The 68,011-nt window shown below is 43.3% G+C and overlaps 3 protein-coding genes, 1 long non-coding RNA gene and 1 other non-coding gene across 5 annotated transcripts in view; 2 read left to right on the forward strand and 3 right to left on the reverse strand.

Annotated features, from left to right (window-relative positions):
- Positions 1–884, reverse strand: part of LOC129373580 (cytochrome c oxidase subunit 7B, mitochondrial-like) — a 2,595-nt gene extending 1,711 nt beyond the window's left edge. Inside the window, exon 1 of the mRNA XM_055051587.1 lies at positions 750–884. Coding sequence (XP_054907562.1) covers positions 750–786 — 37 coding nt within the window. The 5' untranslated portion in view covers positions 787–884. The remainder of the gene's footprint in view (positions 1–749) is intronic.
- Positions 885–1,268: 384 nt separating this feature from the next.
- On the forward strand, positions 1,269–1,378 carry trnal-caa (transfer RNA leucine (anticodon CAA)). The gene is made up of 2 exons: positions 1,269–1,306; positions 1,333–1,378. It is a non-coding gene; the product is annotated as a tRNA-Leu (tRNA).
- Positions 1,379–3,487: 2,109 nt separating this feature from the next.
- On the reverse strand, positions 3,488–7,729 carry LOC129373579 (membrane-associated progesterone receptor component 1-like). The gene is made up of 3 exons (XM_055051586.1): positions 7,413–7,729; positions 4,990–5,145; positions 3,488–4,344 (listed from the first exon to the last, which is right to left on the reverse strand). The coding sequence occupies exons 1-3, from the start codon at positions 7,705–7,707 to the stop codon at positions 4,250–4,252; spliced, it is 546 nt and encodes a 181-aa protein (XP_054907561.1). The 5' UTR covers positions 7,708–7,729; the 3' UTR covers positions 3,488–4,249.
- Positions 7,730–32,025: 24,296 nt separating this feature from the next.
- LOC129373463 (uncharacterized) lies at positions 32,026–32,629 on the forward strand. Its single transcript, XR_008607369.1, has 3 exons — positions 32,026–32,069; positions 32,195–32,410; positions 32,503–32,629. It is a non-coding gene; the product is annotated as an uncharacterized LOC129373463 (long non-coding RNA).
- Positions 32,630–33,638: 1,009 nt separating this feature from the next.
- Positions 33,639–60,527, reverse strand: LOC129373462 (histone-lysine N-methyltransferase, H3 lysine-36 specific-like). Its single transcript, XM_055051405.1, is given in 31 exon segments — positions 33,639–35,297; positions 35,300–35,559; positions 36,929–37,130; positions 37,199–37,305; positions 37,371–37,512; positions 37,855–37,971; positions 38,041–38,163; positions 38,272–38,418; positions 38,935–39,047; positions 39,130–39,201; positions 39,204–39,251; positions 39,254–39,333; positions 40,740–40,896; positions 41,988–42,137; positions 42,140–42,166; positions 42,239–42,439; positions 43,683–43,772; positions 43,775–43,805; positions 43,915–44,049; positions 44,120–44,301; positions 44,787–44,829; positions 45,352–45,452; positions 46,264–46,519; positions 50,687–50,799; positions 51,626–52,948; positions 52,951–53,179; positions 53,974–56,271; positions 56,453–56,625; positions 57,141–57,285; positions 57,896–58,716; positions 60,143–60,527. Coding segments are annotated over 30 exon segments (8,253 nt in total). The 5' UTR covers positions 58,700–58,716; positions 60,143–60,527; the 3' UTR covers positions 33,639–34,913.
- Positions 60,528–68,011: the final 7,484 nt, after the last annotated feature.

A 68,011-nucleotide genomic window follows, 5' to 3' on the forward strand; every position in this document is an offset into this window, starting at 1 on the left:
ATCTGATAAAGAACATTATAAATGTACAAGATTTTTAGTGTTGGAATGAGCATAATAACCTTTTCTAGAGATTTAAATGAGCAATGCAGGACATTATATACATCTGAATTAAAAAAAACACATTCAGTACAAATGAGACATGAAGATAACCTGAACTCTGCAAATAAAACAAGAATAAACCACGGATTTAAAATAAGTTTGTATAACTGGCTGTTTTGGTGTGAAAGACTGTCATTGAAAGTTTTTCTTGAAAATGATAACATTTATATTTCTTGGAAACAATTTTTAATTTGTAAAAGTTGAAGTCCAGTCCTGTAAGAAACTACAGACCCACTTCTGAAATCAACTGTTTATTTTACAGTAGATTGTAACGAGTTGAAGGAAAATCAGTGAGGTTTTCTGTCCTGATTTGACTTCGCAGGATCAACAGTGTTTGTGTTTTATGACAAACACTTTCAAATTAACTGTGATCTTAATTTCACCGAGCTGGAAAAAACTTAGCACACCGTGCTATGTTCACCAATGTAAGTTGTGTGTTTGAATTTTATGGAGTAAAACACATAAAAACACATAATGTGTGAATGCATCAGGATTCTATGCTAACAGTGGCTAGCTAAGGGCAGGCATGTAAGGGGACGATCAAACGACCAAAAACCTTATTACTGCCTCCTCTTGATTGATAACGGACCTATCTTTGGTCTAATAACATCAAATAGGATATAAATTACAAAGGAAAGCAGCCTCCTTACCTCCGAGGTTAGCTACAGTCTTTGCAAACCGGTACATGTCGTCTGGCTGAGCGTCTTCAGATACCCTTGAAAAGGTCCAATATGGCCGACAGAGGCAGCTATATCGGAAGCTGAGGCGTTCACGTACCGTAGTTATAACACATGAAGGAGTTCTAAAACTGTACAGTCTGCAACTTAAATAAGTATATGTTAAATACCATCCCTGCAGCAAGTCAATGAGCCAAAAATGAATAAAACAATCACAATTAAACTTCACGTACAAAAACTTTTTTTCTGTTCTTCAAAATATTTCCGTTCGACCTGGTTACTTTAATGCCGCATGACTGGGAAATTTCCAATACGCATGCGTAGAGAAAAACTAACCGTTAAAAGTATTATACCCTCTACACTTAACTGAAACACGTGTACGTCATTTTCCACAAACGCATCATGATGGAATAATCATCTACAGGTAAAACTATAGCGCTTCGGTCTGTGGGATGGATTAAATATATAGTGAAATTTCCACAACACGACTGTGTCAGGATGGCCGAGTGGTCTAAGGCGCCAGACTCAAGGATCAAACCTTCCGTGTGAACGGGACTTCTGGTCTCCGAATGGAGGCGTGGGTTCGAATCCCACTTCTGACACGTACCTTTTTTTCTATAATTCTGACACGTACCTTTTTTTCTATAATACACCAGGAATAGTTTTTGCTTCGACCTTAAATTGCCCCGGAGATGAGAATATTTAAACTACTAGCGGGTTGTGAAGATATGCTACTACTGTAACGCACAATCCTTCACCTTCTTGAATATATTATATATATTTACTTCACCAGACAAAGTTTCATCATCAGGGTCTTTCATCACCACCAAAAACGCTGATGATGAAAAAGAAGATTGGATTTCATGTTCCCTCGCCCGCGCGGGTCACCGGGGCCCCACCCTGGAGCGTGGCCTGGAGGTGGGACACGTTGGCGAGCGCCTGGTGGCCAGGCTTTTACCCATGGAGCCCAGCCGGGCCCAGCCCGAAGAGGAAACATGGGTCCCCCCCTCCAATGAGCCCACCACCTATGAGAGGGCCCAAAGGGGTAGGGTGCAGTGTGTAATGGGTGATGGCCGAGGGAGGGGGTCCGATTCTTGGGACGTGGAATGTCACCCCTCTTGTGGGGAAGGAGCCGGAGCTGGTGTGTGAGGCTGAGAGGTTCCGGCCAGAAATAGTCAGTCTCACCTCGACGCATGGCTCTGGTTCTGGAACCAGCCTCCTTGAGAGAGGCTGGATGTACTTCCATTCTGGAGTTGTCCACGGTGAGAGGCGTCAGGCAGGGTGGGCATACTTGTTGCTCCCCATCTTGGCATCTGTACATTGGGGTTTACCCCGGTGAACGAGAGGGTAGCCTCCTTCCACCTTCGGGTGGTGGGACAGGCTGTGACTGTCGTTTGTGCTTACGGCCCGAACAACAGTTCAGCCTACCCACCCTTTTTGGAGTCCTTAGAGGGGGTACTGGAGAGTTCCCCTCCTGGAGACTCCCTTGTTCTGCTGGGGGACTTCAACGCTCACGTGGGCAATGACAGTGAGACCTGGAGGGGCATGGTTGAGAGGAACTCCCCCCGATCGAGTGGTGTTCTGTTGTTGGACTTCTGTGCTCGTCACGGATTGTCCATAACGAAAACCATGTTCAGGTATAAGGATGTCCATATGTGCACTTCCACATGGCTTTGAGGCGGTTCTGGTCCACCATCCGGCGTCTCAGGAGGGGGAAGCAGTGTTTATAGCACAAACACTGTTTATAGTGGGGATGGTGTGCTGCTGACCTCGACTCGGGACGTTGTGGGCCGGTGGGCAGAATACTTCGAAGACCTCCTCAATCCCATCGACATGTCTTCCATTGAGGAAGGTGAGCCTGGGGACTCTGGGTTGGGCTCCCCAATCTCTTGGGGATGAGGTCACCAAGGTGGTTAAAAAGCTCCTGGAGTTCCTTAAGGCTCTGGATGTTGTAGGGTTGTGTTGGTTGACGTGACTCTGCAATATCGCATTGGACATCGGGGGCAGTTCCCCTGAACTGGCAGACTGGTGTGGTGGTACCCGTTTAAAAAGGGGGTTGGAGGGTGTGCTCCAATTATATAGGGATCACACTCTTAAGCCTCCTTAGCAAGGCTATTCAGGGGTCCTGGAGAGGAGGGTCCGTCGGATAGTCGAACCTCGGATTCTGGAAGAGCAGTGTGATTTTGGTCCTGGTTGTGAGGTGACTGGGTTCTCCCTTAGAGACAGGGTGAGACTCAGAGTAGAGCCGCTGCTCCTCCACATTGAGACGAGCCAGCTGAGGCTGGTGAGGTGTTTCGGTCACGTCCCACCGGGAGGAGAGGAAGATCCAGGACACGCTGGAGGGAGTATGTGTCCCGGCTGGCCTGGGAACGCCTGGGGATTCCCCAGAGGAGCTGGAAGAAGTGGCTGGGGAGACGGAAGTCTGGGCCTCAGTTCCATCCATCGTCTACCCGGATAAGCGGTAGACGATGGATGGATATATTCTGTCTCCTGTGACTGCACGTCACTGCATCAGTCCTATAGATGTTTTTCAGGTGATAGAAGGCTGACTTTGTGACTGTCTTTATGTGGCTCTGAAGGGTCAGAGGTCATCTCTACATCCAGGTTTCAGGGTGATCGGTGGTGTTTTTAATATCTGCTCAACAAAAATAAACAATTTAATTTGTAAATGTTTAACTTTAAAGAAAGTGAAACAAAAGTCACCCAGCTGGTCATTTTAAACTTTTCTTTATTAAATCAAAATATGATTCAGATATTATATCTGTGACCCAATGCATACATACAGGAAAATATTCCTTCATTTTATAGCAAATTAAATGCATAAAACAAGAGCAAACCAAAAAGAAAATCTTAAATGAGTTTGAGCTTAAAAACATCAGAAGATCATTTTAGTAACCAGAATAAATCTAAAGGTCAGATCCTAATTTAGTGCTAAAATAATCAAATAAAAGAAGCAGTTTATTGCAACAGTAGTTTCACGGCATAGTGTCATTAAAAGTCTTGAAATGATTATAATTCATCTTAAACATAAAAAAGAAGCAAAAAGTTCAAAATGTTTCCCAATGTAAAAGCAGAGAAAACAGCAGAAATCTGAGATAACCGTTTCCATTCAGATTAGGACTCAATTATCGATTATGTACAAAACAATCCAGATCAGTTGTTTGTAACTCCGTCCATCTGCGGCTTCCTGAACATTAAAGATGCAATAATTATGCAAATGTATCGTCTTTAAAAGCTTTTCATCAAAAAGAGTCCAAGCACAAGACACATTTTCACCAATTCAGCCGAGTTTGAGTTCAGATGAAACTGATCACAACGAGACGATCCGAGCAGAAACACGACGCTTCACTGTTAACGGCCCGAGCAAACGGAGAGAAACGCAGATCAGCGAAGGAAATGGAAATGTCCTGAAAAAAGTCCTGAAGCTCAGAGCGAAGCCGTTGCCAATGTAAGGCCAGCCTCCTCTTCGTCCTCTAGTCGCTCTTCTTGTCCTTTCCCTCCTCTTCGTCCGTGTATTCGCTCGGTTCCTCTCCTGGTTTCAGCAGTTTCCCGATGTAATCGTATTTCACTGCAACAGAACCCATCAGGTTTCAGGATTTAAAGGTTTTTCCAGGTGAAACTGAAATAATCTGCAGCTGACTCACAGATTATTCCAGTGATCTCGATTAACATGATAAAAATTGGCTAACTTTTCCTTTAGCTTTTTAATATATTCAAACATTAAAAGATGCAAATAAGCAACTTGATTCCTCTCTTAAAGAAAACAAACATTTTATTGCCTAAAACGGAGTAAGAGTAAATACGTAAATATATGTCTGAAAAAGATTTAAGCAGCTAAATACAGAAATGCCCATTTATTTGATCTGATTAATCAATAACAAAAACAATAATTATCTTCAGTCCCAGGTTGGATCAATCAGCAGATTCTCTTTATGGAGTTCGCAACAACTAAAAAGGTTCAGTCTGAAGCTTAAAGATTGAAACACATTTTGATTTTATGAAAACGCCCTGAGCAGATCAATAAGGTCTTTGATTTGAGAGCATTGGACTCACTAATTGCTAATGTGAGCAGAACATCTGGATCAGGTGAACCCGAAAGCTCTGATCTCTAAAACCTCAGAACTAATCAGAATGTTTGCCTTCTAATACTTTAAAGGTGTTTTTCCAAGATGATCAGAAACAGGAAATGGATGAGTAGAAAGATGAAACCGACGGGTGAACTGCGTCTCCCACTCGGCCAGGCTCTCCTGCTGCATGGCGTTCAGGTCCGACAGGTCGTCGTACTCCAGCTTCAGGGCGTCTCTGTCCAGGCAGAAGGTGGCCAGGCCTCTGGAGGCGTCTCTGCCGGCGAACACGCCGTACGGCCCGTCTGCAGACACAACCATCCATAAATCAACTCACCACATCAGAAATGACAGTGATATCAATAACTGTTTCTCTTCCCACCAAAAACTGTGATAAAGTTTTCAGTTTGGTGTTTTTTTGGGACATTTTTTCTAATTCGGTTTATTTGTTGTTTCTGTTTTATCTATTTGAGATATTTAAAATGTATTCGAGTTGCAGAGATGAACGTGAATTAGAAATTAAAGTGTGCTGATCTGAGAGAGTCTGTTTTTGCTTTGTCATTATGCCGTTATTACCATAATATTACTGGAAAATGATCTCAAAACAACAATATTACTGTTAATTATAAAAACATCTGGCGAAATTAATCATCCAGAATAATGTGTGATTATTACAGGCTTGGTGTTTAGTTTGATTTTGATAAATGAAATTATTTATTTAAATTGTGAATATTTATGAAATGTCTGCATGCTGATCATAACACGAAATGTTTGTCCAGCAGGGGGAGCTAGAAATAAGAACACAAGCATTTAAAGCAAAGGGAAACTTCCAGATGAAGAGTCAGTTATTCTAAATCAATAAAAGGATTTTATCATTCAGACCTGATCAGACTTCACCCGACTGCGCTCCGTCTGCCTAGTCAAAGTCCGGTTGGTGAGGTGTGAACTCTAATCAACCTCTGACCTCTGGTCCTCCAAACCTCGGTCTGGTTCAGTTTGAATGTGAATGCCAAGCGGACCAAAGACCGCTCCAAAAGCAGGAACTGGACTGCAGCGCAGGGCATTCTGGGTAAATACAACCAAAGCTAACCTGCTAGCCTAGTGCTAGCAGCAGAAATGATTCCTGGTCAAAAACTTTAATTTTAATATTAACACATAACCAATTTTATAATATTTTAATTTGAGTTACTTTTCTGCATTAAATAAAAATATGCTATATTCATTCTGTTTTAAAATATTTCAATAATGCAGTGAAAGCATTATACTATCAGATCCTCACTGTATGCAACAGATAATCTGAAGCATAATAATAAAATATTCAACTGCAACTTGAATATTGAAAGTTTATTAACTTGAAAGTTAATAAACTTCATTTCTATTGACGTGTTGAGTTTTAACAGCGGCTCTTTGACTCTTAAACACATTCAGGGCTGCAGATGCTGCTGTGAAAAATGACTTTTTGCAAAAACGCTAAAAACACTCAAAGCGGGGCGTGCTGCGGTGGTGCAGGGGTCAGCACGCCCCACGTTTGGAGGCCTCAGTCCTCAAGGCGGACGTCGCGGGTTTGACTTTTCCCGGCGACCTTTGCCGCATGTCTTCTCCCCTCTCCTTCTCCTCGCCCTCTCTCCTCTCTGCGCCGAGCCACTGGCACCGCAAAAACTCCTCAGAGAAAAAAAATGTAAAAAAACTCCATTAAAATGAGTAAAACCATGATCTCCTGCTGGGATTTAAAGTCCAGACTTTGGATGATGGCTGCCGGTTATCCAGTCGGTCACAGGTCACACACAGCAGAGGTTACAGAGTGAGATAAGAAAAAACCCAACAGGTACAACTGAGTGAAAACGCTCCTGTGACACCTGGAAAAAATGACTTCATGAAGTGAATCTGACATTCAGATTAGTTATTCAGTGATAAAAAGGCACACGAGAGATTTTGAAGAGCAACAAATGAGGGATGTAGTGTTGGAATTTTAACCTACAATAATGTTCAAAAATAATCCAGATGCTATGGATTATGGTAATAACAGAAAACTAAAACTATCCCGTTCTGCTGCACCTGATATGATCAGGTATGACATTAAGTTGATAGGATATTGGACTCAATAAGTGACTGCTTCCACTAGTGTGTGTGTTTTTTCTTACACACACACATTAAACAACGTGATTTCTGTTTAGAAAAACCTCAAAATACAATAAATTCAAAGTTTTACTCAATTCAACCACTCATTTTATAAAAACATTAAATAAAATACATTAAATAAATATAAGTTAAAACATTAACAAAAAAAATTGTGTAAATGAGCTTTAATCATTTGATTGCAATAATACTAATTATATGTCTCTTTAATAGCACATATTTTTGTGGAGAAGGAGTCAACTGGTTCATAGACGATCTCTGATGTGAAGGCTGCCCCAGCCTCTCCGCCTGAGCTCAAACACTGAAAGGGTGTGACGCCACATTCCGCAGAAAACTAAACCCAAACCTGCTGGTGAACCGAAGCAGCTGTTCAAACCTTGGACACGACAAACGCCGGCTCAGGCGGGTGGAAACCGGAGCGTTTGGGAACATTTACCTGGTCCGTAGAACTTCTTTCCTCTGGTCACGTCGAATACTTTCCCGTTAACGGCCATCAGAATCCGCGGATCCTGCACTCCGTCGTAAGGCTTCAACTCTGCCAGAGTGAAATCCTTCTTTTTCATTTTAGGCAGAGGCTTCTCCACCTCGCCCAGATCCGGCGGCCGGTCGCCGCGGAAAATTTTGTATAACAAGAACAAGCAGAGGCTGAGCAGGGTGAGGTTCAACGGGGAGGTGAAGATTTCTTGGAAAATTCCTCCTGAAGTAACTTCGCTCCCCTCTGCTTCAGCCATGTTGGCGTCCTTCTCCAGCCTCTCGGTGAGCGCGTCTCAGTGCGCAAGAGTTGCTGAGGAATGGACCAATTACCGTTCAGTATTAGCATCACCTGTTCGCGATGTTGTCCAATAACATGGGAAGTGTGGCAAAACGGGCGTTAGCCATTGGACAGTGCGCTCAACAGACTAAAGATACGTCAGTGTGTCCGCCATGTTGTAAGTGGCAAGTTAACTTTTTAAAAAATGGGGGGATGGAGGGAAGGAGTTGGATAATAATAAAATGTCTCATTTATGTTTAGCTAATTTGTGTCAATAATTTTATGTAGAACATAATATATTTCATTGTTTTATATGTTGATATCATGGAGATCATTAAACAAAATGAACATTATTTTCTGATCAAATGTAGAAACACTACCTAGCAACCTGTAGCTGAAACACATTAAACTGGCCTTAGAATACAACCCTTATTAAAGTCAACAATTTAAACAAATTGCGCTCATGTATAGGTTTGTTTTTGATTAATATATTGCATGTGGTTTCTTGTTATTTATTTGTTTATGTCTAGTCATTTTTAACTTATCACATTTAGGTATATATAGTTTATAAACTTTGTATTTATTACCTAAGATGGAGTAGCTTCCAACAAATAAGCAATTTCCTCTTGGGAATCAATAAAGTCTATTCTATTCTATTCTATTCTATTCTATTCTATTCTATTCTATTCTATTCTATTCTATTCTATTCTATTCTAAATAATTAGACAGTTACAATGATATAATTAGCTTTTTATTTATAATTAAAGTATATTTAGCTTAGGTAATATTTTTATTTACAAAACATTATATTCTAGAGATAGGTATGATATTGGTTCTCTAATGTGTATTATTATTGTTGTTGTGTGCTGATCTTTGCTTGGGAAAGTTTACCACAAGTATTTAAAGTAATCACCCTTCAAGCCCTCTTCTTCTGGTAGTTTTATTGTTTCCATTCCTTCCACAAACATACAACCTTTGGTACTTTTTTTCTTTCTCATTCTTCTCCTCACAAGTGAAAAACTTTTTCACAATACTTGACAAAGAATTTGGCTCTTACAGATTTCTTCTGTTTTTGCTTTTTTGTTAAATATTTCAAATCAAGGAAGTTTCAAACAAAGAAACAGTGATTAAATACAATAGATAGTTTTGATTTAATTTACTGATAAAACAAAAGTGACTTAGGCTGAAACATTCTACTGTGTTAAATTATTTTGATGAAGGTGGTGCACATTAATGTGTTAATTAAAAACACATGAATGTGTTCATGAACACATTAAAAATTCTGAAGGCCCCTGTCTAGGACCCATGCTTGGCTCACTGTCAGTTCTTGCATGTTCTGGCCCACCATCACACACTGCAATCCTTAATGCACCCCTAAAGTGCCGCAGATATTCTGATGGCACCCTATCAGAATATCTGATAGGGTATTATTATATTTTCTTTAGGTCAAAACAGAGTTCTGCTCTGCATTTATTCAAACACCAGGCCTTCAATGCTTTGTTCACTAATACCTCTGCTCCAACTACACAGGTCATGAGGTGACTAGCAGAACTTGGGGGTGATGTCATTACTAGATCAAACTTCAGGGAGAAATGAATGTATTATTAATAAATCCCTGGATTTACGTCACTTTCCATTTTTGATAAGGATTAGCGCTTTCCAGAACAGCATGCTTTACTTTTACAAGTATTTCCACGCTTTTTTACAATTGTTTTTGTGGTAGAAAAAAGTGGGAAATTATTATTACTCTTTACATTACTGACTGTACTGTTTGCTAGGCTTACTCCTTATAAATTAATTATAATTAATTCTACAAAAAATCAAAACAAACAAAAAAGTTTCTTCTTCTTCTTTTCTATTATAGCGGATCGCAAGCAACTTTAAGGTGCATACCGCCACCTACTGTACACGAGAATGTAGCAACAGTATTTTACATCAGTTAGATTCTATATAAAAAAAAAAAAACGTTTAAATAAACAGTAACACTTTTATTTTAATGATTCGGAGGAAAACATCCGGAGAATGTCTCGAAGAACTCGACCACTTCCGGTTTCTGCAGCGCTCGCTCATTAGTTCCGACCAACCAAACAAAGCTCAGCGGGAGCTGTCTGCAGCCCAGGCAGAAACATCTCGACCTCTGAACCAGAATCCGCTCGACCCACTGAACCGCCTCCAATCGTTTCTGTATCGCCCGCTTTCTGGAGACCGGATTGTGATTTCAGCCGCTGCGCAACGAGCGGAGCTAACGTTGCCTCTGCCGCCATCCAGCCTGCTGCGGGATGACGAGCCAGCTGCTGGGCAGCGTGTCAGCCGCGAAACGGGCTGGTAGGCGGGTGTGAGAAGAGGTTTGGCTCCCTGGTGGAAGTGGGACGTGATCGGAAGTTTAGAGAGATTGGCGGAGTGACACTAGCAACCATGTGAGTTTGTAACGGGGTTCAGTTTGCTTTGCTAGCCTGGCTATGTTAGCGTTCTGCTGCTGTGTCATGTTTACGTTTCCTAAAGCGCAGCAGCTTTTATCCGCAGGCAGGACGAAAGTTTCGCTTTTACTCTGGGGGAGCAGACTTTTCTCAGAATTTTTCTGTTTTTCGTTAAATTGAGGTTTTTGACTTTTTGTGAAAGTTAAATGCATTTTTTAGTGGCTCCAACTTTCTTCAGTAGGAAATATTGTAGGTTTATAGGCTCAATAAAACACGTCAAGTTGTATTGCTTATAAATATACATAGTCCAGTGACGTGGGTGAGGTTCATGGCTAGGGAGGCTCTGACGTAATCAGAATTATAAATATACTTAATCAGATTTGCAAATATAGAACCCCTGCAGGTGATTGTTTATATAAGGAAATTTTGTGCATGCGGACAACGCTGGAGGGCAAAAAGACAATTATTCTACATGCCATCCATAGCCGCGCCGCCGCCGAACAATAACTCCGTTAACTCAGTCAAACTTGGACATGTAGATATTATTAATATTATGCTCCACAGAAAAGAGAAATCCTTAAAGTCCAAGACGAAACCATTTCATTCTCTGTCTCTATCAGCGCAGCTTCCTAGATGCCATAGCAACTGAACAAAAAAAACGCTGAAATATTTTCCATACTAAGAGCAGAACATTCAGTCTGTTGCACTAGCTTGTTTTTAGGCTTAATGGCTATTTTGTGATAATTAATAAGTGATTGATGTGGTACGAGGTAGCTTCAAGGCAACCTCCATGGCTAGCTCCACTTCAAGCTCCATGGCTAATTCCATGGCTAGCTATAATTCAAGCCCTATGGCTAGCTATAATTCAAGCCCTATGGCTAGCTATAATTCAAACTCTATGGCTAGCTCCATGGCTAGCTACAATTCAAGCTCCATGGCTAGCTCCAGGGCTAATTCCATGGCTAATTCCACTTCTAGCTCCAAGACTATTTCCATGGCTAGCTCCAAGGGAAGCCCCATGGCTAGTTTCATTGCTAGCTGCTTGGCTAGTTTCCATGGCTAGCTATAATTCAAGCTCCATGGCTAGCTATAATTCAAGCTCCATGGCTAGCTATAATTCAAGCTCCATAGCTAGCTCCATGGCTAGCTCACTGTTGCTGTCTCTTCCTCTGCAGTGTGGAGTGTCAGTGTCTGGGATCATGAGCGCCCCCTGCCATGAGGCTAGAGAACTGCCTGCCTCACCTCCAGTTCTCTGGTTTCTTTTGCTGCTCAGCAGCACGAAACACGTTGCACACACAGTTGGAGGCAAGAAACACTGTACTTTATATACATGAGCCAAATGATGTAAAATCAGTTCATACATGAAATGTTTTTGAATCATTTTATTGGCGCCGTTCAGACAGGAGGAGCTGCTGCTATAGACTGGCAGCCAGCAGGTAGTGAGACGTTGATCAATCCAAGTGAGGCTCGGCTTCCTGCTGCCTCACCTGCTGCACTTTCAGTATTTGAATGGGACAATGTGAAAATGCAGTGATTTTTAAAAAAAATTTCAAAGAAAAAATAATCAGAATTAGTTAAGCTAAATAAAAAATAGGTACTTATAGTATAAACTATAATATAATATAAAATAATTTAATTTTTCCATGATGAGACGCTGACTGCACGTCACTGATATAGTCTGACTGCTTTTTCACAAAAACTAAATTTATGACTTTGATCTCATAAATGTGACTTTTGAAAAAGTCAATTTTTTACATTGCCTTTAATCATCTTCTATAAATAGTGAAGGTACCTGATATAAATAGTTTTTAAAATTTGGTTTGACTTTTCATCTGAGATTTTGTTAAATTAAGTTTGGTTGATTAACCTTAAGCTGTTTTGTAATTTTTATGGATCTTCTTAAAGAAAAGTTTAATTCTGTCCCTGTGATATTTTGATCAGGCTTTATAATCGTCATGGAAAATCATGGCAGCAAGGTACCAGGATATGTAGATAAACATGGTAAACATGTTAGTATTTCATCTCATTTATTTCTTTTATACTTTCTCATCCTTTCTGACTTTATTCCTGATATAAACTGTATTTGTTTTGTGTTTTGTTCATGCAGCTTCCTCAGCGCTCGTGACTCCCTGACTGATCGCCCCGCCGCCATGAGCGCCATGCGTGTGGACGCCAAGGTGGTGATGCTGGGAAAGGAGAGCGTGGGGAAGACGAGCCTGGTGGCGATGTCCACCACCGCTTCCTGGTGGGGCCGTACCAGAACGTGAGTCCAGCTGCTCTACGGCCTCAGAGGAAAGTCAGAGCTGTCGGGTCACGGCGCGTTTCACCGTCAGAGAAGTGATTGTGAACTCAACTCGGGGCTCGTTGTTCATGTTTGACCTTTGGGGAAGATTTAGGACAGAGAGCGTTTGACTGTTGGTGCAGTTTGTTCTGTGGAAATGAAACTGAAAAACCTCAGCATGAATAAGTGGGGAAAGCTTCTCTGACACTAGCTGGTCTAAAATGTGATTTCAGCTGCAGTCAATTATTCTTAATTTTTATTGTCACTCAGCTTTTCTTTCAAAATTTTATATTTCATAGTTTTCACTTGCTTTGCTTTTATAATAGTGACAAGAATATTATTATGATCTGTTTTTACTCTTTGATTGTATCAGTAGAGGAAGGACTTCCTCTTTTCCCGCATTCAGCGCCTTGGAAAAGTTTCCCGACCAGTTGAACATGTTTCTAGTTTGTCACATCACAAACTTCAGGGTATTTTCTATAATTTGCTGGTTTTCAAACTATTTGGCCGTCAAAAATTCTAAGTGTAAATATTTACTATTTTTCTTAGTTTAGTTTTTTCTTTAGTTATATTTGCAAAACAGTTTTATCAATTTACTTTTCTTGCTAAATAAACAATAAACGCATCTCAATATTTTAATGAATTGAGAAACTAATCAACCAAAAGGCTTTTGCAGGTTTGCCAGACATAAAAGAAAAGCCATATTTCATAGTTTCCATTTTTCAGGTTGATCGTCTTTGTCTAAATTGGTTTCTGAATCTTTTCAACAAGAGGAACATGATGTGGCTCAATTTTGCTTTATTTTATTAAGGTTTGTTCAAAGGAAACAATGTTCATGTCAGTGAAGCCTGCGGATGATTTTGGTCCATTTTTATAATAAATGAAATTTATTTAGAAACAGAAACCTGGATGGAGGCTTTGTGTTGCACCAAACGTTTCACATTTTAATTTAATCTCTTCTGGGTGCAGCGAAACTTCAGACTGCTGGTTCCAACAGGGACCAGTTGACTGACCAGACTGGAAGCTTTTTTGGAGATGAAGGTCAGATAAAAAATAAATCAATAAAAACTGACATTTTTGTCGGCCAAATAGTTTGATAACCACCAAATTATAGAAAATACCCTGAAGTTTGTGATGTGACAAACTTTGAACATGCTCAACTACCGTAATTTTCGGACTATAAGCCGCGACTTTTTCCCATTTTTTCGACCCTGCGGCTTATATAACAGTGCGGCTTATCTATGGATTTTTACAGCTAACGGCCACTAGGGGGATACCTAAATCCATCCACCATGTTGACGTCACATTTGCTTCAACACACAAGTAGCTGCGCGCATGGAACGCGGAGGTCCTCCGGAAGCAGACTTCTACTGCAAGTGGTACGAGACAGAACGACAGCGAGAGAAGACGGACATTGCAAGCGCAAGACAGTTTGTGACACCCTCATTATGGAAAACAAACGTAGAAATGCATATGATGCAGCTTTTAAGTTAAAGGCAGTCAATTTGGCAGTAAACGAAGGAAATAGAACCGCTGCATGTAACTTTGGAATCAAAGTCAATGGTGAGACGTTGGAGACGCCAGCAGGAAAAATAAATAAATCGTTCACCAAAACGGGTCGCATGAGAAAAGCTACCGTTGCACAAGTTTGCGAGTGGATCCTGATGGCGTGGAGGAGTGTAAAAAAAATCCACAATCACCAACAAGTTTAGAAAGGCTGGACTGCTGCGTGATTGAGAGGAGGACGCCGCCACACCTGAGGCCTTTCAGAGGCTGTTCGATTCCGACAGTGACGAAGAGGAGTTCGTTGGTTTTGAGAGCGACATTGAAAGAAGAGAGGAGAGTGGCTGACGAAGCCCTGAACCTGTTTGTTTCCGCAACTGAAGATGAGACTTTTGTGGTTTTAGTACGGAGGAAGAGATGAAGATGAGGATTAGTGACTTGACTTTCTGGTTACAGCCGTTTACTTCAGCAAGATGAAGAGGAGGGTTACGGTAATAACTTTTCTGGTAGACTGATAACCGTATATTTTAAGCAGCCGTGTTACTGCAATTTAGACTTACTGTAGTGTCACAGGCACTTTATTTGTTGTTGTAGCTTTATAATTCTGTACCTTCTGTAGCTACTATGCACTAAATGGTTGAAAATGTTATGCAAATATGCAACTTGTTTGTTCAAATGTTTATAAATAGGAGCTACTATTGCACTAAATTGTAACAGTTAACGTATGCAAATATGCAACTTGTGTGAAATGATAATAAATAGGAGCTTCCCCAAACAGTTGCCTCTTTCCCAACAATCCCTCTGTGTGCATGAACCATATGGTAATTACATAAACATAAAAACCTGCGGCTTATAGTCCGGTGCGGCTTGTATATGTACAAATCATGCAATTTAGCTTCTGCGGCGTATATTCAGGTGCGGCTAATAGTCCGGAAAGTACGGTAGTTGGAAAACTTGTTCAAGCGCTGAATCCGAGACAACAGGAAGTCCGCCTCTCCTGTTTTTACTAATAAAATAAAGGTCAGGTTTCACTTTTTGCCAACAAACTCTCCAGGTGTCTCATCTGAATGATTCTAACCTAAACAGTTTTTTCTGATTACCTTCAGTTGGTTTGTGTCTTTTAGGACTGAAAGCATTAATCTGATTAATGGTGGTTAAATAATCCACTAATTTATGAATCATTAACTAGATTAATAGAAAGACATTCAGATCAGAAATGAAACCAAAACTGTACAAAAAATATAAACATTTTGAATATGAGTTAAAATCTGTTCCAGGCTAAACTTCTCATTTAGCTTCACCTGCTTCACACTCTGTACTAAAACCTTCTGCTGTTGAATTATTAATCTGATAATCCAAGAAATAACCTCAGATAATCTCTACTCTGTGTTGATCTGCATCTTTTCTGGTCTTTGAGAATGATCAAGAAGTAAAAAGTTCCCGACTTTAAGAGAATAAAAGGTTTATTTTCTAATTTTAAAAAGGATTGAATTATTAGTTTATTTTTATGCATTTTTAATATTATATAAAAGAGTTAAAAAAATGTCCAGCTTGTTCCAGTTTTGTAATTGACTGTCAGAATAATCGATAGATTAATTAATCACTGAAATGAACTTGGTGCATGTAAACTTCTGATTCCTGTCATGTTTTTAGTTGTGATAATTTTTCAGATGAAATATTCGGATCAGAACGTTAAGCTGCGTTTGTGTCGCCCTCAGACCACGGTGCTGCATTTGTGGCCAAACCATCCAGGTCGCAGACAGAGTCATCACTTTGGGGATTTGGGTGAGTCATAAAGGTCAAAGGTGAATGATGACAAGTCCTTCAAAGTGATAGAAATAGTTCTGCAGCTTCATATCAGGAATATCTTATTGATGTTGATTTAAAATGAGGAATGTTTCTTTAAATTTCCCATGTTGTTCCTGACAGGACACGCCGGATCGGAGCGCTACGAGGCCTGAGCGATCTACTACAGAGGAGCCCGGGCCGCCGTGGTCTGCTATGGTAATCCACTGATAATCCACTGATAATCCACTGATAATCCACTGATAATCCACTGATAATCCACTAAAAGCTGCTGGATAAATTTCTTTATTTTCAAAGATGGATGATTTTTTTTTTATTTGTTTTTTTATTTTATAATTAGAAATGAACCACAGAGAGGATGAAATTATTTTTTACGGTTTTACTCCATTAAAATGATAGCAGGGTTTCCCTCAGAGTAATATAAGCCTGGCAGCCCGCCATGCTTTACCAGGCCCCCTGCCAGGCTGGCCGTTGCTTGTTTTACTTTTAGAGAAATTAATACTTGGGGGGGAATTCTTAATTTTTTTTTAAATCTTAAAGCTGAATTGCAAGCGTCTCTGTTCTGAGAATTTCTCTCACAATTTCTCTACCAAGTGGTGCAGGCAGATGAATCCTGTGCAACCAAGATCTGAGGATCACAGAGGAAGCGAGTTGAAACAACGTTACTCTGGCAAGAGCTCGTTTATTCTGAGCTGCACATGCTACTTCCTGTTAGACCCACAACGGCTCGAGAGCGCCCCTACTGGCAAGAAGACACATGCACACAACAAACACCTCTATATGCATAAGAAAAAAAGAAGACAAGAGACGAGACCAATTTGATTCAAAAATGGGGGGTGTTTTATTTATATATTTATCTTTTTACTGTTTCTCAGACCACTACATTTGCGTTGCTCTGCTCTTTGAACTGAGTGAAACCTGCAGGATATTGAGGTTTCTGTGTTTGTGCCTCAGATCTGACGGACAGCAGCAGCTTCCAGAGAGCCCGGTTCTGGGTGAAGGAGCTGCAGAACTGTGAGGAGGTGAGAGCGTTTCCCTCCTGCTGCATACGCTTTATTAAAATATTTATTTCAACCACCTCCATGTTTATGAGGCAGATCAGGAATATCATGCTGTCTGAAGAAATGAACACAAAACAACCAATCAGAGCCAGGGCGGAGCTTAGCACTGTCAGTCAGACTCATGTACCTGCTGCTAAATGTGCTGATGGAGGAGAAACTAATTACAGAAACACTAGCCTAGCATTCAGGAAACGCTTAGGAAAGGCTAGCTGCAGCAGAGCAGCGCCACACGAGGCATGATTGACAACACTACGACCCGCCTCCTGTCTCTCATTGGTTGTTTCAGATTATTTCTCATAACAAACACTGTTTGAATAAAAATTAAATAAATATTTTTATAAACTGCAGATTTAACAAAGATTTTACTGTCACAATGTTTATCTCTTAAACCTATGGGTATAAAAATTTATATTTCTCATATTTTTGTAAATGTTATTATTATATTTTCTTCAGCTCATTAAAACCCACACAGGTTTTTTGGTGTCTGGAAAATGAGCCGTTTCAGAACATCCAAAACGTTTCATCACCTAGCAACAGCAGCAGAACTCCATTTTGTTTGGTTTTAAAGTGACAGGGGCCGATTCATCACTATTTTATGTGAAAATAGTGATGAACAGGTTTTGATTAGGCCGTTAACCGATCCTCACTAGCTACTGGAAGCGAGTCACATTCAGTGTGACGATTTATTTCCTGCCTGGTTTTATCTGACATTTATAGACTGCTTTACGTTTTGCAGCACTGTAAAATCTACGTGTGCGGCACAAAGAGTGACCTGATCGAAGGAGAGCGCGCTCTGCGGCAGATCGACTTCCACGACGCGCAGGACTTCGCAGAAGGTGACGAACCGGGACCAACGTCCCTAATCTGGGAATCTGGTGGAGCCGTTTCCACGTCTGGAGAAAGAAAAACAAGGAGGGAAAATATAAACATAGAAAATGTATTTCCTGTCACACTGTCATCCATCCATCATCCATCAATCATCCATCCATCCATCCATCATCCATTCATCATCCATCCATTCATCATCCATCCATCCATCCATCCATCCATCCATCCATCCTCCATCCATCCATCCATCATTCATCCATCCATCCATCCATCCATCCATCCATCCATCCATCCATCCATCCATCCATCCATCCATCCATCCTCCATCCATCCATCCATCATTCATCCATCCATCCATCCATCCATCCATCCATCCATCCTCCATCCATCCATCCTCCATTCATCCATCCATCATTCATCCATCCATCCATTATCCATCCATTCATCAGTTTCTCATGTTTGTTGAACATCTGCTGAAGGTTTTGTTTCGTCCTCAGATGTCGGTGCTCAGTATTTTGAAACTTCCAGTAAAACAGGAAAAAACGTCGGTAAGTTTCACTTTTCTGTCAGTGAAGAATAAATTTACTCTGAATATGATTTTAATGACGACTTTGTGGATTTGACCAAAACTGGTTGTGAGTTTCTTGACTTTTTTATTTAAAAAAGCTGAAAACTGTCTTTGAGAGAATCATTTAAATGGACATTTAAAAGGTGAAAAACCTAGTTGGTTGTATCTGTATTTTCCAAAACATAATAATAATAAATAGTAAATTCCTCAGATTTGACAGAATTGTTAGTCAATTGTTGGTCAACGTTGTTCTGTCATGTTTATGACTTGGACAAAACCAGAGCAGGAGAAGAGTACAAAGCCAAAAATATTTGCTCCTGGCGTAACAGTGCCCCCTACAGGAAGGACATGGAATACAAGCAAAACTCAGGAGTAACATCCCACTTTGCTGAAAAGAAAATGAGAAATATTTTGAGACTCATGACAAAACACAGCTGTTACGGTTTTCGTTAGAACAATTTCAACGTGACAGAATGTGAAACATCAATTGACTGAACAGTTCAAAGTCCTTCATAAAGAGCGTGCAGCAGCGCGGTCGTCGATGATTAACAGTCTGACTTGGTTTTGGTTTGAGACCACAACACTTGATGAACTTTGTAAGTTTGAATCAGCTCTATAATGATTTTCTTTGCAACAACCTAAGTTGACCTAAGAGCATCAACAAGAGAGAAATGATCAGTCACAGATCACAGGACAATCAGCATTGTGTTCAGAAGAGTGTGGAAATAAAAATGGCATCATCATCATCATCAACCCCTCAAACATGGCGAGTGTTTCAGCTGCCAGCTTCTGACAATTCTCTTCATTCTCTTTGTGTTGAAAATTCAATTCAACCGACTCAGCCTCGAGCTCTTACACACAACTCTGTTCGCTTCAATAATGTAGCCTGTTTGAGACCAAATGCTAAATTACTAGCATCTGCTGTCCTGCCGCACGCATCAGCTGCGTCTCTGACCTGAGCCGCTGCGTCTGGTTTTCGGTGAAGCTCCTGATGCTCGGTGTTTGGGCTGCAGGAGCTGAATTGGATGTTTGACTCTTGGTGGATTCGAACCTTCAGTAACGAAATCTACCCATATAGAAAATCTATTGTGTGCTTCACAACCGACATTAAACTTTGACCTCAGGTGACTGACTCTGAAAATATGTGGATCCACTCATATGACATCATCAACCTGACATCAAGTACAGCAGTTTCCCTCATCCAACCAATAGAAAACTTCAGGGTCAACCTGAGACGTGACGCCTCCTGTTCAGCCATGAGGCTTTTCAGCCTGTTATACCAACACAGTGAAGCATCAGACACGTTTTCCCAGGGTCCAAAGCTCACCTGAGGTGTTGGCCGCTGGAGGAAGTTTGATGAAAATGTCTCTAGACAATTGCATTCCTTGTACAAAGGCAGAGTTAATGTCCATTGAGTGAAGTTTCCATTGTTTTTGACACAACTGCCAGCAGGAGTCTCAGTGACTGAGGCTCAGAAACTGTAGGTCAGAAACTTGGAGCTCCTGAAATCCTTGTGCAGCAAGTCTTCCTTTTGGGATTATTCCATTTCCAGTCTCTTTCTGAGTGGAGATGCACATTTGTCCTCAATTTCTTCAAACACTTGCTTCTGTTTCCAACTTTATCAATCTCCTCAGACATGTTGGATGCAGCAACATGTTGTTGCTGCATCCAACCACATGTTGGATGATCCTGGTGCGTATCCGTACCTGAACGTCTGTCTGGACGTGAAGATCCTCCCACTGATTCACTGTTGCCAGCCACTTCAGCAGGCTGAAGCAGCTCTAATTAAACCAGTTCTTGTGTTTCCCAGTTACCTTGCCAGCATGCCCCAACACTTTGGCTGCTTTTTGTGAGACACCCTCTGCATTTCTGAATGTGAAAATCTGACCTGTCTTGATGATGATGTTCCCAGTGTGCTGCCTCTTGGCCTCAGACGGGATGATTTTCAGCATTTAGAGTCTGATCCTACGCTCTCTGCAGAGATGTCCGCCTTGTTCTCATTGATTGTTCTCATTGCAGATAATCTGAGGCTCTTCATTCTGACACCAGAGCCTCCTTGTCTAACAAACTCGACTGCACCATCTTGACCAATGAGCAGTCCTGGCCCTTTCCATTCCTTTGTAAAGACTTTGTCTCCAGTGTCACATGGGTTAGGGTCATGGTTAAGGGTTGGGGTCCTTTGTCCTTTCCAATTCTTTGGTGTTCAGAGTTAAATTGGACTCTTCCACGACTTTTGTATCATCAGTCATTTTAATACTGTCAGCTTTGTCCGGTCAGTTTTTAACCCAGTGAAAAGTACTTTGGCCCACTGGGCATTTGGAGCCCGGTACCGACCCACTGCGGGTTTCCTTTGGGACCTTGCTGCCAGTTCTTGGCCTTTTGCCTACCTGAGTGAAGTTGCCCCCCCACCTTCTTCAAATCAGACAAAAATGGTGTCAAACGTTTGTGCTGCGTTTGTGCTGGTTTGTGCAGCAAAAATTTTCGTTTGTGCTGCTATCATTTGAAAGATATAACAAAATGTTTTTAGAGGTCATCAAAGGTCAACCAGCCCCCCCACCTTCTTCAAATCAGACAAAATAGGTGTCAATCAACTCGGCTGCGTTTGTGCAGGTTTGTGCAGCAAAATTTTTTGTTTGTGCTACTTTGGCTTTGAAGATATTGATGAAAAGGTAAAGGTCAAAAGGTCAACCAGCCCCCCCACCTACTTCAAATCAGACAAAATTGGTGTCAAACGTTTGTGCTGCGTTTGTGCTGGTTTGTGCAGCAAAAATTTTTGTTTGTGCAGCTATCATTTTAAAGATATAAAGAAATGTTTTTAGAGGTCATCAAAGGTCAACCAGCCCCCCCACCTTCTTCGAATCAGACAAAATAGGTGTCAATCAACTTGGCTGCGTTTGTGCAGGTTTGTGCAGCAAAAATTTTCGTTTGTGCTGCTTTGGCTTTGAAGATATTAATAAAAGGTTAAAGGTCAAAAGGTCATCCAGCCCCCCCACCTACTTCGAATCAGACGACATAGGTGTCAATCAACTCGGCTACGTTTGTGCTGGTTTGCAGCAAACATTTTTGTTTGTGCTGGTATCATTCTGAAGATATTAAGAAAAATGTTCTCCAGGGGTCATCAGAGGTCAACCACTCCCCTGGCCCTACTCACATTTGGAAACATAAATAAATTTGGTGTCAACCAACTGTGCTATGTTTGTGCAGGTTTGTGCAGGAATTTTTTTTTCATTTATACTGCTATTACAAATTATAGAACTATAAAATATTATGAGTTATATAAATAATAAGGTCATCAAAGGTCAACCAGCTCCCCTAACTTCTTCAAATCAGGTAAAATGGGCGTTAATAGACTTGACTACATTTGTTCAGCAAAAATGTTTGTTTGTGCAGCTAAAATTTTAAAGATATTAAAAGAAAAGTGTCTAGAGGTCATCAAAAGTCAACCAGCCCCCCCACCTTCTTCGTATCAGACAAAATAGGTGTCAATCAACTCGGCTGCATTTGTGCTGGTTTGTGCAACAAAAATTTTCGTTTGTGCTGCTTTTGCTTTGAAGATATCCATTATAGTTTAAATTTTTTGCTAGTTTTGCTTTAAAAGGTCAATGAACATCTGTTCATGCTGAAACTGTCAATTTCATTTAAATTGCCGTGTAAGTTGCTAACACATGAACATAAAGAATTTACTTTTAACATGGACGAAATTCAATTCAAATTAGGTCTCATCTAAAATGAATAGTTTGGTACATCACCTCCCAAAACAATCTCGGTGACCTGTATCTTAGCTTCTCATCACTAGAGGGTGCTATTAGACAAACTGTACTTTTGAAATACAAAAAATAAGAACAGAACATGTGCTTAGCATGTACTCAGCCTTTTTGAGGTCAATGTTAATGTTATTATCGACAGCAATCATCAGCACTTCTTTTCAATACTTCATAGCAGTGCATCAAGGTAAGTTTGTCCACTTGGGCCTGCAGTATGTAAGATTCATAGCAAAAGCAGCACAAACAAAAATTTTTGTTGCACAAACCAGCACAAATGCAGCCGAGTTGATTGACACCAATTTTGTCTGATTTGAAGTAGGTGGGGGGCTGGTTGACCTTTGATGACCTCTAAAAACATTTCTTTATATCTTTAAAATGATAGCTGCACAAACAAAAATTTTTGCTGCACAAACCAGCACAAACGCAGCACAAACGTTTGACACCAATTTTGTCTGATTTGAAGTAGGTGGGGGGGCTGGTTGACCTTTTGACCTTTACCTTTTCATCAATATCTTCAAAGCCAAAGTAGCACAAACAAAAAATTTTGCTGCACAAACCTGCACAAACGCAGCCGAGTTGATTGACACCTATTTTGTCTGATTTGAAGAAGGTGGGGGGGCTGGTTGACCTTTGATGACCTCTAAAACATTTTATATCTTTCAAATGATAGCAGCACAAACGAAAATTTTTGCTGCACAAACCAGCACAAACGCAGCACAAACGTTTGACACCATTTTTGTCTGATTTGAAGAAGGTGGGGGGCAACTTCACTCAGGTCTTTTACCTCCGTTGCTGCTGGTTGATGCCTTCAGCTGCCGCCAAAGATTCTCTTCAAAGCGAAGCAAATGTCACATTGACATCCTGTTACAGCCAACTGTCTGTTAGTTAGTTAGTTAGTTAGTTATATACAAACTCGCAGCGTCCAAAAGTTTAAGAGCCAAAACTCCTCAAGTTCCTCCATGTTGGATTTTTCATCCCCGACGCCTCTTGAAATCAGTAATATATCCACCATTGACACGTTAACGTCTCCTATGATTCAGTCAAAATCCGAGCCTCATGATTCTTTTCCTCTTGTAGGAAAGTCATCAAGTTTAGTCATCCAGTGTCTTTACTTAACGGAGCTCTCATGGCCGCATCCCGCCATTTTCCCACCGATCCAGGCCGACAGGAGGCGCTGCTTTTCCTTCTCCAAATCTGTATCTCTCATCCAAATGTTGACTTTGTTCTTCCGGCTTTCGGAAGGATTTCCTTCTTCAAACGTTGGCAGAACGCTGTAGTTACTAACCGTCCTCTGCTACCAACGATAGTCAGTAAAATAACTTGATTCTTTGCTCAACTTTGTTCCGCCATGTTCATGACCCGGACAGAACCAGCGCAGAAGAGTACAAACCCAAGAACATTTGCTCCTGACGTTACAGTGCCCCCTACAGGACAGACATGGAAAACAAACAAAACTCAGGAGTAACAGAATTTCTGCTTTTCTGCTCTGATCTGACCTTTGAACTTTTATCTGTTTTCCAGATGAATTGTTCCAGAAAGTTGCCGAGGATTTCAGCAGCTCAGCTTTCCAACTCCTGCCTGGTGAGTTTCCTTAGGAAAACCAGCTGATCCGTTTCACATCCAGTTTGGAACATAATCGGTTCAGTTGCACTTTAAAACTTTCACCCGTGTGGTTCAGTTTCAGTCTGCAGCGATTCCTCCGGTTCATAAATCAGCTGGTGGACAGATTGAAACCAGAACATGGATTATTACCAGAATGGATCATAACTACACAGGAGCAGCTCCACTTTTATATCCTACAGTTTTAAATGTCGACTTGAGAAATAAACTTAAAGTGATTTCAGTCGCATCGTTTCCCTCTGGGACTAAACTGGTGGAATGCGCACACACCTCCAAATTGTGCATGTTGGGCTTCTGAAGCTAAATGTATTTATGATGTTTCTGAACACTTTGTGTAGAGTTGTGACAAAAAAACATTTTTATAAAAGCAACTTTAGGGTTTTAATAGTGTATATCAGTTAAAACACATAAATTACAGTTTTTATTCACATTTCTTCAAAAAACGTTTCATAACTGAAATAATCCTAGACAATTTTTAAAATTAATTAAGTAATTATTGACTTGAACTCTGTTGTCTTGATGAAAATCTGCTTTATTTCAACAACTAAATTAAGACATTCAAACAGGAAACTAAACTATTTTTTCAGTGTGATCAGAGATGATTTATAAAACCCAGGAAATGAATTTCTTCTTTTCTGCTCCAGAGGAAACCGGCGTCGACTTGGGTCAGAAGAAAGACTCGTATTTGTACTCCTGTTGCCATGGAAAGTGATGCGGGAAGAGCAGCTGGAGGATTACTGTGCTCCGTCAGTCTGGGTCTGCTGGCAGCCAATCACAGAGCAGAACCCAGACTCCATCTTTGTTTTTCTTTGTGATCGCAGCAGAAGAGACGGAAACGGAGATCCGGACGCTCATCTAGAGTCACCAACAAACACCGAGGAGAAGAAGAAGGTTCGTTCAACAGCCTCACTTCGTCCATGTTCACCACTTTTTCTGCCACGACAGCCTTGGATGTACGAAGAAAAGCAACAGTCAGCCTTCGTTGGTCTCACATTGCTGCGAAATCCACATTTTCTGACAGAAAAACTGCAACTTCAGTCAAAGGAAACCAGTTATGGTTGTTTTTCAGCTCAGTTTGTTAGAAACATTCAGAGAAGAATGTGACCGTTAAAGCAACGTCTAAAACATGAAGGTTTACAATTTATCAAGTTATTAAATAGCAAAACACTAATGTACATTTTGACTTTCTATCACAGCAGAGTTTTCACCTCCTTATGGGAAATCTGACGCATCAACTTTGCACTACGAGCTGCGACTGTCAGAAATAACATGGTGTCGGTTGCCAGTTGGTGTCGGTTGCCGGTTGGTGTAGGTTGCCGGTTGGTGTCGGTTGCCAGTTGGTGTCGGTTGCCGGTTGGTGTAGGTTGCCAGTTGGTGTCGGTTGCCGGTTGGTGTCGGTTGCCGGTTGGTGTCGGTTGCCAGTTGGTGTCGGTTGCCGGTTGGTGTCGGTTGCCAGTTGGTGTCGGTTGCCGGTTGGTGATGATCTGATCAGATCGTCCAGAAGTTGCCGGTCGGTCTGTGGGGTTGCAGTCGGTCAGTTTCCGTTCTCAGTTTAACCCAAACTGGAAAATCCTCCTGCTGATTGTTGTGACGTTTGATTTTCTAAGTTATTGTTGCCTTCCGAGCTGCAGGGTGAATATTTGTTCATGTTTTACATTTCATGACATTTTGATGCTCAGTATTTTTTTATCAAACGCTGATAAAGTTGTTCAGATTATTTTAAAAACAAAAACTTCCTCAATGAACATTTTGAAATGATGGCGAAGCTCCAGTTACGTTTCTCTGTATAAGTTTTAATAAATAAACACTAAAGAAATCATGAAACTTTTCTCGTATCACAAGTTTTTTTCATGTCTGTATTTATGAACTTTGACTGTTTTATTGCTGGAGGGATTTCTTTGTGTTACTAAACACTCATCTATATATAGATATACATATATATCTATCTCTATCTCTCTCTCTACATTTGATGGACAAGTGTCCATCAAATGTTGCATACCAACACTTGAGATACTTGGCGCATATATATATATATATATATATATATATATATATATATATATATATATATATATATATATATATATATATATATATGGTTCGAATCCAGTCTGGGTCCTTAGGCAAGACCCTTCAAGCTACTGCCTACCTCATACCATGAGAGATACTAAGTTGCGTAACATGCCGGCTCAGACGTCGCCCGGCCAAACAAGGTCTGCGTCAGGTGTTGGGGAACCAGAGCACCTTGATGACAAATGGGCTACTGGAACAAGACGGAAATGGGCGAGAGATGAAAATGTGGATCTGTTGGAATGCTACTACTTACATGCAAAGACTGGGGAAGGAATGGTTACTTCGACATCCCCAGTCAACACTAAGCGCTAAACAACTAGTAGCTCAGTGTTCCAACATCCGCAAACGGCAACTGCTATCACAACTTGAGATTGACGAGATACAACACAAATGCTACGGCAAAAGGGAGGAACCCGGATGTCAGGACTGTGGGGACTTAACTACAAGTCCCCACCCAGTGAGAATGTGAATGCAGCATTCTCACCAACACCATACCAATGACTGGCTACGAATACTGATCTACAACTCAGCATCAGTGATCCTTGAGATACTTGGCTATAAGAGCAACCATGAGAGGCTAAAATCAAGGTAACAAGGAAGGAAGTGAGCCAACTGTCAGAGCTCCACAAGGGTGCAATGAAAAGACCAGTACCCAGAAAGTACAGGCAGATGCCCATACCTGAAGCACTTGAAACTGCCAAACAGAGGCTCCAAGCCTTGGCCAGCCGCCTAAAGAGATACACAAGGGAGAATGAATCCAGAAGGATTAACCAGCTCTTCTCCACTCAACCAGCTAAGGTGTACTCTCAATGGCAGGGTAACAATAACAACAGAGCAGACCCACCAAGGCTGGAGACGGAACAATACTGGAAAGGCATATGAGAAAGGGAGGCGTCCCACAACAGCAATGCACAGTGGCTGATCTCTCTACGAGAGGACCACAGCAACCTCCCTGAACAAGCCCCGGTAACCATCACTGTGACAGATGTTCAAGAAAGAGTCTCAGGTATGAAAAACTGGACAGCACCAGGGCCTGACATGATCCATGCCTACTGGCTAAAGAAACTCACTGCTCTCCATGAGCGAATGGCAGCCCAAATGAACCAGCTGCTACAAAGTGGGACTCACCCTGAATGGTTAACTGAAGGGCGGACAATCCTAATCCAGAAGGATCCATCAAAGGGTCCAGTCCCACCCAACTACCGACCAATAACCTGCCTCTCCACAACCTGGAAGCTCTTGTCAGGCATCATAGCGGCCAAGATAAGCAAACACATGGATAAACACATGAGCACGGCACAGAAGGGTATCGGTGTAAATAGCAGAGGAGCCAAACACCAACTCCTCGTAGACCGCACAGTTGCCCGAGACTGCAAAACCCGACACACCAACCTGTGCATGGCTTGGATCGATTACAAGAAAGCCTATGACTCAATGCCGCATACTTGGATCATTGAATGCCTAGACATGTATAACATCAACAGGATTCTGAGAGCCTTCATTGCAAACTCGATGAAGCTGTGGAAAACCACCCTTGAAGCCAACTGCAAACCACTTGCACAAGTGTCCATCAAATGTGGCATATACCAAGGAGATGCTCTGTCCCCGCTACTGTTCTGCATAGGCCTGAACCCCCTCAGCCAAATCATCAACAAGACTGGCTACGGATACAGACTCAAAAGTGGGGCCAACATCAGTCACCTACTCTACATGGATGACATCAAGCTGTACGCCAAGTGTGAGCGAGACATCGACTCACTGATCCACACCACCAGGATCTACAGCACTGACATTGGGATGTCATTCGGACTAGAGAAGTGTGGTCGGCTGATCACAAAGAGGGGGAAGGTGATCCGCACAGAAGGAGTCTCACTCCCAGAAGGAAAACAATAGCAGACATAGAGGACAGTTACAAGTACCTAGGTATACCACAAGCAAATGGTAACCTCGATGAGGCCACAAGGAAAGGAGCCACAGCTAAATACCTCCAACGAATAAGGCAAGTCCTGAGAAGCCAGCTCAATGGCAAGAACAAAATCCGTGCGATAAACAGCTATGCCCTGCCAGTAATCAGATACCCTGCTGGAATAATTAGCTGGCCAAAGGAGGAGATAAAAGCCACAGATATTAAGACCAGAAAGCTACTAACAATGCATGGAGGGTTCCATCCCAAATCCAGCACCCTGAGACTGTACACGAGCCGCAAGGACGGAGGCAGAGGACTAGTGAGTGTGAGAACCACTGTCCAGGACGAAACAACTAAGATCCATAAATACATCAGGGACAAAGCCTCAACAGACAATGTGCTCAGTGAATGTCTCAGACAACAGGGAACGGAGGTTGAGGTGCCAGAGATACCATCATGGGAGGACAAGCCCCTACATGGGATGTACCACCAGCAAATAACCCAAGTGGCTGATATCAGTAAATCCTACCAATGGCTGGAAAAAGCTGGACTCAAGGACAGCACAGAGGCCCTCATCCTGGCCGCCCAGGAACAGGCCCTAAACACCAGAGCAATAGAGGCCCAGATCTACCACACCAGACAAGACCCAAGGTGTAGGTTGTGCAAGGAGGCCCCTGAGACAGTCCAGCTCATCACAGCAGGGTGCAAGATACTGGCAGGGAAAGCGTACATGGAGCGACATAACCAAGTGGCAGGCATAGTGTACAGAAACATCTGTGCAGAATATGGACTGGAAACCCCAAGATCAAAGTGGGAAACACCCCCAAAGGTGGTGGAGAACGCCAGAGCTAAGATCCTGTGGGACTTCCAGATCCAGACAGACAGAATGGTAATGGCGAACCAACCAGACATTGTCGTAGTGGATAAACATCAGAGGAAAGCCGTTGTGGTAGATGTAGCAATACCAAGTGATTGCAACATCAGGAAAAAGGAGAAACTGGAGAAATACCAGGGCCTCAGGGAAGAACTGGAGAGGGCCTGGAAGGTGAAGACCACAGTGGTGCCTGTGGTCATCGGGGCCCTCGGGGCAGTAACCCCCAAACTGGAGCAGTGGCTACAACAGATCCCAGGAACAACATCAGACATCTCAGTCCAGAAATGTGCAGCAGTCCTTGGCACAGCCAAGATACTGCAGGACCCTCAAGCTCCCAGGCCTCTGGTAGAGGACCATATATATAGATCTATATATATAGATCTATATATCCTCTGGTAGAGGACCCGAGTTCAGAGGATAAGAACCACCCGCGGTGGATGAGTAGGGAATTTTTATATATATTCTTTCCCCATACTTTTACCAGAAACAGACAATAATACTCTGATCTGCAGTTTATGTTGTTAGCAATTATTCTGAAAGTCTCAACTTTAGTTAACAGAAATTTAGGAACTTTTATAATATGTATTGTAAACCGTTGTACCCAACATGTTGAAAATGAATATTTTATATCAAATGCTTCCTATATATACTTAACAAACATATAAACATGTCAGATATTGTTGCCACGTGGAGGTAACAACTTTAAATGAGCATCGCTGACATTTTATTGTACCAAAGTAATATTTCTCTTGATCTGTGTATGATATTTAATCCAACTTCCTGTCAGTGAGTTATTTACTGCAGTGCATTGTGGGTCATGTCCACTGAGTGATCAGACAAAATGAGCAACAGCTGGACAATCCTTGGACTGGACAACAAAAGGCACCAAAATGTCACATTATTTCAGAATCATAAAGCCTGAGATGTTTTGTGGGAGCCGCCGGCATGTTGGATGCAGCAGCTGCACGGCTCAGTATCGGATATCGGACCGGTCCGTTATCGGACCACCGGCCCTTTAAGAGCCGGTTTCCAACAAACGGCTGCACTGCATATCCTCCTCATCCTCTCCGATGCTCCAGCACCAGGTGTCCACGTCGGCTCGTCCGTCTGAGGACGGGTTCAGCCCAGCGACACGCAGCCGATGAGATTATTGGTCTGAGCAACAGACGCAGACAGTCTCAGACCGTAACCGCCTACGGGAAGCCCACTGGGTCAGAACCAGACTCCTCAGTCATGACAAACGGCTGAACCGCGATTCATCAACGCCGACATGAAGATCAGTAATTAGTGGAAATATAGTTTGAGTTTCTCCATATATTGCATAACCCAATGTTCATAAAACTCCTATATTTGACATGGGGCTTTATATTTTTGTTCAGTGTAGTTTTATGTTATATCTCAATAACAGACCCCAGACAAACGAGTTTAATGTAATAACTTTCTTTTTTATAAGTTTATACAGGAGTTTGTTTTAACAGGTCAGTTGAGCTCAACAAGTCAAATGACACTGGAATGAAAAGTTGGGAATTGTAAAAAGACATTTGGAAAGAGCTGCGACTCTCACAGATGCAAAACTATTCCTGAAAAACGTGTCGGACAAAAACTCGAGCTTGAAGACTGTTAATCCCACATCTTCAAATCCCACTGGGCCGCCAAGCGGAGCGTGTCGCTTCCCTCCTGGTCGTCTTCAATAATGACGTTAAAGCACCTGGTGCTGTGGCCTAGTCAAGCATTCAGCAGCCTTTTAGCGTTTTAACACCACAAACCTCCATGTATTTTATTAGCTTCAGTTGTTCAGGGAATGAGAACAGAAAACAAACAATCCAGATTATTTAACAACAATCTTCAGTCAGAGTTGTCCGCAGAGAAGTTGCAACACAGACAGCTACAGCCAGCACCCATTCTATCAGCATCCATAGAAACTTCACTGCAAAAAATACAAAAATTTTGATATCTCAAACTAGAAAAAGGAACTTTTCAGCAAAATACAGGAGCTTATTTTAATCAAATAAATCCTTAATGTTGCTGAACCCGTTCTAGTTCCTTGGATTATTTCACTTTAACATGAGATTAAAGTCAAATAATCTGCCATGAAAACAGAATTTATTTTCAAAAAATCAACATAAAGGATTTATTTTGCTGAAAAGTTACATGTGAAGTTATTTTTTCATATTTCAAATTCAAGATGTTTGCACTAGAAACTGAGCCAAAGTACTTGTAAGATTTTGTGTTTTTGCAGTGTTAAAACATTTAGTTTTAATTTCTATCAAAATGTCAAGTTTGAATCTGAAAACAGCAGAAAGGTCAAAGGTCAAGCTGTGGAAAACAGCAGTTAGATTCTAAATCAATAATCAGAGAAACTGGAAAAGCAAACCAGAAAACATAACAGCTGAATACAAATGCAAGCCGCACTTTTTAGATTGTTGTTAAGCATTTTAAAAAGCATTGACAATGAAACAATTAGCATTAAAATATTCATTCTGCATTAAGGTACAAAACAAAACATCCGTTTCAGATTCGGTTAAAAATCTCCAAGCCATCTTTTTCTATGCAATTATTAATCAGTTAATAATCGATCGATTGCTTGTTCTCTGTATTGATCAATTTTTCTCATGTTGCTATTTGAAGGATTTTTATCTGCAAATGTTTATTAAATGAATGAAAACCAAAAGGCTGAATCCTTTGTTGCATCTTTTACATATTTTGATATTTTGTAGAATTTTAAAATATTAATCGATTGTTAAAATAATCAAAAACGAATCATTCATGAAATAATTATTAGTTTAGCTCTAAAGGAAAATACAGTGAAATTTGTGGTTGTGAAAAGACAAAATGTATAAAAGTTCAAAGGTTTAAATACTTTAAGTCACTGAGTTTAACATGAAATTTCCTTGAATTCAAGTCCTTGAATCCTTGGATTTGTATTTTTGGCATGAAATGATCAAATATACAGTTTGACAAACAAATTATTTAAGTGGTGGAGTTTTATCCTCTAGCGGACCGGACCGGTTCCAGGTTCATGTTCCAGGTTCCAGGTTCATGTTCCAGGTTCCAGATTCCAGGTTCATGTTCCAGGTTCATGTTCCTGTTCCAGGTTTATGTTCCAGGTTCCAGGTTCATGTTCCAGGTTCAGGTTCCAGGTTCATGTTCCAGGTTCATGTTCCTGTTCCAGGTTTATGTTCCAGGTTCCAGGTTCATGTTCCAGGTTCAGGTTCCAGGTTCATGTTCCAGGTTCCAGGTTCAGGTTCCAGGTTCATGTTCCTGTTCCAGGTTTATGTTCCAGGTTCCAGGTTCATGTTCCAGGTTCAGGTTCCAGGTTCATGTTCCAGGTTCATGTTCCTGTTCCAGGTTTATGTTCCAGGTTCCAGGTTCATGTTCCAGGTTCAGGTTCCAGGTTCATGTTCCAGGTTCATGTTCCTGTTCCAGGTTTATGTTCCTGTTCCAGGTTTATGTTCCAGGTTCCAGGTTCATGTTCCTGTTCCAGGTTCATGTTCCAGGTTCATGTTCCAGGTTCCAGGTTCATGTTCCAGGTTCATGTTCCTGTTCCAGGTTCATGTTCCAGGTTCCAGGTTCATGTTCCAGGTTCATGTTCCTGTTCCAGGTTTATGTTCCAGATTCCAGGTTCATGTTCCAGGTTCCAGGTTCATGTTCCAGGTTCCAGGTTTATGTTCCAGGTTCATGTTCCAGGTTCCAGATTCCAGGTTCATGTTCCAGGTTCATGTTCCAGGCTCATGTTCCAGGTTCATGTTCCAGGTTCATGTTCCAGGTTCATGTTCCAGGTTCCAGGTTTATGTTCCAGGTTCATGTTCCAGTTCCAGGTTTATGTTCCAGGTTCCAGGCTCATGTTCCAGGTTCATGTTCCAGGTTCATGTTCCAGGTTCCAGGTTTATGTTCCAGGTTCCAGGTTCATGTTCCAGGTTTATGTTCCAGGTTCCAGGTTTATGTTCCAGGTTCATGTTCCAGGTTCAGGTTCCAGTTCCAGGTTCAGGTTCCAGGTTCATGTTCCAGGTTCCAGGTTCATGTTCCAGGTTCCAGGTTCATGTTCCAGGTTCCAGGTTCATGTTCCAGTTCCAGGTTTGTTCCAGGAGCAGAAGGTCCAGATGATCCAACCCGAAGGTCGGAACCAAACAGGTCTGGAGGCGAGACGTTCAGAAACAAAACGTTCCAAACTGGGAGCAGCTGGAGGTCAAACTGTCTGACCTCTGACCTCTGTTTCAGTTTATTATTACTTCATAAATAAACTGAGGATGATGGATAAATGTCACTTTGTTTACAAATCTATATAGTATTTATATTTCTGAGTTCTTTATTTATAGATTCAGAATTTATTGATAATTTTATTGTTTCTCCTAAAACCGATTAAATTAATTAATGCTGCTTCGCTCTGCACTGCAAAAACACAAAATCCAACCAAACTTGTTTTCTAGAGGAAATATTCTGAAAATTAGACAAAAATAAATTCAATGTCACTTTTTAGTTAGAAATAAAATAATGAAATATTTAGAATAAAATAATGAATTATTTAGAATAAAATAATGAAGGAATTATTTAGAATAAAATAATGAAATATTTAAAATAAAATAATGAATTATTTAGAATAAAATAATGAAATATTTAGAATAAAATAATGAAATATTTAGAATAAAATAATGAAATATTTAGAATAAAATAATGAATTATTTAGAATAAAATAATGAATTATTTAGAATAAAATAATGAATTATTTAGAATAAAATAATGAAGAAATTATTTAGAATAAAATAATGAAATATTTAGAATAAAATAATGAATTATTTAGAATAAAATAATGAAATATTTAGAATAAAATAATGAATTATTTAGAATAAAATAATGAAATATTTAGAATAAAATAATGAATTATTTAGAATAAAATAATGAAATATTTAGAATAAAATAATGAAGAAATTATTTAGAATAAAATAATGAAATATTTAGAATAAAATAATGAATTATTTAGAATAAATAATGAAAATATTTAGAATAAAATAATGAATTATTTAGAATAAAATAATGAAGAAATTATTTAGAATAAAATAATGAAATATTTAGAATAATAAATATTTAGAATAAAATAATGAATTATTTAGAATAAAATAATGAAATATTTAGAATAAAATAATGAAATATTTAGAATAAAATAATGAAATATTTAGAATAAAATAATGAAATATTTAGAATAAAATAATGAAATATTTAGAATAAAATAATGAATTATTTAGAATAAAATAATTCCTTAATATTTCCACACACCGTTACCTAGCAACACCAGCCAGGCCCGGCCCGTTTGCCTAGCAACCCATAGTTGTAGTTCCCTTATGAAAAACATTTTCATGAAATAAACAATAATAATAATAATAATAATAATAATCTGCTGTGTTTATCAATATTCATAAATTACCAATATATATCAATACATATTGATATATATTGATAATCACAGCTCCTTATTTCCAAGTTAGTTTTCAAACCAAATCACTGCTGCAGTTACAGGCCGACCTCTGACCTCTGACCTCCCGTTCATCAGAAAAGCTGACAAGGCTGATGATACAGCTGGACAGCAGGTGACCTTTGACCCCGCCCAGTCACTGAATCGACTCTGAGACAGATCTGAAGTCATTACTATTGGACCTCTAGAGGAACAATCTAGAGCTATAGATCTAGAGCTGGAGATCTACAGTCAATGCACAGCCTCAGTTATTCCAACTAAAACCGGCGATCAGCCTGAAACCTGGGAGTAGTGATGACCTCTGACCTCTGACCCTCACAAAGAGGCCTCTGTCCCCTGCAGAGCGTCGAGAGGTCTGATGTCTCAGAGCCTCTCGCTCCGTTTCTCCTCATTGGCATCGATTCCTGCAGCAGCGTCTGTCCAACACATCAATCCTGCAGCTGCTGCTGCTGGACCAGAACCAGAACCAGAACCAGAACCAGAACCAGGAGGATGGAGCACATGGACCCGGTTGGTTCTACAGATCCTCATTGGCTCCCTGCAGCTCAGAGACTTTAAAACTGTTAGTTTATGAATCACTGAGCGGCTCAGCAACACATTAAAGATCTGCTGCTGGATCAACCTCCCAGACCATCAGGTTCTGGTTCTGGTTCTGGTTCTGCTCTGCATCAGAACCAGAACCAAACGAGGAGAAGCATTCAGCTTCTATGCACCACAAATCTGGAACAAACTTCCAGAAAACGGCTAAACAGCCGAAACCCTGAGATCCTTTAAGTCCAGACTGAAAGCAGCTGGTTGGTTTTATTGGAAATGTGATCAATTTATTGATGAGGGCTGACTTGATGTGATGTTGGCTTGTTGATTCTATGCTGCATGACTTTGTGTTTTTATGACGTGAAGCTCTTTGAGACGCCTTTCAGCTGCTTTACAGATGAAACTGGATTTGATTTATTTCAACTCAACTCATAAAAATCCTGATTTTGTGTTTTTGCAGTGCAGTTAAAAATAACTCTGCGTATCAATCGTCGTCTTCATCTTTGAGCTCCAGGTATTCCAGTCCCTCATCTTCATCATCTTCCACCTGGGAGTCCCACTTATTCCTCATCACTTCTTCCTCTTCCTCGGCCAGCTCCTCCTCCAGGACGTCGCGCTCCTCTTCGTATGATGAGATGGGTGAATAGTGCGGCAGGTCCAATCTGTGTGGGCTGCTGGGAGGTGGCGAGGCGTTGCCGCTGGCAACCGGGATGGTGATGGGCACTGGGATGGAGAACGGAGAGAACGCCTCCGGACCGCCGCCGCCGCCGCCACCGCCGCCGCCACCGCCGGCCTCCTTCACGTTCCCGCCCACCGAGCCGGCTGAGACGGCACGCGGGATGACAGCCATGCCCAGCCCAGAGGTCAGGCCCCAGAGGTCAGGGCCCCAGAGGTCAGGGCCCCAGAGGTCAGGGCCCCCGGGTCGGGCCGGTACTCCCGGATCTCCCCCGGCTCCAGCGGCTCCGGCCCACAGGGGTCGTGTTCGCTGCAGCAGAGCTTCCCGTCCAGCTTGGAGATGAAGAGCAGACCGTCGCGGTGCTGAGGGCAGTAGGAGCTGGGACACATCTCGCAGAACGACGCCGCCTCCTTCCCACAGACGTCACACTGATGCCAAGGACACTCCCAACGACCTTCAAGCAATCACAGACATTCAGGGAACAATCCAGGAAAACATGACGGACGCTTCCCCCCCTTCAGTCGGGTCGACCCGGTTCTACTGGAACCAGAACTTCTGCTCCACCTCCAGCTGCTGTGGTTCTGACCCAAACCAGCCTGTTCCCCTCCTGGCCTGTGGGGGCGCTGCACCAACAACCACTGCAGGAAACGACACTAAAACCTCTGAAGACACTGAGAGCAACTTCCTGTTTCACCAGATGAAACAAGATGGAGGCGCCAGAGTTTAGTGATTTCTCTTTAGTCTTTGGCTGAAGACCAGGAGCCATTTCTGCTGCTAGCGCTAGGCTAACATGTTAGCTCTGGTTGGATTTACCCAGAATGCCCTGCTGTCGTCCACATCCTGATTTTGGAGCGCTCTCTGGTTCGCTTAGCTTTCACATTCAAACCGACCAGACCCAGGCTGGGAGGACCAGAGGTCAGAGGTCGATTAGAGGTCACCAACTGGACAAGAGTCGGGTTAAAGCCGACCAACTGGGTCAGCTCTTCATTCATTATTAGGATCTGGTCACGGACACCGCTCCAAAAGCAGGAAGTGGACTACAGCGGAGAAGCAGAGAGAAAGAGAACCGGAGCAGATGATGGAGTTCTGGGTCCAGTAGAACCGGGTCGACCGGACGGTAAGGAAGGGAAACATCTTTAATCAGACTTATGAATAAACTCTTAGTCATTTGGAGCATCTCTTACAGCTAATAGATCTCAATGATTTTGTGCTTGAACTGTAATGAATGTTTGTAGCCTCCACTGTCGCAGGTCGCCTGTTAGAGATTTTTTGATATGATCATTTTGTTAAAGTGTTCTCTTCCTTATGTGTGTATGGGCTGACCTGGAGGTTACGACTGTCTTCATGCGAGGTAGTAAAACTTTATGGTTCTCAGACCTTAAAGTCTTCTCTGGTGTTTATCTAGTCTTAGGTGACAGTTTGACCCAGAGCTGAACTGGGCTCAGATTGTAAATTAGATATCACACCTGGAACTGAGTTGTTGGTCTGTTTGTGTTAAATGTTTTACGACCTCTGTTGTTTCCTGACTGCACCATGTGACTGTTTCTCTTTGACAATAAAGAGGGAGCTCACGTGAAAGCAGATCAGAACTCTCTATGAACAGCTTGGAGGAGCTGTTGATGGAGACTTCTCCTTCTGCAGAAGCCTGACCATATTTAATTCATATACGTTGTCTGTGGTTATTTTATTGTAGGTTCGAGGAAAAACCTAACAGCCTGTATTTATGCAGCCATCTTGAGTCTTGAAGGCCACATAAATATCTAGGGTGTGTCAGATTTGGCCCACGGGCCTCGACTTGGACCCCTGTCCCTAAGGTGTCTGACCTGCTGGCCTCTTGGTGAGGTTCAGGCAGTCTGCATGGTAGACTTTGGGACATCCTGGCTTCTTGCAGGAGACCATCTGTCCTCCGTCTCCGCAGCTGAAGCATTCGTCTTCCCTCTCTTTGGTCGGCAGCGCCTTCTTCTTCTTCCTGCCGTGGCCCCGCCTCCTCAGCTTGCGGCCCTTGTCGTCGGACGGAGGGTTGTTCTGTCGGACGGCGTGGGGTTAGCGCGTGTCTATCGTGGAAGGAGCCGGTCTCAGGCCGGGAACCTCACCTTTGGCCTCACGCCCAGGAAGCCGCTGCAGTTTGCCGAGCCGCATTTACAAACCGTCTTTCCGTTGCCCAGACACTCCAGGTTGTAGTTGAAGGTGAGCTCTGTGCCTGAGGGAGGAACGATCGTTACACCCACATCTTTTCATTTCCGTCCCAACAGGAAGTTCAGTGACCTGCAGCGATGTCCACCAGAGCGAACAGTCCCACCCGCGTGTCTCCGCCGACCGTCCACTTCTGCGTCTCGCAGTTGGGCTGGCAGCTGTGGTTCATGAAGCGAGCCTCGTTGCCCTTCGGCCCGGCGTCGATGATTCTGTCCTGAAAGGGGAGGGAGGCAGAGGAAAGACTGACGGACAGCTGGGCATGTTGGGTAACGTGCAGGTGAAAGTTTCTGCTTAGAAACGAATCACAACGCAGTGAAGGGACAAAACGACAGGAAACTTTTAGGAAAACGTTTTGTCCATGTTGAACCAGAACTTTGCCTTTTTTCTGAGTAGAAGATTTTTGTATTTTTCCTCCTACCAGGATTTCTTTAACTTTTCTTACGTCACTTCCTGTCAGGCCGCTCTGCAGAAATCGGATCGGCGTGTCGTTAAAGTTAGATTTTCTTTCCGTTTCTGTCTGAGTGTGAAGTTTGGTGCTGATGGCTGCGTGACACACCTTGTCTAGAGTCAACATGTAGAAGTTGCAGATGTCGTTCTCCTGGGCGTGTCTGATCCTCGACCTGCACTCGTCTTCGCCGATCACCTCCCCGACGTATTCGGTCACAAACTGACCCTGAGAAAAGACAGCTGGAGATGAAAGGTCGTCCCGCCGGCGGCGGCGGCGGCGCTCGCTCGGACTCACCTTCTTGATGTCGTGGATGCAGCGAAGGCCCCAGCCGCGAGACAGCGTCCGGAAGATCTGCACCTGGCTGTACTGCCGCTTGGTGAAGGCCTGGTTCAGGCAGCGCTCCCCGGCCGGACACACCTGCAGGGCAGCCCGATTCACCGCTTTCACTTTTTATCAGGTCTTCAATTCCACACAGCGTCCGCGGAGAAAGGAAACGGTCCACGGTGTGGACGGCGGTTCTGGTACCTGAGGGTGGCACTCGTACAGCAGCATGCGGTTGATGCACTCAGAGTCGTTCCCACACGGACTCTCGTCTGTCGCCTTGCAGTTGCAACGCGGGATTTCTGACAGGTCAGCAGTCAGGATCTGGACCTTCCCAATCGGACGATTCACCTGCACAGGCAGATGCTCTTAAAACGAATTGATCAGCGATTACAATCATTGATCAGTGACTTCATGGTTCTGTTTCTCCAAAATTTAAAGCTCTGTTGTTTTCTTTTTCTTCTCATATCTTTTGTTTCAAAATGAAATAAAATAATGTTTTCTATTTTGTCACCATCTATTAGCTTAGCATACTACAGTCAAAGTACTGTAGCATTGGTAAGCTAACAGCAGCAACGCACTGCAAAAACAAGAGAGTTAGCCTAGAGTTAGCATGCTAAGTGACTAGCTTAGCAGTAATATTGAGGAGCTTCGCCTCAGATCAGCATTGCATTAACACAAAAACATAAAGTTATTTCCAGAAGCTGTCTGTGATTTTATTAAACTCTTTGTGGTTCTAAAAGCTGTTGAGACCCAAAGGAAATACAAAAATATACAACCAGTTAATTTTCCATAATATAGATTTGAATAGTGCAGTGCAATGAATTGGTGTTTTCATGCATTTTGAGCCTGCAGTGTTTTTCACACCTTGATGTGTTTGTACGGCGGCGGCTTCCTGTCGTTCTTTCTGTCCTCCTGAAGCTGCCGAAGCTCCTTTTCTGCCTGAAGCTCACGAAATCGCACGGCCGCCTCCTCCAGCGCTGACAACAGAAATAAAACGCACTCAGCGTCCTGAAAATGTCATTAAACGAACATAAAACCTGAATATTTGATGATCTTCACCTTTCTTGTAAGTTGCATCGACACCTTTGCCCATCTTCTCTTTGCTGTTTGCGTCGACGTCCATGTAGGGAAGACGCGGGCCTGGTAGGTCCACAGGTAATCGTTGGAGCCGAAGAAGTGAACGGGAACTCGCCCACGTCGTGCCGCATGCGCTGGATGTTTTCTGGGATGGTTTTGGGATGGCTGACCTCCGCTGGCCACCACCTCAGGTCAGAGGGCAAAGCAGTAAAACATCCTGCTGTGTTTGATTCATCGTTTACTTTCAGCTTTTCCACTCAATTACAGACAATCAAATGCAGGAAAAAAGGAAATGTTTACAACATAATACAAAACTTCAATCAACAGCAGAGGAGACATTTTAAGGCGTCAGCAAGGCTGCAGCTCAGTTTGGAGATAAATATCTGCCTGCCAAAACAGAAAAAGGTTTTTAACAGCAGAAGGAAAAAAAACATCAAGACTGGAACAGTGGATTAAAATAATCATGATTAATCAATTATTGGAATTACTGCCAAGTTATTTAGTAATTGGTTAATACAGACTGAGAAAGAACAACACTGAAAGCAAGTGTGGATTTTCACACACGTCTTCCAGGAAGGTCGCTTCACACCAGAGTCACATTCACACTCACATTCATACTCCGATGCGCAATTATTGGGATTGATTAATCCAGTAGCAGTCTGGGGTTACATGCCTTGCCCAGGGTCATGTGGCAGGAGATGTAAAGATTTAGTTTTTTCAGTGTATTCATTTTGTACTGTCCACCCAGTTGGTAGTTCCAGCTATATTTCGTTTCCCTCTGTGTCTCGCTGACGAGTCTGCCGTCAGTTACCAGTTGCTACCAGTTCCTACCAGTGCTACCAGTTCCTACCAGTTGCTACCAGTTGCTACCAGTTGCTACCAGTTCCTACCAGTTGCTACCAGTTGCTACCAGTTCCTACCAGTTGCTACCAGTTCCTACCAGTTGCTACCAGGTGCTACCAGTTGCTACCAGTTCCTACCAGTTGCTACCAGTTCCTACCAGTTGCTACCAGTTCCTACCAGTTCCTACCAGTTGCTACCAGTTGCTACCAGGTGCTACCAGTTGCTACCAGTTGCTACCAGGTGCTACCAGTTCCTACCAGTTGCTACCAGTTCCTACCAGTTGCTACCAGTTCCTACCAGTTGCTACCAGTTGCTACCAGTTCCTACCAGTTGCTACCAGTTCCTACCAGTTGCTACCAGTTCCTACCAGGTGCTACCAGTTGTGAGCATTAGCTCATCCTGTGCTGCCATTAAAACATCACTCTTTCATTCCAACCTGGGTCCTCAGCTTCATCCTCACCACCTCTTCACAGCATGTCATGACAGGAGGAAGCTGAAATCGAACCTACAACCTCCTGTTCACAAGACAGCTGCTCTACCCACAGAGCATGTCGCGACTGTGCCAGTAAATAACTAAAAACAATCGCAAATAAAAACCTTCACAAATACACACACGTCATAATTTCTGGTCCAAAAAGAGCGCATCATTAAAAATACACAAGGTGAACCTTAGAAGTGTAAAAGTCTTAATACATAAAACTACATAAAAGCCAAAGAAACAAAGGCTGGGACAGTGAACCCTTTCTGACCTGTAGCGGCCGACCTTGACCCACAGGATGTCCTGGTAGCGCGGCTTCTTCCCCGCCTTGCAGTCGTTGCAGAACCAGCTGCCTTTGGGCATCTCCATGTTCAGACACTCTCTGTGAAACGCGGCGGGACACGATTCGCAGCACAGCAGGCTTCCTCCTGCCGGACGGACAGAGACGTGCCACGGGGTCAAAGGTCGAAACTGTTCCAGATTGATCCACGAACGAGGCTGTTAGCTTAATCTCTCCTGGGTGACATTAATAAATGAATTAATAAATAATATCTCCACCCATGCTAAAGCGCTAATCATACATACTAGCTATACTAACGCTAAAGCAATATACTAAAACAGTGTTAAGTGGAAGCTAATGCTAGAATGCTAACTTCAATTTAAATTATATGTGCCTTTGAAAGATTACAAATCTTTTATTTGACATAATATATATATATATATATATATATATATATATATATATATATATATATATATATATATATATATTCTATAAAAGCCTTTGAAAATTATGTTTTGTTTCCTAAATTTTATTTTAATTTTATAGTTGTGAAGTTTGTCAAAATTTCTTCATTTGTTCTTCAAATTCATTTTGTTTGGTCAAAAAGTTTTTTCTCCTGGTTTTTATTGTTGCTTTTAAAAGTTGGAGGTTACTACGGGAACCATTATCCGATAGGTTTGAAGGATTGTTTTATTGTCGTACCAGTTTGGGTTTGTGGTACAAACTGGTTTTGTCCCACAAACCGGGTCCAGAAAACCCACTAAAGACAACAATGCACAGAGGCAGAAGCTTCCGTTTCCAAAAGCTGTGGACAGTTTGTGTCAGAATAAAGTCAGTGGATCTGTTGTGAAGTCAACCTGCTGGATCTGAGTTTCACACATTTGTTGGTTGAAATAAAGTTATTGGAAAAGAAAGAGAAATGGAGCTGCTGCATTAACACTTGTCATGCACTTCAAAATAAGAGCATTAATGTAAACATCTGACTACTTGAAGAATTTCAGTCGATAAAACCTTCAACTTAGTTTTATTCAAATAAATCAGGTACATTTAGGGAAAGCTAAGTGTTCAAATGTTTCCATTGTTAGCTAAAGCACTAAATGATAAATTAGCTCCGCTGTTAGCACATTAGCATAAGTGTGTCCACCATTGACAGTGGCCAATAATAAAGCTCGTTGTTGGATATAAGAAAATGAAATGATGCAGAAGGTAATATTGAAAGTTTAAAGGGACGCGTACCTTCGGTGCAGACAAAGCACCAGCTGACATTGACGTGTTCGTGGTTCTTGACGCCGCGGCGCGGCGCAAAGTGGTTGGGGCAGATGATGCTGTTGTTGGAAAGCACAACGCTGCCGGCGGCCATGCACAGGTCGGTGGCGTGATAAGCGACGGACAGCGAACGCATCGCACCAGACGGCCTGCGGAGCAATGGGCGCCATGAGCATTGGGTGGCGGGGTAGGCATGACCTGCTGACCTTTACTGCGCTGACCTTTGGAGACAGACGAGCTGCCGGGACTGGCGATGAAGCAGGTGAGGCAGACGTGGATGGAGCAGCGGAAGCTTCGGTTGACCGGCGCGGTCGCGGCGTAGTTAGCGATGCACTCTCCGTGGTAAAATTTCCCGCAAACAGGGATCATGCAGCGGCGGACATCTTCGCTGCGCTTCTTACACACGAAGCAGGTGTGGACGCCTGGAAGGAGGGATGGGATTGGAGTTGGGATTGAGGTTGGGGTTGGGGTTGAGGTTGGGGTTGGGGTTGAGGTTGCGGTTGAGGTTGGGGTTGGGGTTGAGGTTGCGGTTGGGGTTGAGGTTGGGGTTGCGGTTGAGGTTGGGGTTGGGGTTGAGGTTGGGGTTGAGGTTGGGGTTGAGGTTGGGGTTGAGGTTGGGTTTGGGGTTGGGGTTGGGGTTGAGGTTGGGGTTGGGGTTGGGGTTGAGGTTGGGGTTGGGGTTGGGGTTGAGGTTGGGGTTGAGGTTGGGGTTGAGGTTGGGGTTGAGGGTGGGGTTGGGGTTGGGGTTGGGGTTGAGGTTGGGGTTGAGGTTGGGGTTGCGGTTGGGGTTGAGGTTGGGGTTGCGGTTGGGGTTGGGTTGGGGTTGAGGTTGGGGTTGAGGTTGGGGTTGAGGTTGGGGTTGGGGTTGGGGTTGGGGTTGAGGTTGGGGTTGAGGTTGGGGTTGGGGTTGGGGTTGAGGTTGGGGTTGAGGTTGGGGTTGGGGTTGGGGTTGGGGTTGGGGTTGGGGTTGAGGTTGGGGTTGGGGTTGAGGTTGGGGTTGGGGTTGGGGTTGGGGTTGGGGTTGGGGTTGAGGTTGGGGTTGGGGTTGGGGTTGGGGTTGGGGTTGGGGTTGGGGTTGGGGTTGGGGTTGGGGGTTGAGGTTGGGGTTGAGGGTTGAGGTTGGGGTTGGGGTTGAGGTTGGGGTTGAGGTTGGGGTTGAGGTTGGGGTTGAGGTTGGGGTTGGGGTTGGGGTTGGGGTTGGGGTTGGGGTTGGGGTTGAGGTTGGGGTTGGGGTTGAGGTTGGGGTTAGGACAGTCAGCCTGGACAGCCGCAACCACAGACTCAGCGCTACCATCATGTCAGGTGTTTTAGCACTCTGTGGGTTTCCCTTATTCCTGTCACCATGGAGACAGGGATCACTATAGCAACCAGAACAGGGCTACGGTGGTCCATAAAATGTTTGAACCGGTGACACTCCAGTATACTGCGGCTGTAGGGGGCGCTCTTGGTGTTTACAGAACCAGGCTCAAGGAAACTAAAGAGCAAGAACAACACAGGACTAAACATCTCACCACAATCATCACATATCAGTTTTTATTCTTTCTTTAGCATCAGACCGAGGAACGCTAAAGTGTGGTGTAAAACTGAAACAGTGTCCACAGGAACGCCTGGATGGGCCAGTTCTGGTTCTGACCCGTTTCTGATCATCAGGAGGAATAAACTGACCTGATTTGCATTCTGGGCAGACGAACTTCGCTTTCGGCGCCTCGGCCAGAGAGATGCAGGCCAGGTGAAATGCTCCGCAGCACTGACCCCACACAGCAGCAGCTCCCCCGTCTTCTCACACACCTGAGAATCAAATCAGGTGAAGATCAGAACAAAGGAAATGAACCAGGATTCAGGCTGAATCCAGCCTGGTCTTCCATCTCCTCCTCCGAATTTACGGTCCGGGTCTCACCTGGCAGACGTTCTCCTTCATGGAGGCGGGTCCTCCCCGGTCGCCGATGATCCTCCTGACAGGTAGAGATGCGTCGTTGCCCAGCAGGTCATCCTTTGTGGGGCGGAACCGGTTCTCCGGCAGAAACCTGTCATCCTGCAGAAACACATTGGGTTTTCATCTGAACCACAGGAGCGACCGTTTCCTAAAGTTCCTGTCGGCTGACCTCTGACTCCAGTGCCTCCTCCTGGACGCTGCCGTCATCAGACTGGAACGCATCTGCTGGGGGCAGATCCACCTGCTCAGGTGGGCTGGACGCCGCCGGGGGGTCAGAGGTCACAGGGGCGAGGGGCATGCAGGCCGACGGCCCAGAGAGTGGTTTCACTTTCAAAGATGGCGGAGAACAATCTGTGTAGAAAACGACCAATTAAGAGATTTAATCATCTGAAGTCAGAATGATTTCAGTATAAAAATATTTTATAAAAATTAATTGAATTATTTAACTTTAAAGTGTTTTCATAACTGAATCTGCCTCCATGTTGTGGTAAAAGTTTCATCTCTGCTTTTTCTCAGTGAAACAATCAGTCAAAGTTAAGCAGAGCATAGTGCTGTCAATCATTCCTGCGTGTTCGCTGCTCTAGCCTGACAGCTGAAACTTTCAACAATATTTGTTGCAGAATTGGTGCTACAGAAATAAATTAATTTAAATTGTTTCTTCACAGATTATCTGTCTCATACCAAACTGTCATGACAGTTTGAATAAATATGCGTACATTTTTATGTGGCGATATTAATTTTCCTCCCTGGTTTAAAGCCTGTTTTAACTGACCCTCCACTTTGGGAACCGTTTGTAGTTTCTAGATGATTTTCAGAATAACTGGAATCGTACAAACCTGACTGAGGTCCAGCATTTGAATTTATCTTCAGTGTTTTATTCTGGAATGAAACATAAACATGATCAGAACATGGAACTAGACTTTCACATTAAATATGAATATTTAAATATTAGAAAGAGTTAAACAGGGAAAAGCAAACGACAGGTCAGGAAGTGGAAATATCAGTATCGGTATTTTATCTGAAACCATTTATCGTAATTCAAGAGAAACAATAAATTGTTTAGTTTTTTTTATCTAATTCAGTGATAAAATTTAAAAGTTTTGGTCAAATCGCTCCTTTACATTCACCAATAATGTTTTATTCATTTCATGATAACCTGCTTCCATTTGGGAGGCAAAATGTTAAACAGAAAAATGTTTTATTTCTTTTGAAATTCACTTCCTTGATTAAACAGGTAGAAGAAAACAAAAAAACACATTAACAATTATTCTAATAAGCAGAAATCTCACATAAGTTAGTATGTTTCCCATTTCTGGACTCACTACAAGTTAAAGGTGGTTCTTATTCAAGGCTTCTTGTTCATTAATATTTTGCTGCTGAGCCCAGATGAAAGTTTTCTACCTTCTTCTTCGGGGCGGCGGAAACCTCGGCCTCCAGGCAATACTCCAGGATCTTCTGCGTTGGTTTCCTCTTCCTCTTCTTTTCAAGCACAGGAAAAACTTCTGCTGACCAAACACAGAAATCATCAGAAACCAAAAACCTTCTGACTGAATCCGCCGAGCAGAACCAGGACCGGACGAACTGCATCATCTTCACGTTTAATCTGATAAAAACAACAAACAATGTGTCATAAAAACTTTTATAAAAGAAAATGTTGAAACTAACTGGAGTTAAAAATCAGGTAAATTAACATCATGTTAGCAGGAAAAGGTTGAAATGACCCGGTTGCCAGCAGAACCTCAACTGAGATCAAATCCTGGGCCGTAAACCTGCAGTTTGTAACTTTAATAAAAAAATTTTTAGACTGTTGTTCAAACTGTCTCCATGTTGTGACAGTATGGCAATAGATCAATCTCTTCCTTCTCCCAGTGCTAACAAGAAACAACCAATCAGAGCCAGAAGGCGGGGCTTAGTGCTGTCAATCACAATCTTATTTGGTGCTGCTTTCTGCTACACTGTAGGTAGCATAGCCTGTAGTATTATGGCCAGTTAGCATAGCCATGCTAACGACAGATAAACAGTTTTCCTGTAAGCTGTTCTTCCTGCATTAGCACATTTAGTAGTGAGTACATGAGGATGATTCACAGCATTAAGCCCTGCTTCCTGGCTCTGATTGGTTGTTTTTGCTTCATTTCTTGAGAGGAGATTGATCTGCTCACAGACTATCCGTCATATTAAAGTGATGAATAGTGACACTTTCAACAAAAACAACATTTTTAAAAAAAAGTTACATCCTCCCTCTTTAAAAGGAATGCAGCGTAAAGAATTCAACGAAACGTCATTTTAAAAATAAATGAAAAGCAGAAACATTACTGTTTCCTTTGACTAGGCCGTCTGACAGGGAGGCCTGAGCTTCAGGGGGCGGAGTTAAGGAGTCGATGGAAAGCAGCGGAAGCTCTTGGATGGATGGCGCTTCTGCTTTGGGACTCTGGGTTTCTGCAGGTGTGGGTGGAGCCAACTCCTCTGGTGGCGGCGTCAGGATTACAGGAAGTAAGGAAGATGATGAGCTGTCGGCCATGTTCTTCTCCAAGTCCGAAAGCTCACACAGGGCAGCAACAGATTCACTGGCCTGCTGGACAAAAGATTGAGACGGCTGGGCGATGATGCAACGGCCAGCCGTCGTTTCTCAGCTCACTGTGGTTAAAGAGGTTTTAACGCAAACATCCAGGACAAATAATAATCTAATTCACTGCAAGTATTGTTTATCAGACAGGTTGTGAATGCATCACTAGCCCCCCCTAGTGGTGGGACATCTGCAGTCAGGCTTGACATCTGGCAACTAAGGGACCCATTTCATGGGTCCTTCAAAATAAAAGCTTGATGAGCCGTGCTGCTTCATGGGTTGCTGTATTTGGTCAAAGGAACGTTTTGTCTTCAGCAGCAGCTAAAATAAAAAGGAGCATCCACCAAGATATTAATGTGTAATAATGTTTTGATGATGTCACTCATCAGAATGTGATGAGTGACATCACATTTTGCTCCATTGTCACTTTGTATGTTTGTGATTTTATGATAAGCACTTTGAACAGTATTGCTGCTGAACTGCTACACAAATAAAGTTGATTGAAATGGAGCCAGCAACAGGAAAAATCTGACATCAGGGCAATAATCTTAAATAAAAATAATTAACCCCTTCACCTCCAAAATGATCACCTTCTGGAAATGTCCACTATTATTTTCATCAGCAAAGATTTATCAGTAGAAACAGACTTAAAGATGTTGGAAGAGTAAAATTCTGGCCTGATGAGTAAAAATATAAAGGATCAGAGCAGAGAGCCAATAGAAATCCAAGAAAAAGAGAACTATTGACCAATATTAGTTTTTCAGGAGGCAAATGGAATCTCAAAGAATACTGTCTGCCCAACAAGCTGCACTCTGAACCCACTAAAACATCAAATGTCTTTATTCTCAAATCAGTCAATGACGTGAAAGAAAACAGTCAACATTTATCAGGATTGGCTACAAATCATTTTAATAAGCAAAAACATTCGTAAAATAGGATTTAATTGACCCTCCTGTTACTAAGCATGAGTTTGACAAAAACTTTGTGACAATATTGCATTTACTCATTTTTTGAAGTATGTCTCTGAGTGTCAGGCTGTGCAGGTTCAGCAGCAGAGGTCAGTAGAGGTCAGTAGAGAGAAATGTATGAACCTCAGAGTGATGAACCTTTGAGGTTCATCCATGAGCAGCTCTTTGCTGCGAAGCTTCACAGCTTCATTTAAACATCACTGACCCCCAACTTGAAAATGTTCTGGCGGATACAGTGCGGAGCTAACAGCATGGCGGCAGCGGGCGTTCCAGGTGAGCGGGCGAATGAAGGCCGAGTTCGTCACGGTTTTGAAAGTTCAGGTTGAGCACTAGAGCCATGTGAACAGCATAGCGGTTATAGTTAACGCTACATTGGAGCTGTATTCTTATGAATGTCAGTGCAAAGGAAGCTGCTCCACAAGAACAACTTCCAGATCCACCAGTTGGTTCTGTAACGGGACGGGTTACAGAACCTCCAGGAACAGCAGGAGCTGCGACAGCATACGAGAGCAACGTAAGGGTGCGGCGTGAGCCCGGTCTGATGCGTCAACTATAAAATGCTAGCTTGAACTTAGCTGACCCAAACCCTAGCCAACCCTGAACTAGCCGACCCTAAACTAGCTGACCCTAAACTCGCTGACCCTGAACTAGCTGACCCTAAACTAGCTGACCCTGAACTAGCTGACCCTGAACTAGCTGACCCTAAACTAGCTGACCCTAAACTCGCTGACCCTGAACTAGCTGACCCTAAACTAGCTGACCCTAAACTAGCTGACCCTGAACTAGCTGACCCTAAACCACCTGACCCTAAACTAGCTGACCCTGAACTAGCTGACCCTAAACTAGCTGACCCTAAACTAGCTGACCCTAAACTAGCTGACCCTGAACTAGCTGACCCTAAACTAGCTGACCCTAAACTAGCTGACCCTAAACTAGCTGACCCTAAACCACCTGACCCTAAACTAGCTGACCCTGAACTAGCTGACCCTGAACTAGCTGACCCTAAACTAGCTGACCCTAAACTCGCTGACCCTGAACTAGCTGACCCTAAACTAGCTGACCCTAAACTAGCTGACCCTGAACTAGCTGACCCTAAACCACCTGACCCTAAACTAGCTGACCCTAACTAGCTGACCCTAAACTAGCTGACCCTAAACCACCTGACCCTAAACTAGCTGACCCTAAACCACCTGACCCTAAACTAGCTGACCCTAAACTAGCTGACCCTGAACTAGCTGACCCTAACTAGCTGACCCTAAACTAGCTGACCCTGAACTAGCTGACCCTAAACTAGCTGACCCTAAACCACCTGACCCTAAACTAGCTGACCCTAAACCACCTGACCCTAAACTAGCTGACCCTAAACTAGCTGACCCTAAACTAGCTGACCCTAACTAGCTGACCCTAAACTAGCTGACCCTGAACTAGCTGACCCTGAACTAGCTGACCCTGAACTAGCTGACCCTAACTAGCTGACCCTAAACTAGCTGACCCTAAACTAGCTGACCCTGAACTAGCTGACCCTAACTAGCTGACCCTAAACTAGCTGACCCTGAACTAGCTGACCCTAAACTAGCTGACCCTAAACTAGCTGACCCTAAACTAGCTGACCCTGAACTAGCTGACCCTAAACTAGCTGACCCTGAACTAGCTGACCCTAAACTAGCTGACCCTGAACTCGCTGACCCTGAACTAGCTGACCCTAAACTAGCTGACCCTGAACTAGCTGACCCTGAACTAGCTGACCCTAAACTAGCTGACCCTAAACTAGCTGACCCTGAACTAGCTGACCCTAAACTAGCTGACCCTGAACTAGCTGACCCTAAACTAGCTGACCCTAAACTAGCTGACCCTAAACTAGCTGACCCTAACTAGCTGACCCTAACTAGCTGACCCTAAACTAGCTGACCCTAAACTAGCTGACCCTAAACTAGCTGACCCTGAACTAGCTGACCCTAAACCACCTGACCCTAAACTAGCTGACCCTAAACTAGCTGACCCTAAACTAGCTGACCCTGAACTAGCTGACCCTAAACTAGCTGACCCTGAACTAGCTGACCCTAAACTAGCTGACCCTGAACTCGCTGACCCTGAACTAGCTGACCCTGAACTAGCCGACCCTAAACTAGCTGACCCTAAACTAGCTGACCCTAAACTAGCTGACCCTAAACTAGCTGACCCTAAACTAGCTGACCCTAAACTAGCTGACCCTGAACTCGCTGACCCTGAACTAGCTGACCCTGAACTAGCCGACCCTAAACTAGCTGACCCTAAACTAGCTGACCCTAAACTAGCTGACCCTGAACTAGCTGACCCTAAACTAGCTGACCCTGAACTCGCTGACCCTGAACTAGCTGACCCTGAACTAGCTGACCCTAAACTAGCTGACCCTGTATATTGTTTGTCCCAATGTATTAACAAAACTAGTCCAGAGCCTTAGAGAAACCATCTGAATCAATAATCTCGTCTGGATTTTCTATGGATTATGTCCAACATATTGAGGTAATTTGCAAAACCTTTAAACCCAACAAAAGTTTGAACCACAGATTTATTTCACCATCTAATGATGTTGATAATATTCAGGGTATTAATGTCACCATTTGGACTTCAGCTTCTTTATTAGTTTAGGATTATTTCCTATTTTTTCTTTGACCATTTTATGTGATGTGCTTAATATTGTTATTTAAATCTCTGAGATGCTCTGTATGCTGTGATTAAATAAGTCTGAATGGGATTTGCAGACATTGCCTGAATTTGGCAGCGTTGACCATTATTGTGCTTTTTGTGGTTTGATGCTCAAAATTGGCAACATGTGCAAATAGTTTAATGGCCTGCCAAGTTTAGAATAACTTTAACTTTTGTTTCTTTAATCTTAACTTTTTTTTTTTTTTTTTGCCGATATGCTCTTGGTTATGAAAGGTTTAGTGTTGACACCAGAAAGAGGCAATATTGTAATTTCATAAATGATATATAGCATTTATTATATATATATTAAGATAACAGTGGAGATTATTTAAAAATATTCTGATATATATACTGTGTATGTGGCAAAAATATTGAGATATCAGATTTTTTCCCATCACCCAGTTCTGATTGTGAGAACAATGTTTGATTCCTGGAACCCAACTGCCTGATGGCAGACAAACTAAAGTGAGTGTTTGATTGTAGAGGCAGAGCAGAGATCATCACTTTGCCTCATTTTTACCTTTCCAAACAGCTGGAGAGACCTTTTGGGTTTCTTCCTTGGGGAGAAAATCTGGTTGTATTCTTCAGTCCATTCAAGTAGTCTCTTGCTGGGCTTTCGTATTCGTTTATGTTCTGGAATTAAAAAAGGAAGGAAATCATCAAACACTCTGTAGACACTTTATTAAGAAACTAGCTTGTAAATGAGTGAATCACACAGAAACAACTTGATGAGTTTAGATCTGGTGAAGATGACTTGCTGAAAATCAACCCGAGCTTTAGAAAGGACATTCAGGATGTGTTGGCTGGCCTTACTGGCTGGTCTTACTGCTCCAGAAACTGATGATCTACTGGTAATGCCATCTCTGAATGGACAGACAGTCAAACTTTGAAAGAAACGGGCTAGCAGCAGCAGAAGACCAACCAGACGCCACTCTGATTAGCCAAGAACAGAAACCTGAGGCTAACCAAACTGGCTGTATGAATGCGACCTGCCTGTGCAGACACAGGCCACATTTCAAAAGATCCGATACGGATCGGAGTTAGAACCACATATAGCCTGGGTCGCCTCTGTGTTGTTCAGACAGTCGTGAAAACATCAGACGCAGGTCGCGTTAAAGCAAAAAAAAAGTGATTTTTTTTTTGCAGACTTCAGTCTGCAGAGTGAATGTCGCCTCACAGACAGAAAAACATTGGTTGTTGCAATAAGTCTTGGAAAAGCAATTCATCCAAAGTCTGGAATAGTTTTGAATGTTCACTCTGACTTTAGCCTGATCTGTAGCAAATACACAGATATTCCACTTCATCTACATTACAGGAGTTTTACCTGAGCTCTAATGGCAGGAAGACATCAGTTTTCATGTTCGGTTTATCGCATTTCACAAAATGGATTGTGCTACAGAAAAAGCCAACTTTCCATTGTTGTTATTTTTGTAAAGATGTTGCGTCAGACTGTCCTTACCGGATGAAGTCTTGTCTTGTTCCTCAGCTTCTAGAATCAAGTCCGTCTTGTTCATCATGTCGTCTCCGAGGCCGCTTGGCTGTTCCAGGATGAGTGTTGGACGTTCCCTCCTTTCCAGAGGAACACCAACCTGCTGGCTGCCTTTCAGCCTTTCCCATCTCTGCTGCTCCTCTTGCCCACCAATGTCTCTGCTGCAGCCAGCCTGGATCCAGCTACTGCCAATTTGTATATCCGTTATTTTTGAAGTGATATTTGCTGTTGGCCAGGAAGTGATTCCTGTTGCTGATGTTACTCCAGGAAAACCAGGTCCAGGCACTCTGCGATTGGTTTTCCCTTTCAACAAACTCTTTCTGCCACTCTTTCTGCTAAAGGGCCTCTTGAGTTTCTGGCCTTTGCCACATCCGTTCTGTCCAATCACACATTTTTCTGCGATTGGATCGGTTTTGCTAAGGACACATGTGTGGCCGTGTCCTTCTAGAGGAGCCTTGTGTGGCATCATCAGCGGCTCCTCCTTCACATGTGCACTGGGTGGCCCAATCTCTAACTCAAGGGGCGTGCCTTCTCGCTCTCTAGTGTCATGCAAGTCCTTCAGCATCATAAGAAAAGTGCTAAACTGGTATTTTGAGTCTGGCCTGAAAGACACTGGCTTTCCATTGCTGCTATTTGGTAAGGATTGAAAGGAAACCTCCGTAACATTCTTGAAGGCTTTCATGAAGGAAAACGGTGATTGAGGTGATGGAGGTTGTGTTGTTGGGGGCAGATCTCCGTGCTTTGCCTTAACTATAGATGTAAGGGGTATGAAGTCCATTGGCGGAGTTGAAGAAACTGAAAGGTCTTCATCTTCACTTTTAACATCAGCTTCAAAATCATCTGAATCAGAGAATAGTACAGAAGGGGAGCTACATCTAGAAAAGCAATCACCGTTGTCAATGTCAGTAGATTTTAGAAGTTTTAAATTAGTGCAAATATCAAATTTGGGCTCAGCAGAATTCTGAACTGTGTCCAGAAGTTTGCTCAGCTTAGTTTGCTCAATCGCCTGCTGGGCTTTTCTACGTTTCCTCCAGTCGACGACCTGCAAGGCCTTCAGCGCCCTGGTCATCAGCCGACTGCTGGCTGGAAGATGGACTGGCTGTTCTTTCAGGACTTTTTGTATTTCTGTAGCCTGCTTCAGTTTGTGAACAGCTTTTCTGGATTTTGGAGCAGGCCAACTTTCAGGGAGGTGATTACTTCCTGTTGAAGAAGCTGCAGTTTTAGTAGATGAACTGTTTTCCTCTGAGCTACCTGGCTGGTCAGACAATGTCTTTGTTTGATTGCAAACAGAATGTCTTTACATTCTAATCTGTTTGATTCATTGCACGATACGGTGATGATACTTTCTAGACTAATGTTAGAGGCTGGGATACATTTCACTTCTGGGCTGCCCAAGGCATCAGAAAGTTTTGTTGAAGTGAGAGCGTTGTTTCCAGGTGTGAGAGCGTTGTTTCCAGGTGTGAGAGCGTTGTTTCCAGGTGTCTTAGTGTTGTTTCCAGGTGTGAGAGCGTTGTTTCCAGGTGTCTTAGTGTTGTTTCCAGGTGTGAGAGCGTTGTTTCCAGGTGTCTTAGTGTTGTTTCCAGGTGTGAGAGCATTGTTTCCAGGTGTCTTAGTGTTGTTTCCAGGTGTGAGAGCGTTGTTTCCAGGTATGGGAACGCTGTTTCCAGGTGTCTTAGTGTTGTTTCCAGGTATGGGAACGCTGTTTCCAGGTGTCTTAGTGTTGTTTTCAGGTGTGAGAGCGTTGTTTCCAGGTGTGAGAGTGTTGTTTCCAGGTGTCTTAGTGTTGTTTCCAGGTGTGAGAGCGTTGTTTCCAGGTGTCTTAGTGTTGTTTCCAGGTGTGAGAGCGTTGTTTCCAGGTGTCTTTGTGTTGTTTCCAGGTGTGAGAGTTGTTTCCAGGTGACGCTGTTTCCAGGTGTCTTAGTGTTGTTTCCAGGTATGGGAACGCTGTTTCCAGGTGTCTTAGTGTTTCTAGGTGTGAGAGCGTTGTTTCCAGGTGTGAGAGCATTGTTTCCAGGTGTGAGAGTGTTGTTTCCAGGTGTCTTAGTGTTGTTTCCAGGTGTGAGAGCATTGTTTCCAGGTGTCTTTGTGTTGTTTCCAGGTGTGAGAGCATTGTTTCCAGGTGTCTTTGTGTTGTTTCCAGGTGTGAGAGCGTTGTTTCCAGGTATGGGAACGCTGTTTCCAGGTGTCTTAGTGTTGTTTCCAGGTGTGAGAGCGTTGTTTCCAGGTGTGAGAGCGTTGTTTCCAGGTGTGAGAGCGTTGTTTCCAGGTGTGAGAGCGTTGTTTCCAGGTGTGAGAGCGTTGTTTCCAGGTGTGAGAGCATTGTTTCCAGGTGTCTTAGTGTTGTTTCCAGGTGTCTTAGTGTTGTTTCCAGGTGTGAGAGCGTTGTTTCCAGGTGTGAGAGCATTGTTTCCAGGTGTCTTAGTGTTGTTTCCAGGTGTGAGAGCGTTGTTTCCAGGTGTGAGAGCGTTGTTTCCAGGTGTGAGAGCATTGTTTCCAGGTGTCTTAGTGTTGTTTCCAGGTGTCTTAGTGTTGTTTCCAGGTGTCTTAGTGTTGTTTCCAGGTGTGAGAGCGTTGTTTCCAGGTGTGAGAGCATTGTTTCCAGGTGTCTTAGTGTTGTTTCCAGGTGTGAGAGCGTTGTTTCCAGGTGTGAGAGTGTTGTTTCCAGGTGTGAGAGCGTTGTTTCCAGGTGTCTTAGTGTTGTTTCCAGGTGTGAGAGCGTTGTTTCCAGGTGTGAGAGCGTTGTTTCCAGGTGTCTTAGTGTTGTTTCCAGGTGTCTTAGCGTTGTTTCCAGGTGTGAGAGCGTTGTTTCCAGGTGTCTTAGTGTTGTTTCCAGGTATGGGAACGTTGTTTCCAGGTGTCTTAGTGTTGTTTCCAGGTGTGAGAGCGTTGTTTCCAGGTGTGAGAGCGTTGTTTCCAGGTGTGAGAGCATTGTTTCCAGGTGTGAGAGTGTTGTTTCCAGGTGTGAGAGCATTGTTTCCAGGTGTGAGAGCATTGTTTCCAGGTGTCTTGGTGTTGTTTCCAGGTGTCTTGGTGTGGTTTCCAGGTATGGGAGCGCTGTTTCCAGGTGTCTTAGTGTTGTTTCCAGGTATGGGAACATTGTTTCCAGGTGTCTTGGTGTGGTTTCCAGGTATGGGAACGCTGTTTCCAGGTGTCTCAGCGTTGTTACCAAGTGTCTTGGTGTTGTTTCCGGGTGTCTTTGTGTTGTGTTCAGGCGGTGACTCTGATGACAGCCGAAGTAGGCCAGACTCACTTCTCGCTCGTAGCTTCTTGACTGAGACCTGGATGAACTTTGAAGGTGTAATTTGTTCAGTGGAGACGCTCGTTTTGCTGCCTGTCAATTCTGATTTATCAGCTGCTGCTTTATTCACATTACTATCTGGTATTTTCTCTTTCTTATTGCATTCACTTCTGTTAGTGGTGACATTTATCAGACATGAGCGTAAATATTTGTTTTGTTCTATCTCCTTTCGTATCAGCTTCACAAACGGGAGTCTGCATTTAGAGACCAGATTTTTTTGCTTTTCTAATATCGAGTCTGGGTCTCTTTTTTCGACTTCTAAACAGGGCCTCAGAGTCTGCTTTCTTTCTTTCTCCTTTTCAGAAGGTTTTTCAGTTTTATCAAGTTGTTTAGTAGCAATTATGACAGAAAGTTCAGTTGAACTTATAGATGTTACCATCTTTGGAGAATCTGAGTCGTCATTAAAATCGACTGTCTTGCAGGAATGAAAGTCTTTTTCAACATCCAGGTCGTCAGACGAAATGCTCGAAGGGTTTATTTTGGTCTCAGAAGTCTGCTGGTCTTCAGTGGACAGCTGGGCCTTTGGTTTGTCCAAAGACCTGCCTCTTCCTTCAACAGGGTTGGCCTCACTGGCCCTACATTTCTCAGGTACTGACTGTTCATGTATCGGACCATCATCTGTTGACTTATCTGCCAGTATAACTGGGTCATTGGACCCAGCGCCAACCAATGAGGTGGAGGGAACCGGGGCCTTCTTCCTAACAGTGGATAAGTGCTTTTTCTTGCAGGGACCCTTACTAAAGAGGGAGCGGTCCGACACTGGGCTGGTAGTTTTAGGTCGCCGGTCTCTGCCTGATTTACTGAACCACAGTCCAGTCTGGGTGTCTGGCTGCTTCTTGAGCTCTTTGACTGCAGCCGCAGACGGCTGGCATGGAAGTCGCTTCGGCTGATGCTGAAGTGCTTTAGGACACAAAATCTTCGGGACTGAGTCGAGATCAGAGTACGGGCACTCGCTGTTGTCTCTGTGAGACGGATCAAGACTGCAACACAGTGTGTTTTCATTCCCAAGGTCCTGGAGGGATTTGCTTTCCTTCTTCTTGCTACAAGTTTTTTTTAAAGTGCTCGGTTTTGTCTGTGTTGTAGCTGCAGACGAGGTGGATCCATTCGTTAAGTGCAACAGTTCAGAAACAGTGGGAACCGGCAGAGAGGGCGAGGGAACGGCCGGATGGGGCTTCTTCTGTCCTTCTGCCGGGGAACTGCAGGCAAAGGTTTGATCTGTGGATGGAGCCAGAGGCGGAGAAACGTCGGGTCGCCCAGAGAGAACGGATTCGGCCTCGGCCACACTGCATCTCCACGAATCCTGGAAACGCTTAGGGATCTGCAGCGAGACCAGAAAATGTATTGAACCAAAACAACAGACTGTTATCTTTTCATGATGCGTTTGGTAGTCACAGATTTCTGTTAGTGTCTTAGATTAGAGCTTCTGTCCAACAAGGAAGCGAAGGACCAACCGTTCATCAGAACACGCATCATGCAATAATTCACAATTGAACACTTACAGTGTTTCTGTTGTTCTGCTCTCTTTGCTTGCTTCTTCGTCTCAAAAGGACAAGTTGGTCGAACTCAAAGCCTCCGTGGAACGACTGAGTTGATTTTTCCTCCACCCAAACGAACTCCTTCGGCTCCCCAAAGGTCCGGACGTGATACAGCCGACAGAGCCGGTCGCAGGGCTCTGCAAAGAAACCAGAGCCCTCCCGATTATTTTTAGAAAGAGGAAATTACAACATTAATACCCAGAAAGTACAGAATGACTCAACAATATGCTGAAATATGGATAAAACATCTAAAAAGGTGGTTGAAAATGCTAAACCGTATCATTGGCTCAAAAATCGTTTGGCAAAGTACAAGAAAAAAGCAAAGGTATAAAGACTGATCTCTGAAAATGTGTTGCAATTTCAAACAAAATCTTCATAAAAAAATCATTATTTTCCAGTTGAGTCACAATCTGACATTTTGATGGAAATAATCAGCAGTTGAAGGAAATGTGTTGAGGAGAAAAACAAACAAATTCAGGAAGCAGTCACAAAGCACGGTCAAAGTCAAACTGAAAGCAAGCTGAACATCGATTAGTAACGATTGATCGTTTTAATTATTACGGGAATAACTGTAACTAATTTAGTGATTGATTAATGGTTAACTGGCTCATGAATCCGGGTCTGGCTCAATAAAAGCAGTTTGTGGTTCTACCTTTCATCCTGTGGTAGACGCCCAGCGCCGGGTCGGCCAGCACCTCACACGGCCACCAGGGCCGGCGGCCGAACTTGGCCCAAACGATTTGCCCCTCGGCGAACTTCAGCGGAGGCGGCGGCTTTTTCCTGGAGCCGCTCGGCTGCTGCGGGAGACCGACACTGATTTCTCTAGAAAACTTATTGCACAAGCATGCAGATAAAGCAGAAGGAAATGTTTCTGACCTTTGACCTCTGTCACTCTGTTTTCCATTGATTAATAAACAATTTCACAAAACAAACTGCAGCAAAATCTACATTAGTTCATTTAACAGTAAATCCTTCAGCTGTTTGGGTCGATCTGCTCTGAACTACACTGTAAAAACTCACTCCGTCTGATCTGACTGTGTTGTTTCACTGTCCTTTAAATTGTTTTCAGTTTTTAAAGTTGATTTGGAGATGCACATTAATCAATATAAATATAAATGTTGGTTTTTTGTTTTTATGCTTAACTTCAGTTGGACGACACAGCTAACGTTGATCATTATTTGGTTTTGTTTGCTGTTTTCAACTTTCACTTCACATTTTTAACTTTTAATTATCTATGAGGACTGTTGCAACAAGCTGAGAGTTGGACCGGGTCGAGTCTGTCCAGAATACGGCGCGGTTCTGGATCAGAGTTCAGTGAATTTTCAAAATATTGATTATTCTATCAGACGAATTATCTATCCATATTGATCCCGTCTCTATGGCAATAGATATTGATTGATTGCCTACCGCCGTCCGCCATGCAGGACAGTCATCGAACAGGAAGAGCTCCGAGTCGCTGTCCCACTCGTCCTCTGAGCCGTCCCAGTACCGCCGGCGCTGACCCGAGGACTGGGAGCGCGTCACCACCTTGGGCGCCGCCGCCGCCGTCTCTGTGTCCAGACGAGTGTCTGTGGGGGCGAGCTGCGGCGCGGTCTGCGGCGCGGTCTGCGGCGCGGTCTGCGGCTGGTCGCGTTTGTCCAGGAAACCCGGGCCGGGCGCGTTGGTCTGTGGCTCCTCGTCGACGCCGTCGGCCTCAAACAGAGCCGAGTCGAAGTGCAGCAGGCCGTTGGCGAAGGGGCTGCTGTCCAGAGAGAAGGCCGGGCTCGGCGGGCTGGACGGACAGTTGCCTCCCATTTTCTCAGAAACAGCAGATTGGTGGCAACAAACAGCAGGAAAGTCTTTACTTTCACTTTGCAGCTCCGTTTGCTTTTGGCCAGAAGAAGACGAGACGTCTTCCTGGGAGACAGAACACTCTCTGTACTCCGCCCAGTAGTCCTCCATCCTGCCCCTCTGGTCGGACCCCCAGTCCCAGCGCCGCTCGGGCCCCCGGCTCGGCAGCACCAGGTCGGGCCGGCTCACCATCTTGGTGAGGTGCTGCAGCCTCCGCAGGGGGCTGTATGAGGAAGAGGAGGAGGAGGAAGAGTGGTCCGACTGGATGTAGCCGTAGACAGACGTGCGTTTGAGGGAGGAGGCGGCAGCCGCCGACATGGCGCGGGCCGGGGTCAAAGGGCAGCTGGACTTCCTGTCAGGGCCTTTGGAAGGCCCGCTCATTCTGACATGATCCGACCCTGAGACAGGAAGCGCAGACAGTTAGCATCGCTAGCACAGAAACGCCGAGTTTACACAACCTGAATACATCTGAGCTGCAAACAGAGATTATTATGATCATCCATTCTGAACATTTCAGCAAATTGTCTTTTTTTAGAGTCTGAATAATGAAATTTAACCATCGACTCAGAAATTAGTTGGCAATTTTTTCAACAACTGATTTTCCTGATGAATCTTTCAGGCCTAATTTAAAACAACAATAATTATAAATGATACATTTATAACCACCAGCATCAAACGAAGGTTTTCACCTGCAGAGCCTGAGAGCCGAAAATATGAACATCTTTTAATATCTAGGTTAGAAATAGTGTGAAAATATATTAGCTTATTTCAGAGGCGGAGCAACTTTAACCATGTTGGCAACAAGCTCAGCAGCTCTGAGGGCAAAATGTCTCTAAACTGGAGCCACAGAAAATGAAAAGTTCATAAATGATCATAGAAATCTGAGCTGCAACTGCAGTCACGTTTCCTACAGATGCAGTGAGAAAGTCTTTATTAGTTTCAGCTTCAGTATTTAATATATAAATCAACAAGACAATAAATCATATCACAGCTGATAACAGCAGCTGATTTAAAAGTTGTTTTATTATTGTTATATTCACCTGCTTGTTGTAAAAAACAATGTTTTTTGACTCAGATCAAAATGATTGAGATATTTTTGGTTTAATTAGTTTACAGTCACATAAGTGCTGGGTATAATATATTAATTTGTGTCAATAATAATCATAATTCTTCGCCAAACTAAAGATTGATGATAGTTTAAGAGCGAAACGAAAGAAGAAACTGAACCGCTGCTAGATAAAGTTCTCAAAAGTTGGAAACGTTTTTATCTTTTTGGGCTGCAATGGATCCCTTAGCTTCCTGTCGTCGAGTGACGTGATGATAATAATCTGCAGTAATAATCTGAGCTGTAATCCCATCACATCTCAATGAAACATGGATCCTGCAGCGGCGCGTCCAACGTCACGTCAACTGAAAACCCGGAGCTGCCGGTCTGCGCTGCTATCGCGAGATGTTGGAAATGACATCCAACGCGATAAGGTCAGGCTGGAATCTCATGGACGCGCGGCGGCCAATCAGGCCCGCTACGGGTTACATGATTAAAAACCAACATCAGGGATTGGGATTAACGTGGACACGCGCACGCGTGCGTCCGCGCGTATGGAAAAGTGTGACGACATGTGTGCATTATGCATGCGGCGGCTTGATGGCTGGAAATAAAAAGCAAACGCGACAAAAAACAAGTTCAGCAACGCGAGCAGCGCGCGCACAGACGCAGACACGCGCACGCGCTGCCACCGACATATGCGGGGCTATGAGCATCAGAAAGAGCAGAAATCACGCAGAAAACGCGGCATGTCGCGGGATGTGCCGCCAGAGTCTTACCATTTCGGTGTCGCGCCGCGCCGCCGCGCCGCGCCGCCGCCTCATTCTGGCGGACAAACGGCCAATTTCAGGATGTTAGAGAGGCGATGAGGCGAGTCCCCGCGGCAGCACGTCCTAGGCCCGGATCCTGAGCTCTCTCTCTCTCTCACCCATTTCCCCTCCAACACACACACACACTCACACACACACTCACACACACACTCACACACACACTCCCCTCCTCCCAAAGCATGCGCGAACCCAGCGGCCCGAACAGCCTCACATCACCAAATCCTCTGTTTGCTTCGGAATAACTTTATAGTCCCGTTTCTAATCCCGTTTGTAATCCAGTCTCTGCTGGCCGCGTCCCGCCAGCCGCGTCCGCCGCTCAGCGCATCTTCATCACCAAAACCCCGAAAATCACCACAACATCCACAAGCCCCGCCCTTTTCTGCATCAGGATTCAGGCTGGGAAGAAACATTTATGTGACGGTGCAAAAGGAAAAACTATTAGTGAGCTCATTATCTTATTGTAAATTAATTTTTAAATATTTATAGAATCTCAGGTAGATTTCGTATTAATTTCATGACTGATTTGATTCTGTGACATCACAGGATGAGTGCTAGTTCATGCTAGTTATTGGCTGTTCCTTAAATATTTTAACAGAAAAAAATGACGCAGCACCCTGCTGTGGATTATTAAAACTAAAAATAAATAATAAGGAACAATCAGGTCAGAGGTCAGAAAAACTGTTTAATTCAAAATAAATACAGAGGAAGTAGGAAGCAGCTTGACACTGACAACTTTTTGAATTTTCTAAAATTCTATTTAAGTTAAATTGATAAAATATTAATTTGATCAAATATCCATTAGTGGGCGTGGCTAACACCAATCAAATGAGTCCTAAGCAACCTCTGACCTCTAACCTTCAGGCTGTTTCCACAGCATCTCACTGTAATTCTTCCTGAAGCCCATAGGGGGCAATAATCTCCTGGCTTATTCGCTTCCTACACAGAAAACAGGAAGAATTTTTCCTTAATTTGTTAATATTATAAATGAGTCGCATTCATTCTCCAACAATAAAATATGACAAACCATTTGATTGTGCCTGGCTGCCTGCTATTTAAAACCTGTAGATTGTAGAAAATGACTCTAGATGTTCGGTTGTTGTCAGAACGTGGCGATCTGTGGCACTTTGTTCTAAAATAAACTCAATAACAATCAGAACAGTATTAAATGGCAAAATCTTGTTCTTGATGTGTATCACAGTCTGTCTGGCGCCACCCTTTGGACGGGAGGCAAACCTGGCCTGCGCCCCCTAGTGGGCAGCTACAGATTACACCACAGACCTTTGAGTCCTTGAGGCAAACATCTTGAAATATTCTATAAAATTAAATTATTGCTTTTCATTAACCTGTTTGAACAATTTTAACACCAAATTAATGTTGAAATGTAACAACATTAAATTTGTTGTCAGTTTAATGTTAAATTGGAATCAATGTAAAAAATATTGATTCCAATATTTTTTACATTTCTGGATTATTTGTGTTTATTAATACATGTTTTCCTCATCAAAATGTTTCCATATTAGTGATTTTTTACTGAATTTAAAGAACAGATGAAATTCAAACCTAATGTTTCTTTATTTGTGGCCCTTCAGGAGCCAAAACGCTGCAGCTCAACACAAAATGCAGAATGATTGGATCGGTCCCGACACGTCCTCCTCCGCTACCTGATCAGGAAGAGAAGCTCCAGCTGTCCGCCGGAAAAACCGGAACCAGCCAGAACCAGAACCCGCTGCCGTCCGAGCCTCCGAGCCGCGCCATGTCTCTTCAAAATGGAGGTCCTGCAAAGGCGAGCGGGGAAACGGAAGACAGGCCACAAAGTGTTAATGCATGTTCGGTATGAGGGGGACCCAAACCCGGAGGAACCGAGTCGCACATCGAACCTCTGCTGCGGTTCTGGAGGAAATCCTTCAGCTTTTGTCACGGCGGCAGATTTTAATTTCCTCTGCTTATGTTACACAGAGCAGAGCCACAGTGATGTGTGTGTGTGTGTGTGTGTGTGTGTGTGTGTGTGTGTGTGTGTGTGTGTGTGTGTGTGTGTGTGTGTGTGTGTGTGTGTCGTACTTAAACAGCAGCAGGACATTGACTGAGACTTTCTCCTCCCGGTTTGCTTTGCTGCCTCCGGCCGCCGCGCGGCTCCTTCTGCCTTCCTGTTCGCCTCCAGCTGCTCTCACCAGAGCTGCAGGATCCTCTGCCTTTTTCTGACTGACTGCTCAATGCCTCCGCACAGACACACGCATCCGTGCGGGTATCGTGCGGAGATGCGGGGAATGTGAGTGGAAATGGCCGCGGAGCCTCATGACTGTGGGCGGGTTGGAGCTCCGTGGGGTCATCGCTGGGAACAAACGGAGACGCAGCAGCAGAAAACTGGACACACACAGCAGCTTCCGCTCATTTCACGTCACGTTTTGATTTCCAGCCTCACTGGAGGAGCAGCAGCAGCCGGCTGGACCCAGAACCCAGAACCTGCTGTATTCAGACGGGACGGGGCCTGCTGCGGCTTTCGGCTGCGCAGAACTGCGCCACTTTGGGCGGCACTGCGCAGCTCCGAGTTTCTGCGATCAGCCGGAAAAAACCTGATTCATGTTTGAAACATCATGGCTGCTTTTCTGCTGCAGCATGAGCCGCTGCAGACTAAAACCAGGGGCGGCTCCTGAGGGAGGCCGGGCGCCTCCTGGCCCCCATGGTGCACCGCTTTATAAATATATATGTGCATGCACAGAGTTCTTATTAAACTATCAGAATAATGTCAAACATTTGAGATTTGCATTAAAATGTGTCATTTTTAGCATCTTGCTATGTTTGGTTGATCTATTAAATCGTCAATTCTTCGTTTTCAGATGTCGGTAAATAAATAATTGATTCTAGAGAATCAATTATCAGGATTGGCTCACACCTTCTAAACTATCAAAAAAAACTTTTTTCTCATATTTTTAGGAACTTTATTCTTGAATGATCATGACTTTGTTTTCACAATTTAAAACCAACAAACATGGAACGTTTGTTCCTGTTATTACATTTATATAAGACGTTCTGATCACCATCTGGAACGGTTCACATCGAAAAGGTGGAAAGCTCTCACCACGCCACTAGTGGGCGCCAGGAACCGGATCCGCTGAGGGAACCGGATCCGCTGAGGGAACCGGATCCGCTGAGGGAACCGGATCCGCTGAGGGAACCGCGCTGAGGGAACCGGATCCGCTGAGGGAACCGGATCCGCTGAGGAACCGGATGCGCTGAGGGAACCGGATCCGCTGAGGGAACCGGATCCGCTGAGGGAACCGGATGCGCTGAGGGAACATGAACTGCAGTAACACCAGCAGTCAGGAGTTTTTCTTCTTCTGGGGATTCAGGAAGCGGCTCTGTTGTGTCAGACGATACCTGAGCTGTGATTCCCCGACAGAAAAGATCCATTTATTCTGTCTACTGGACAACGGGTACCGGTCCGTTTCAGAACCGCTCTGGACCCGTTTTCAATCGGATCAGAGGAAACATTCAGTGGAACAAACACAACAAAACTGCCATTTTGACCATCAACCGTTGTCATGGAAACAATCATTTTGTCATCTCCAACATTTGGGTCTAAAATCAGCCAAAGCACTTTAAAACGTTCAGCTGGTTTCTGGTAATAACTTTATGATTTGAAACATTTAAAAAAAACCTTCAGTCAAATTTCACCGGCACTAAATCGTTACCTAGCAACCCCAGCGGATCTCCAGGATCTGGTCAGCCAGTTTTTTATGCTGCTTGAAAAGACAAGAGTTATTTGGTGACTTGTTGTATTCTGGATGGATGTGGAGGAGGCTCCACTGATGCTTTTCAAAGGGTGGCTGTGGGTGCTTATGGCTCTGCAGTTCAGGCATTGGCTGATTCAATCCAACATTTGCAGGGAAGCAGAGCGAAACGGCGGATCAGCAGGGATCACCGGTGAGGATTTGAGTTTATTTAGGATCCTGGGTCAGTGGAGTTTCCATGTTGTCCCGTCTCCCCTGGATCCCATCTGTGTCTGGTTCCCTTCATTACCTTCTGTGTATTTATTGATCTCTTTTCAGGTCCTTCTCAACTGTCTTGTTGTCTCATGTTACTGTTCACCAGTTGCTACCACAGATTAGCTTTAGCTGGTCTGTGCTGCCTGGATGTTAGTCATCACCACTCAGCCACCTGCTTCCTCCACTTCATCCATCTTCACCCCATGACACTTCATGACATTTACCACTACATCAGTCTCATGCAATTATATTCCAGATGTCTAAACAAGTATATTCAGTCTATGTCAAACAAGGGGTCACATAACAATTACATTGTGTGCCAGTCACAATGTAATTGTCTTAATTTATCGATATGTCCAGTCATAAACCAGATTCATAAAGCTGGAATAAAAGAGTGGTTAAGATGATTAATCCATTACTGGAATAAACATCAACTAATTTAGTAATTCCTTAATAATTAGAGTGAAAAGACAAAAAAGAAAAGGTTATTTCCTGAAAGAGCAGAAATTAAACCAAAACTATAAAAAATAAAAACATTTTACATTTCAAATAAAAAACTCTTTCCTGGCGTTTCAGTTGGTTTTACCCAGAATTCCTCCAGTGGCTGCTTCAGTTTCACTTTCTTCAAATAATAATAATAAAAAAATCTATTTGACTCCTTTTGCTATCAAATTATTAATCAGCTAATCAATAAATAATTAATAGATAATCATTCTGTGTTGATGCTTTTCTCAAATTCACTTTGAAGCATTTTTTAAACAATCAAATCTTCAAGACGTGTTTAGGCATTTTTAGAAATGTTCATTTTCTTTTTTAGAAATGGGTTCAGTTATTTGTTTGTTTGTATTTTTAATGTTTGTCTTAAGTATAAATAGAATGAAGTGGTTAATCGTCAGAATAATCGAAAGGCGCATGAGTCCTCCTCTCCACAAGGGGGCAGCAGCTCCGAGGATGGGAGTGGAAACGGACCCGCTGCTCAACCAGCAGAACCAGAAACTTTTGTTTTCACACATTTGGATGTGAAAATGTCCAGCAGTAAAACATGAAGCTGAATCGACGCTGCAGTTCAGGCGGTTTGCTGATCTGAGCCGGAAGCTTCTGGTCGTTTCCTGACTCTGCAGATTGCATCACATCCGCTTCAGTTTACATGTCTGATTCGACTTCCGGTGCAGCTGAGTGCCGTGAGAAACTTCAAATGTGCTGAGGATCAAAAATATTACTCATCTACGAGTGAAAAATATTCAGTAAAAAAGTTGACTAAAGTACTGAGTAAATGACCAAATTACAACCATTCAATATTTAATACTTACATCATTAGAAATATCAAGTTTTGTGGAAATTTTGGTACTTTAATAACCAAAACAATAATAAACTTGAATAAAACCTGCAGGCAGCTAAATTAATGTTTTAAAGTGCATTTCTTCTGCTGAGGATCCATTAGTCAGGTTATGCAATCATAATAACTACTGTAATAACTAGGAAAAACTGAACTAAATCTAAACAATAATTAACTAATAACAAAAACTATAGACTTAGACTTCCTTTATTGTCATTGTAACAAAAAAAACACAAGGTAATCTTGACAACGAAATGTCGTTACTTGGCTACCAGTGTAGCAGAGCTAAAACCTTATACTACCCAATAAATAAATAAATACAATACAAGTGCCATAGAATACACAGGTTCAGTGTTGTGAAAAAAACTAAACTAAAGTGCATGTATTGACCATGTCCATGGGGGGTCATTTGGTTTGTGTGTGTGTGTGCGTGTGTGTGAGTGTGTTTGTGTGTGTTATGTGGCGTTAAGCAGTCTGATGGCCCGGGGAAGAAACTGTTCAGTAGTCTGGTTGTTCTGCACAAGATGCTGCGGAACCTTCTTCCAGACGCCAGGGGGGAAAACAGTCCATGGTTGGGGTGGGTGGGGTCGGAGAGGATCTGGTGAGCGCGAGATAGGCAGCGCCTCTCTGCGATGTCCTTGATGCAGGGGAGCAGAGCCCCCGTGATCTTCTCCCCTGTCCTCACCACCCTCTGTAGAGACTTCCAGTCAGAGGCCCTGCAGCTCCCAGACCAGATGGAGATGTAGCTGGTCAGTTGGCTCTCGATGGTCCCTCTGTAGAAGGTCTGAAGGATGGGGGGCGGAGGGATGCTCTCTTCATCCCACGCAGGAAGTGCATGCGCTGCTGGCCCTTCTTCACCAGTGAGGAGACGTGGGGAGACCAGCTGAAAAAACACACTATAAACACACTGAAAAAAATGAAACCTAACTGGACAAAAAGTCACAACTAAAGAACCCTGAACTATGAAAAGTTTGAGACCCTGGAACTGACCGGCCTCATCATATTAATAATTATTTCTTCTGTAACATTTTTCTGAAACTCTGAATTCGTCTCGATGTAGAAACTGAATCAGCTCCAGTCCAACAGCACCAAGCAGGAAAAATGACAAAGAAATCTGGCCCTCCTCAGCTTTTTGATGATTGGAAACGTATCAGATTATTCAGATTATTCACCAGCAGCTTCTAAAAAACAAGAAAGCATCTGAGAGAAAACAACAGAAAGATCCATCAAACATTCATCTGTTCGCCCAGAACCGGTTCTGTACCACAGCTGAGTGTCCAGCAGGGGCGGCAGCACCACAAAGAGCCAACAGGTTAGACTACATATTGCAGGAAGAGGAAGAGACTCAGCAAGAATTAGAAGTATTTAGTAAAGAGTCTTCTCAAATACTTAGTCATCAAATTAAAAAACATTTAATATTTAAAAATTTCATCATCAGATGTAATTTTTAAAATACCAAAATTAAGTGGAAATTTTGGTATCAAAAGGACCAAAATAGCAATAATTCATGTAAGAATAGAGAAAATAAATCTTTATTTTCCAGATCAGTTTCTGCAGGTTTGAGTTTGTTTCTGTTTCTGATTTTCATTCACTGGGAAGAAAATCCAGACATTTGACTCAAGAGTAAAAATACTTTATCATGGAAATACTCAAGTACAGTGTGGTAAAATACTTCTAAAAGTAATTGAGTAACTGTAACTATAACTACCCAACTGGTCTTAATAACAGACGAAACATTTACTATTTGCTACAAGTGAATAAAATAGTAAAGACAAAATGTAATTAAAGGAGATTATGTTTCATATCCTAAAATAAAATAAAACATCAAACGTTGTTCATTAGGAGAATGATTTAAAGATTTTAAATATCGGTCCAGTCCAGTCTGCTCGGGTCCGGTCCAGTCCGGTCCAGTCCAGTCCAGTCTGCTCGGGTCCGGTCCAGTCCGGTCCAGTCCAGTCCAGTCTGCTCGGGTCCGGTCCAGTCCGGTCCAGTCCAGTCCGGTCTGCTCGGGTCCGGTCCAGTCCGGTCCAGTCCAGTCCGGTCTGCTCGGGTCTGGTCTGGTCCAGTCCAGTCCGGTCCGGTCCATTCCGGTCCGGTCCAGTCCAGTCCAGTCTGCTCGGGTCCAGTCCAGTCCGGTCCAGTCCAGTTTAGTCCAGTCCAGTCCAGTCCAGTCCACTCCAGTCCAGTCCAGTCCAGTCCAGTCCAGTCCACTCCAGTCCAGTCCAGTACAGTCCAGTCCAGTCCAGTCCGGTCTGCTTGGGTCTGGTCAGCTCCAGTCCAGTCCAGTCCGGTCCGTTCCGGTCCAGTCCGGTCCAGTCCAGTCCAGTCCAGTCCAGTCCAGTCCAGTCCAGTCCAGTCCAGTCCAGTCCAGTCCGGTCTGCTTGGTCTGGTCTGGTCCAGTCCGGTCCAGTCCAGTCCAGTCCAGTCCAGTCCAGTGAGTCCAATCATTCTATCTTTCCCATTACGCTTAAGGAGCACAGCAGCCAATCAGCAAGAAGC

This window comes from Poeciliopsis prolifica, unplaced genomic scaffold (genome assembly GCF_027474105.1).
Source record: "Poeciliopsis prolifica strain line A6 unplaced genomic scaffold, Auburn_PproV2 SCAFFOLD033, whole genome shotgun sequence".
Lineage (NCBI taxonomy): Eukaryota > Metazoa > Chordata > Actinopteri > Cyprinodontiformes > Poeciliidae > Poeciliopsis > Poeciliopsis prolifica.

Bases quoted from the DNA above. Each gene is read 5' to 3' on its own strand.
- LOC129373579 (XM_055051586.1), bottom strand. From the start codon at position 7,707: ATGGCTGAAGCAGAGGGGAGCGAAGTTACTTCAGGAGGAATTTTCCAA. The intron at 5,146-7,412 runs GTAAATGTTCCC...TTGTGTCTGCAG, and splicing joins AAAGAAGTTCTACGGACCAG to ACGGGCCGTACGGCGTGTTC. The intron at 4,345-4,989 runs GTCGGTTTCATC...GTTCTGTTGCAG, and splicing joins GTGGGAGACGCAGTTCACCC to TGAAATACGATTACATCGGG.